General features: G+C 33.0%; 4 protein-coding genes across 8 annotated transcripts; 3 read left to right on the forward strand and 1 right to left on the reverse strand.

Annotated features, from left to right (window-relative positions):
* Positions 1–10,385: 10,385 nt before the first annotated feature.
* On the forward strand, positions 10,386–12,390 carry LOC144543764 (cytochrome P450 86A1-like). Its single transcript, XM_078292159.1, has one exon. It carries the CDS (start codon positions 10,496–10,498, stop codon positions 12,146–12,148), a length of 1,653 nt encoding a protein of 550 aa, XP_078148285.1. The 5' UTR covers positions 10,386–10,495; the 3' UTR covers positions 12,149–12,390.
* Positions 12,391–25,433: 13,043 nt separating this feature from the next.
* Positions 25,434–33,742, forward strand: LOC144543626 (Tetratricopeptide repeat (TPR)-like superfamily protein). 3 transcript variants are annotated; one of them, XM_078291959.1, is made up of 15 exons: positions 25,434–25,585; positions 26,957–27,348; positions 27,458–27,515; positions 27,614–27,674; positions 27,768–27,958; positions 28,034–28,141; positions 28,296–28,478; positions 30,203–30,661; positions 30,756–30,851; positions 30,938–31,120; positions 31,222–31,449; positions 31,558–31,701; positions 31,835–32,023; positions 32,402–32,521; positions 32,928–33,742. In XM_078291959.1, exons 2-15 carry the CDS (start codon positions 27,335–27,337, stop codon positions 33,342–33,344), a joined length of 2,451 nt encoding a protein of 816 aa, XP_078148085.1. In that variant the 5' UTR covers positions 25,434–25,585; positions 26,957–27,334; the 3' UTR covers positions 33,345–33,742. The 3 variants fall into 3 exon arrangements, with proteins under 3 accessions (XP_078148085.1, XP_078148084.1, XP_078148086.1); XM_078291958.1 differs by lacking the exon at positions 25,434–25,585 and having other exon boundaries at positions 27,242–27,348; positions 27,449–27,515; XM_078291960.1 differs by lacking the exons at positions 25,434–25,585; positions 26,957–27,348 and having other exon boundaries at positions 27,601–27,674.
* Positions 33,743–35,622: 1,880 nt separating this feature from the next.
* Positions 35,623–39,632, reverse strand: LOC144543761 (S-adenosyl-L-methionine-dependent methyltransferases superfamily protein). 2 transcript variants are annotated; one of them, XM_078292153.1, is made up of 9 exons: positions 39,537–39,632; positions 39,355–39,421; positions 39,008–39,073; positions 38,548–38,641; positions 37,544–37,660; positions 37,192–37,292; positions 36,762–36,836; positions 36,355–36,447; positions 35,623–36,017 (listed from the first exon to the last, which is right to left on the reverse strand). In XM_078292153.1, the coding sequence occupies exons 1-9, from the start codon at positions 39,548–39,550 to the stop codon at positions 35,751–35,753; spliced, it is 894 nt and encodes a 297-aa protein (XP_078148279.1). In that variant the 5' UTR covers positions 39,551–39,632; the 3' UTR covers positions 35,623–35,750. The 2 variants fall into 2 exon arrangements, with proteins under 2 accessions (XP_078148279.1, XP_078148280.1); XM_078292154.1 differs by lacking the exon at positions 36,762–36,836 and having other exon boundaries at positions 39,537–39,622.
* Positions 39,633–45,820: 6,188 nt separating this feature from the next.
* Positions 45,821–49,460, forward strand: LOC144543983 (uncharacterized). 2 transcript variants are annotated; one of them, XM_078292431.1, is made up of 5 exons: positions 45,821–46,357; positions 47,068–47,385; positions 48,309–48,441; positions 48,761–48,808; positions 49,103–49,460. In XM_078292431.1, exons 2-5 carry the CDS (start codon positions 47,084–47,086, stop codon positions 49,136–49,138), a joined length of 519 nt encoding a protein of 172 aa, XP_078148557.1. In that variant the 5' UTR covers positions 45,821–46,357; positions 47,068–47,083; the 3' UTR covers positions 49,139–49,460. The 2 variants fall into 2 exon arrangements, with proteins under 2 accessions (XP_078148557.1, XP_078148558.1); XM_078292432.1 differs by lacking the exon at positions 48,761–48,808.
* Positions 49,461–56,657: the final 7,197 nt, after the last annotated feature.

A 56,657-nucleotide genomic window follows, 5' to 3' on the forward strand; every position in this document is an offset into this window, starting at 1 on the left:
CTGAACCAATCTCATCCCCTGCGGTACTAGTACCAGTTCCTGGTTTTTTGGCTTGTGAATAGTAATCCAATTCAGCTTTTTTTTCATTTTTAGTTTATGCTGTATATCAGAAAACTGAAAAATCAACCATCATGTCTCTTCTCTTTCTCACCGACTTCAAGTTCTTACGAGCCGTTGCGTCTTTGTGGCTCAAAACATTGTTGGACTGATTAATATTAGAATTATTGTTAAAATTTATAATCAACTAAGAAAATGGATCAATCTTCCTCCATTGCAAACAGTTTTTGTGAGAGAAAGAAGAAAGGGAAAAATTGGACGGAAGGTGGAGGATCGCTTCTAACAGAGGAGGGTCACGTAGTATGGAGGAGTATCGCGTGGGAAGAGAAAGAGTGAGGCAGGATGTTGAAATGAGATGGAGGAGGGTTGCACAGGATGGAGGAGATTGCGCGATGGGAGAGGAAGGGTCAGAAGGATCAAGTGGAAAATGGAGCAGGAAATGGAGGTTTGAGCGCTCAATTCTCAAGGGTAAAATAGTCTATTCAATATTTAATTAATACGAATTTACCTTTTTTTTTAGTGGAAAAAATTGAAAATGGGTATATTAATAAATATGTTATGTTTAGATGGGTAAATATCTAATATTCGATTTTGGATGGGTAAATATCTAATTAAAGAAGTTGTGATGGATATATATCCAAATTTCTCTTTATTTTTTAATGCCTTTCAAAAATTGAATTATCATCACTACATTTCTAGTTTTCTTAAGAATATTAAGAAAAATTATATGTTTAATATTTTATTATTTTCTGTTGTTCGTATGATAATAATATTTTTTTTTCTTAATTGCATTTATTTAAATATGATTTTTATATCATAATCCTTATTTAATGGTACTTCAAAAATTATTTAGATAGTGGTAAACATCAACTCTCGCGAGTTGGAATTTAAAGTTGCCTACGTAATATGTCAGAAAATTGCAATCTAATTTACATGTTAGTGATATTTTTATTCCTGCAAGTATAATATCCATTCATTCACAACATAAATTACTTGTTACATATGTTATATGAAAATATTTTTTTAAAAGTATTTTACTTCTGGAACATGAGTAAACTTCAGAGAAAAGATAAGAGAGAGAAATTTTATGTGGTCATCCGTATGGTAAAAATTTTATAAAACGAGTATTGAATTACAATCTCTCAAATGCTTAAAAAATAGATAATAAAAAATTTACATGTATAATATATGACACATCAAAATAAAGCATAAAGATTAAAATAATGAACAATTATCTATCACAATCTCGTAAAAGTATTTTGCACAGACACGAGCAAATATCATAGAGCTTTTTCATTTCTGTTTGATTCCCGACACAAACCTTTTTATGTTATAAAAAATATTTAGAAATAATATTATTAACAACTCATAATAGAAAAAATATGTGTACAACACTTAATTGCTACATTTCCCTGTACCATCTATTGCATTGAGGTATACATATACACACACACACACATATATATATACACACATATATATATACACACACACATATATATAGAGATGGGCTATGGTGCATTGCAATGCATAGGCCATGGTATGCATTGGACCATAAATCACCGATTCAAAGTTCAAATGACCGATCCAAACCGTTAATCTTGTTCTCCATATTAATATGTGCTTGGAGACCAAATTTTACATTTTTTGGAATTTTTTTACTATTTATTAAGCCACTTTGAAAATCGCTGATCCAACGGTGGCTTCTGATTTTACTGTTCCAAACAGTCACCGTTGGATCAGCAATTTTCAAAGTGGCTTAATAAATAGTAAAAAAATTCCAAAAAATGTAAAATTTGGTCTCCAAGCACATATTAATATGGAGAACAAGATGAACGGCTTGGATCGGTCATTTGGACTTTGAATCGGTGATTTATGGTCCAATGCACACCATGGCCTATGCATTGCAATGCACCATAGCCCATCTCCATATATATGTATGTATATATATATATACATACATACATATATATATATATATGTATGTATATATATATATATATGTATGTATGTATATATATATATACATACATATATATGGAGATGGGCTATGGTGCATTGCAATGCAATGCATGGAGGGGTTTGTGCATTGGACCATAAATCTAAAATTCAAAATCCAAATGGCCGATCCAAACCATTCATCTTGTTCTCCATATTAATATGTGCTTGGAGACCAAATTTTACATTTTTCTGAATTTTTTTACTATTTATTAAGTATTTTACAAAATTATTGATCCAACGGTGGCTGCTGATTTTACTGTTTTGTTAAGCCACCGTTGGATCAACAATTTTGTAATATACTTAATAAATAGTAAAAAAATTGAGAAAAATGTAAAATTTGGTCTCCAACCACATATTAATATGGAGAACAAGATGAACGGTTTGGATCGGTTATTTGAATTTTGAATTTTAGATTTATGGTCCAATGCACAAACCCCTCCATGCATTGCAATGCACCATAGCCCATCTCTCTATATATATATATATACATACATACGTACATACATATATATATATATATACATACATACATACATGGGTCTGTCTAAATTGCTGCTGGCAGCAGTTCTGCCCAGGTGCTGCCGGGGCTATTTTTAGCCGTGTGATGTCCAAACAACAAATCCAAACCGTTAGATGTTTAATCTATATTATAATCTACCTGGAGACCAAATTTTACATTTTTTGGAATTTTTTACTATTTATTAAGCTGGTTTGAAAACCGCTGATTTCAGTAATTTTCTGCAGCATTGAAATCAGCGGTTTTCAAACCAGCTTAATAAATAGTAAAAAAATTCCAAAAAATGTAAAATTTGGTCTCCAAGTAGATTATAATATAGATTAAACATCTAACGGTTTGGATTTATTGTTTGGACATCACATGGCTAAAAATAGCCCTGGCAGCACCTGGGCAGAACTGCTGCCAGCAGCAATTTAGCCACAGCCTATATACATACATATATATATATACATACATACATATATATATATATATATACATACATACATATATATCTATATATACATACATACATACATACATATATATATATATATATATATACATGAGGTGGGCTACGGTGAGTTGTGAAGTAAAACGCGTTTCTACTTCACGCCGTATTTTTATTTTGAAAGTCCAAACGACCGATCCGAACCGTTAGATGTTTAATCCATATTGAAATGTGCTTGGATACCAAGTTTTACATTTTTTGGAATTTTTTTACTATTTATTAAGCATTTTTGAAAATTGCTGTTTTGCTGTGAACAGTAAAAAACAGTAAAATTTTCTGGACCATCAGATCAGCGACTTTCAAAATTGCTTAATAAATAGTAAAAAAATTCCAAAAAATATAAAATTTGGTCTCCAAGCACATTTCAATATGGAGAACAAGATGAACGGTTCGGATCGACATTTTCAACTTTAAAATCGCAAAATATGAGCGTGAAGTAAAATAGTCGCTTTACTTCGCAACTCACCGTAGCCCATCTCTATATACATACATACATACATATATATGTATATATATATAGAGATGGGCTATGGTGCATTGCAATGCATGGAGGGGTTTGTGCATTGGACCATAAATCTAAAATTCAAAATTCAAATGACCGATCCAAACCGTTCATCTTGTTCTCCATATTAATATGTGGTTGGAGACCAAATTTTACATTTTTCTGAATTTTTTTACTATTTATTAAGTATTTTACAAAATTGTTGATCCAACGGTGGCTGCTGATTTTATTGTTTTGTTAAGCCACCATTGGATTAACAATTTTGTAAAATACTTAATAAATAGTAAAAAAATTCAGAAAAATGTAAAATTTGGTCTCCGAGCACATATTAATATGGAGAACAAGATGAACGGTTTGGATCGGCCATTTGGATTTTGAATTTTAGATTTATGGTCCAATGCACAAACCCCTCCATGCATTGCAATGCACCATAGCCCATCTATATATATATATATATATATATCCAACTGAATATTATTAACACTCCAGCTTCAGCTACGAAACAATATGTTAAATACATTTGATTTGATTGAAATGTTGTGACAAGTCAGGGGGGCAATCGATGAACATTACTAAAGCATTAAACAAATTTAATATTGGTAATTTTGTTGAAAATATTTCCAAATTTAAAATCAAAATGTTATTTGCAAACTATTTGCAAATTATTTGAACAAATATAAATGTTTCAACCATAATTCAAAAATAATGACCATTAAATCGGAGCGTCAATGATATTTACATTTTAGTGGCAGTTGATATTAGTTTAAACATTATATTTTGTTATACTATGAATTATTAAATTATCAACAATTTGTGTGTTAATAAAAAGCTTAATTTAATCCAAACAGATGGGATCACCTGATAATAAATTATCTTGATATATTTGAAGATTAACAAAATAAAGATACACTTTAAATTTCTAAATTTTTTATTATTATTATTATTATTATTATTATTATTATTACTATTACTATTATTATTATTATTATTATTATTATTATTATTATTATTATTATTATTATTATTATTATTATTATTATTGTATTATCAACTATACTCAAAGTCTCTAATTGTTTGAGAATTTAATTAGTGACAAATAAATTCTGCAAATAAATTATTGATAAATAATTCCACTTCAAATTTAATAAAATGTCCATATTAATTAGAAGTAAATATTTCTGAATTTATGTGGAATGAACTACAAGTCTACAAAGGTTTACGATATAAAAAAAATTGTACCAAACGCTCTATGGACATTTATCGACATCCTTTCTATGTTATGAGATTTTCAGGAAACAACTTTATTTTATTATTTTTAAACGCTACAGATAAAATAAAAAATCAGGAAAGGACAGGTGTGATGAAATGGAACTGCAGTCCTCTTTTTTTTTTTTTTAACTGTACAGAGCTTTTTTACCAAATGTCACTCAATTGGTATTTAAAAATTAATGATTTTTAACAGAGTTTTTTTATTTATATCCAAAACATAAATCAAATTACAAAAAATAACCACTTGGACGTTGAATTTGCAAAACTACCCAATCCGGTTACCCAGTAACAAGATTTTTTTTTTCTTTCCGGTTACCCAATTCCCAAAATTGGGAAAAATGTCCGGTTATTGGATAACCGGAAAAATGAGAAGGGTCCGGTTATTTGTTAACCGGATATAGGGTGGTACAGGAAATATAGGATTTGGCCTTTTTTTTTTTTTTTTTTTTTTTTTACAAAACAGAATTTTTTTTAATTTTTTTAATTTTTGTATTGAAATATTAGAAATGTTGAATATATTTCTTTGAAAATAGATGGAATACAATATAATTTGATTTATTAGAAAGACTGCAACAAATAACCCGGATCAATATTTTTTAGACCGGGTTTTTCGCGGCTGTAAGAAAAATTAATATATTTCTTTATGTGTTATTGGAAAAAAATAAAAACGCTTGGATTGTGAGTTATTGATCCCGGTTCAAAAGTCACTTCTAGGTAATCCAGAAAATATTGTGATCCTTCTAGTACATTTAATTTATAAAAAGTTCTATCTATTTTTGAAAAAAAAATAAAAGCTTTAATTTATTTAATGATTGTTATTCAAAAAGAATTTTCAAAATAGATACAACTTTTTATAAATTAAATGTACTAGAAACAACTTTTTATAAATTAAATGTACTAGAAAGATCATAATATTTTCTGGATTACCTAGAAGTGACTTTTGAACCGGGCTCAATAACTCACAATCCAAGCATTTTTATTTTTTTCCAATAACACATAAAAAAATATATTAATTTTTCTTACAGCCGCGAAAAACCCGGTCTGAAAAATATTGATCCGGGTTATTTGTTGCAGTCTTTCTAATAAATCAAATTATATTGTATTCCATCTATTTTCAAAGAAATATATTCAACATTTCTAATATTTCAATACAAAAATTTAAAAAATTTAAAAAATTTCTGTTTTGTAAAAAAAAAAAAAAAAGGCCAAATCCTATATTTCCTGTACCCACCCTATATCCGGTTAACAAATAACCGGACTCTTCTCATTTTTCCGGTTATCCAATAACCGGACATTTTTCTCAATTCCGGGAATTGAGTAACCGGAAAGAAAAAAAAAATCCGGTTACTGCGTAACCGGATTGGGTAGTTTTGCAAATTCAACGGCCAAGTGGTTATTTTTTGTAATTTGATTTATATTTTGGATATAAATAAAAAAATCGGGATTTTTAACATAGCATATTGATTATATGCAGTGTATAAATTAATGCATAATTTTATAGTCTGTACGCCCCACATGAAATCAAATTAATCTGTTAAATTTTTTACCATATTTATATGTGCCTACAAAAATCCTTACTTTGAATTTTTCATGTCCTAGTAATATAAGGAAGTCATGAAAAAGGCACCAATAAAAAAAGAGAATGAATTTGGTGAGAATCGATTTGACAAAAAGTAAAAAAAAAAAAAAAGAATTATCGATCTTCTTCTTCTTGAACAGTAGACTAGAATTTCATTCTTTTTATTAGGTATAACGCCACCGCATATCTCATATCATAATAATAAAAAGATTCGCGAATTATCAGTGAATAATTTAAATTTGAGTTGTTAGCAAATTAATTTATATTATTCAGTTTCCTGATTATTCATAAACTTTTTGTGATTCCTTTTTTTTGTTATTTTTTCTCTTAATATATAATTCTCAATTATTTTTGAATTATATTCGAATTATCTCCGGATCACTAATTATTGATCCCGTCGAACTTTTTTCTGAATCATTAAGTTGTCACTATGCCTCATACAAGTTATTATTTTTTAATTTTAAATATTTTTAAGTTCATCGAAAAATATCAAAATATAAATACTAAATAGTAATAATAAAGGAAGGAACCACCTAAAATTGTAAAAAAGTTACTGAATATCTAATTATAACATAAAATTCCGAAATTTTTTAGTTAGCACTCTAATAATTTGAAATTAATCAACCACCACTCAAAATTTTGGAATTTAAAAGTTACCACTCATGTATCTTGGGGACGCACACCAAACCTGGCTGGTGCACGCTCTGGGAAGGGCACCAATTGGTGTCCTTCCCCAGGGTGCACACCAACCATGTTTGGTGCGTGTCCTCAGAGTGTGTGAGTGGAATGTTGAATTTTGGAATTCTGAATTTTGTTTTGGAATGCTGAATTTTGCTTGCTTTATAATTTTATTTTCGTTAGAATTAGACAAAGAAATTAAAAATTAGCTAGTTTAACTTAAAATTAACACAAATAAGTTCACAACATAACTAATAAATTTTACTACAAAACAACATAAAGTCTACTACAACATAACTAATAAATTCTACTACAACACAACATGCCTATTACAACATAACTAATATTCTATCTAAAAGTTCAAATTGAAAAAAATTGCATAAAATTGGCGTATTTCCCCAGCTAGAGCATCAAATTGGTGTCCTTCCTAGGGTGCGCACCAGCCAGGTTTGGTGCCTTTCCCGAGCTAGAGCACCAAATTGATGCCCTTCCCTAGGGTGTGGATCAACCAAGTTTGGTGTGCGTCTCCAGAGTGTGTGGGTGGTAACTTTTGAATTCCAAATTTTTAAGTGGTGGTTGTTTAATTTCAAATTATTAGAGTGCTAACTAAAAAAAATTTGGTATAAAATCAGTCCCAAGTTAAATAGTGGTTCTTATATAAAACAAGTACCATTACCAAAACGAAAAATGAAAGAAAGATAGGACTAATATGTCAAATTTCAAGTGCTTTTTTCAGAAGTTGGATGCCCAAGCATTTTCTTTTTCTGCTGGAGTTTAGGCTGTCTAACTCTCTTGGTCTTACTTCTCTCAAAAAAAAAAAAAAAAAAAAAAAAAAAAAAAAAAAAAACTGTCTTAGTCTTACCCATCAAGCTATCATTACATCATACGATTCGTGGACACTGGACAGCGCATTGACAATAGAGTCAAAACATAGGACTCATCCGCTACACGGTGGGGCCTACGAATTAATTAAAATTGGATCATGAAGTTGGTGAAAGATAATATTACACTGAGATGGCCTACAAATTAAAACAGAAGTCAATTGCTACTGAAATTGATTGTTACACCAATTAGGATTAGCATGATATATAATTGTCAACACTAGTCATACGATTAATTTCCTGATCAAATGTAGCTCATGAGTTGTATTAAGGTGGGCCCCACTACTATACAAATTATAAACATGAGCTAAGTACTGAAATAATTAAATTTAACATGCAAAACACAGGGAAGTTGCAATTAAATTACACAACTATACAAGTCAAATTATATAGTTCAACGATGAGCAACATCGATCTTCTTTGAAAAGCTTGGCAGAGAATTTGCAAACGGCTTTACCATAATTCTCGGGCTACCCGTTACAATATATATATCGTTTGCCAAAAGAAACTGAAAACACGCCAGCTCTGCGGATGCACATCCTCAGCGTAGAATTTCGGAAGAACTGATGATCAGGCGACCATCACGATATCTTTAACTTTTGGACTTGCAACAGAAATATAGACAAGCATTTCTATTGCGGCCGATTCAGTGAAGAAAATGTATGTGATATAGATAATTGGCACGGATAGGAGAAGAAGGATAGCTCTGAGAATGCTACCGGCTTCGAGAGCCACAAGCAGGGTGCCATCTAGATCAGCCGCGCGCAACCGTCTGGTTGCACCTTCCCTCTGAACTACACTTCTCAATTGCCTCAAATTTGGGAGGTTGCCCCATGCTTGTTTTTAGTCTACTCTACTCTGCTATCTGTTTATTTGTTATAACCTTCTTTTGTGACAGTGAGAGACAAATGTAGGGAGACAGAGACAGGTGTAACAGAGGTGATGAAAAAGAAATTAAATGGAGACATGGAGTGAGGGAAGGTATGTATATAAATGAGGTGGTGTAGCAGAGACTTGAGAGACTTAGTTTCTAGAAGGGTTAATATTTTGTTACATCAATTAATTAAACCTTAACCACCAAACTTATAAGTATGAAATCTCAATTGTCTATGCTCTCCTGTTAATTGCCCCTTAAGGGATTATTTCGTTTTATAGTTGAAAAAGATTTCCTCCTTCCCATCGATTTCCAACCATAGTTTAATAAAACCGGTAGCTATCACTATCTCTCTTAATTGTCTTTTATAAGGATTTATTTCTCCATATGCAACATTAATTTTGGTTGTAAAATACAAACGGAAGGTTTCTTTTTTTCAGCATGCTACATTTTACAGTATATATCTTGTTTGGTTTTGTTGACTTATTATTTTATTTTCCTCCGTTACTTCCTGATTTGGAAAGTAGCAAAATTTTAATTACCAACCAAAAAATGATATTAGTTTGAACGGCTGGATTTATTTTTAAAAATGAACAATATATCTATAATTTATTTCTTATTTTATTGATCGACATTTAATGATAATTACAACGGTACATGTACATTATTATTTTTTCTGATAATTATTCTCCACTAATGTTATATAATATTTGATGGGAGAGTACATCAAGGGAAACAGAGCAAAAAAAGATTATCAATTTATTAAGAAGGAAAAAAAAATCTAATAACCAATCAAAACAGGGGATTAAATTACAAGACCTCTAATCCAATTTCATTACATCTCACATTTATTAATCTCCTCATTTTGTTGTCTTCTAATAATGAAAGTGGTGTCAACCTCCTACCTATAACATCTGAATTCTAGGATCAATTAAAGCAAATTGATTAATTAATCTGGCACCAATTAATGTTGATCAAGAGTACCAGCCTAACAAGATATCTTTCTCTTTTTCTTTTTCTTTTTCCAAGCCACCCCCTTGTTAACAGCGCCAAGTCAAAGAAATAGGCAGAGCTAGGAAGTAGAGTATATTTAATTAGTAAAAGGGAAAGTCACAAGAAAAAAAGGCACAGTTTTTTCCACAGGATGGATATATTAGTTGGGAAATTAATATGGATAAGTTGTAATTTGCAATTACTCTTGCACTTCACCTCACATAAACCAGCAAGTTTCTATTATATGTGGTTAATGGTTGAACAACATTTGACCTTAGAGACTTGGATCTGAGAGACTGAGACCAGTATCCTTAGTTGCCTAACTTTTTTTAGCTAGGCAAACGTTTATTCTTGTAAGAACAACCTTTTTAGATTATTTCTTGTTGGTAACTTTATTGAAAACTATGGGTAACCCAGTTGTCCTTTTCTATGTTTCTACTTTTTTGTATAGAAAAAAAATTCTCTTGTTTCATAAGCTAACTATTTCCTGCTTGGCTTCTTGCGGCATATATATATGCACTCACTTCCCTGCAACATTCTCAACGCTTCTTCCACAAATCAAACCGAGCAACTTATATCGATCCTAGCTGCTCAGTCTATTGACATCAATTATTCTCAGTTCCATAAATTAAAAAAAAAGTATCTCTAGTTTACATGGGCATCACCATGAGCCAGAGTTCGGAAGTCGACAACAGCATCCATCTCTTCATGGTCGCCGCATCCGTCATAGTTGCATCTGCTTACATGATGTGGTTTTCTGTTCTAAAACAACGCCTTTCAGGCCCACGAATGTGGCCCATTGTTGGCAGCCTTCCGGCTCTGATCACCAACCGTAAGCGCCTCCATGATTGGATTGCTAACAATCTAAGATCCACCGGTGAGGCGGCCACATATCAAACCTGCATCTTACCGTTGCCCTTTGTAGCACGCAAGCAAGGGCTTTTTACAGTTACATGTAACCCACGCAATCTTGAGTATGTCCTTCGAACTCGTTTTGAGAACTATCCGAAGGGGCCCATGTGGCAGTCTGCCTTCCACGACCTGCTCGGCCAGGGAATATTCAACTCTGATGGCGAGACATGGCTTCTCCAACGCAAAACAGCCGCACTCGAGTTCACCACACGGACGTTGCGGCAAGCCATGGCAAGATGGGCCAACCGGGCCATCAAGACCCGGCTTTGGTACATCTTGGCTGCGCACTGTGATGTGCCAGGTGCAAGTGTTGATCTCCAAGACCTTCTTCTCCGCCTTACCTTTGACAACATATGTGGCCTCACCTTCGGTAAAGACCCTGAGACATTGTCTCTTGACCTTTCCGACAATCCCTTCGCCTCAGCATTTGATTCTGCAACGGCTGCAACAATGCAGCGGTTTCTGTACCCGACATTTCTATGGCGAATTAAGAAGGCCTTGGGGATGGGGAGTGAGAAAAGCCTTCAAAAAAGCCTAGAGGTGGTTGACCAATACATGACCGGGGCCATAGCTGAGCGCAAGGCAAGACCTGCCGATGATCTCTTGTCCCGGTTCATGAAAAAAAAAGACGGCAATGGCAAGGCATTCCAAGATGACGTGCTCCAATGGATTGCTCTAAATTTTCTACTCGCTGGCCGTGACACCTCATCGGTAGCACTGAGTTGGTTCTTTTGGACTCTCATGCAACGTGCAGATATAGAAAGAAAAGTGCTACTTGAGATTGCCACAGTATTAAGGGAGACTCGAGGAGAGGATACTGCCAACTGGACAGAGGAACCATTGGATTTTGATGAGCTGGAACGTCTCGTTTACCTTAAAGCTGCTCTTGCTGAGACATTGCGTCTCTATCCATCAGTGCCACAAGATGTGAAGTATGTCGTGGAGGATGATGTGCTACCAGACGGCACTGCCGTGCCAGCAGGTTCAGCCATTACCTATTCAATCTACTCAGTGGGGAGAATGGAGAGCATTTGGGGGAAAGACTGCATGGAATTCAAGCCGGAGCGTTGGCTCTCAGTAGAGGGTGACCGGTTTGAGCCGGTAAAGGATTCGTACCGGTTTGTGGCCTTCAATGGTGGACCTAGGACTTGCTTGGGCAAGGACTTGGCGTACCTCCAAATGAAATCAATTGCATCAGCTGTACTTCTCCGGCATAAGGTGGTGCTCGTGCCGGGGCATAAGGTGCAGCAGAAGATGTCGCTCACACTCTTTATGAAGAACGGGTTACGTGTGCATGTCAAACCAAGGAATCTCAAGGATTATGTTAGTGCTCGTTTATCTATTGACACTGTGGATCCAGTCACAAATGGCATTGTCACAGCTTCTGCAGCTTAGAGATGGATGCTGCATAATTTAATATGGAAGGATTTGTTGAATTGAGGTCCAATGGTTCCGTTTGGAGTTTAAGGGACTAGAAGTTTTGTGTTTTTGTCTACGCATGTATGTATTAAGTGCTACAGGGCCTGGTTTCTAGTCTTTCATGTTTCGTTCCTGAATTCGATCAGGTGTGAAATTCTTGTTAAAGTGAAATACGTACAGACTATATATATTGATTTGTTTTAAACTTGCTGAGACAATATTTCGTGTTATTTGTCTTCATAATATCAGTTCTTTTTATTTTTTAGTTAATATTTTATCTGTTATTTAATTTCATGCCCCTCCAAAGATATATTAATTGTCTTTTTTCTCTGTTTTGGTTACCATCCTTCAATATTGGTTGCAACCAACTTTGCCTAACAAAATAAAACAAAAATAACAAAAAAAAAAGGACATAAAAAAACATGCATATGAAAAGCAACTTTGAAAAATTAATACAGATTACAACTTTTGGAATATATGTAGAAAGAGATAAATTGATAAGGAAAAATTTTAAATGTCTCTCTTTCTCAAATCCAAGCTTACTCTTTTATGAAATAAAGATTAATAAACTTTCAGAATATTAATCAGGTCTTAGTGATAGAATGACGACCAATCATCATAATTTGAAAACTTTGGTTAATTACTACTATGTAACTATTTTCAATATTTATGCTGTGCAATTAAAATATCTACTTAATTGTTCTGGACATGTAGATCAATTTATTTTGTAGCATTACTAATATGTATTTCCATGCACCATTCTGCTCTCGATGGACAAGATCGCTATACATAATGGTATCTTTTATATAATATCTAAAACATCAAGTCAATTTCAGATTTTCTTTTCTTGATTTTTTTTTTTTTTTTGCTAAAGACAGACAACAGATAAGCATTACTATTTTGTTAATGTAGGACCTACCCGCAAGACTTTGATAGAAGGCTAGAAGCTTGTTTAACTTCAATGTATAAACTAACATCATTTCCTCTCAAAGACAGCCTAACCAAAATAAAAGAATATATATATATATATATATATATATATATATATATATATATAACTAAATTTAAGAACTCTTTTTAATACAATTGGTCGCCAATGTTAACCTTAAAAAATAATTAACAACTCTTTTGAAAAATTAGTGTTCATCACATGCAAGATCACGCTCGACAGCGGCTGATAATGGCATCATATATATGTTGCATTATTGACTTCAGCTGTAGAATCAAATTTAAATGACTCATATTAGATTTTTTTTTTTTTTAAAAAAAAAAAATCATCTTTCTCTACAACATGAAATTATTACATCGGGTTTGATTTTGTGACGACGCAACCATTTTTACAAGCACACACTCAAATTAATAAAGAGTTAAATTGTGGAAATTTAAGGAATAGATAAAGTGATGAACAATTGTTCTTGTTTCTGTTCTGATTTTTACATGTTTTGTACATGGGTGTATATATAAGCCTAAATTACATGTGTATCTCTACTAGCCGTTAGGCTACTTCCTATTTTGCATTGGCTGGATATATTGCCTAATTACATCCTAATTATTACCTAATTACAGAAATCTAGCTGGGTACTAATTATAGCTTGACAGCTATCAATTTGAGGCTAGCTTGATTTGTTGCCTAAGTTAGCCTATGATGAATAATATTCTGAGGCTAATATTATTCTTTCTCAACATAAATAAAAAATATAATTTTTTAGATAGTTTGAAAAGATATATCTAGACATTTTTTTTATAGGATTGCCATGGTTCTCAATAAAAAAAAATACAAATAATTGTCAAAATAGACAAGGTAAGAAATTTGCGTTCCTTTATCGGTTAAGTGCTGAAGACAAAAAAATGACATTGTATGATTGGAGGACTGAAGGACAATTATATATATGCATTAATGTCATGATCTGTTCTTCATATTTTGTACTTCTCATGAGCAAGATGTTTGTGTTTGTGAAATGCATGTCATGATTATTTGGTGTTTTTCAGAACGAGATGTCTGTGTTTCTGAGAATATCAAGTGCATGTGGTTGGAATGAGCAGGATTTCTGCACGCAAGTAATGCATGCAACTAGGAAAATTTCGCCGCTAGGACAACATAACCTATATATCTACGCATAAAGAGTTTTTTTTAGTAATTAAAAAATACTTCTTTTTTTTTTTAGAGAAAAATGAAGGTCACGCCTTCAAGTTCCATTAAAATGACACCAGAGATGTTGTGTTTTTACAAAAGCTGGCCTAGAGGCAATATTAGAAATAAAAATTGGAAAAGAAATGATAAGTGAAAAATTAAAATTTAGAAGAAAATAAAGGCAAATGTGTAAATTTGCTAAGTAGCCGAAAGTGTCAGTATGCCCATTTTTGCCCATTTTTGAAGAATCTCTGTCTGTATTCCTTCTTCTAGCGCCCCCCTCTCAATTGTTTGAAAACCAACTGATATATTCATCCATGATTTCTTTAGCCAACATTTTCTCCGTGGTGTTCTCTTCCCTAAATATTCGTTTGCACCTTTCTCTCCACACTACAAAACAAATCTAAGAAGAGAAGGGTTTGAGTGCATATGAGAGGGTATATTTGTCCATTTTTTTTAAATAATTAAATAAAAAGTTAAATGAATAAAAGAAGATAGAGAAAAAATATAAAGTTTTTATGGGATATTCATATTAGATATTATAGTGTTTTCATGAGGATATTGGCTATTTTGAAAGTTTGTAATGACACACTAAATTTTTTTTCCTAAAAGGGAATAGAAGAAAGGCTTGGTCCGAGAGGCCCATTTAGACAATTGACACCACTAATTATCTAATTAGCCGCTTAAGTGTTTATCAAGTATAAAAATCTGTTATAATTTCACAGTTTAAGTTTGACAAATCCAGTTTCGGACTTCAATCAAAATTCCATTTTCAAATTCAGCACGCATTAAAACTTGGTTTAAGTCTTAGCCCAAATTTGTTTATTAATATTTATTTATCGTTTATTTAGGGCAACAGTGAACACCGATGATGGGTTGCCCTATGCTCACTTGATTGCATTTATTCTGATGCAATTGGACATTCAGATACCGGAGGAAGTCAAATTCAAGCCCGTCAATCATACTAATATTGTCCGGATATTACCCTGTATTGGTTGGAATGATAACTAAAGCAAAAATGAAAAGATAACCTCGACCGAGACATAAGATCTCGAGGAAAAAAAATGCCATCCATCATAGTGTTCTCGTGACTGGCCCAAAGCCCAGAGAAAGAAAAGTAACTATTAATTAATAAGCTGATTTTCAAGAAATATTGATCTAACTTAAGATATAACTAATTTTAACTAATGTAGACAGCTCTCTTTCCAAACAGATAGGTAGGAATTGGAGGTTGACTGCAATAGCATAATCGAGGTCCCTAATTTGAGATCGAACTACTTTCGTGGAGCTGAGTTCATTTTATAACATAATAATGTCCTGTAAATTACATTTTGATATTGGAGATCATAAAAGGTCAAACAATCACGCCTTATCTAGAGATCAAACACTTACATCTCATTTAGGGATCATATACCTACATTCTGGAGGAAAAAAAAAACAATCCCCTCCTTAACATATGGACTGTTGCCAAAATTGACTCAAAGAAAACATAATCATAAGTGCGGAAAATAATATCTGATTCCATAACATTGGTCATGGAATCCTCAAGTGCAAAGAGCCGTCTCCGTGAGCACAAGACAAGTCTTCTACGGCAAGAAGTCATTTTTGCCTTTACGTTGTATGGTCGTAGATTAAGTTTTCAAGACAGCAAAATATGGCTCTTGAGAAATCATATTTAAATTTTCTAATGGAGTTCTCTTCGTAGTTCTTTGATTGTGAAAGAAGAGATAAGACACTTAGATTCTATCTAAAATAATTGTTGTTCAAAAAAATTAAGTTTTGTATTTTATCTTGTGTCTTGGGAACCCATTCTTATATAAGATAACACATCTAGTACTGTGCACACGACCACATGAATAGACCAAGAATAATTACTGAAATTTTAGAATTTCTGACCCATTCTTTTTTAGAATTTTTTCGTATTTCTTTATAGAGCTAGAAAATAATTACTTTAAAATAGTCCATAATCTATAGACCAAGAATTTTTTATAAACCTAAAAACTTATTAAAATAATTTTAAAAAGTATAAATTTAGTTTTCAGGATGGAGATTATATTAAACAGTTTAATTGACCGTTTGAATTTTGAAAATAAAAATGTTAGTATATAATATAGACCGTTCGCACTATACATATATAGTAGCCTCACTCTGTTTATTTATTTGGATCGCTCTGTTTGTATCCATTAAATTTATAATTCGGATCCATTGTTTGGAGCTGGATTCTTTTTACGGTTCCGTCTATGCATCAAAATCTTGGGGGCAATCATTCTAATTTATACCCATTATTTTAAATTAATTATATTAATAAAAATTGTGTACAATGCAATCTTGAATGTTCTCAAAGTGTATACTTCTTATATATAATTAGTTCCCAACAAAATGCATCTCTGATCAAATCGGATCATGATCCAACAAAATGCTTTGAGATCCGCGCTGTGATGAACCGCTTGATGAAACAGAAAATTGAAAAGCTCCTCCGTTAGCTCCTTTTCCTTCCGATTCTCTCTCTCTCGTCTTGGCCTTCCGCCTCTGCGTTTCTCCTCTCCATCTCGCTCGCGCATCGCTTCTCTCTCTCCCACTCGTGCCGCTTCTCGCTCAGACGCGCTGCGCTCTCCCAGTCGCGCCTTGCCTCGCCATGGCTCAGCACAGTCGACGAATTTACCAAATTTACCCTCTTTCCGCTCAAGTTGTCTCCTCACACTCTTCTTGATGCCCCTCAAGTATGCAGTACTCTTTCAGTCTAAAAATTTCTATTTTATCTCAAATTTTTGAATTTTTTGTCAATCTTTGTCATTTTTGCTAAAACTTTGATATACATTTATTCTTTGTTGGACTGGATGGTGGTGTTTAGTCTTGGATTGAGAAATAACTATTATGTCAATTTCATGTGCTGATTCTTGTTAAGAGATTAGAAATTCTCTTGCTATCTAAACAAATTATAAATTGGAGTCTTATCTTTCTATTCCTAGAGCATTAAATGGCGTTGTGATTCAATTAGCATCCAACCAATTAGTGGCCTGCACAACCATCAATTTAATCTAAGGTTGGACAGACTAGTAACTTTTGTTTTTAGATGTTTATCTTATTTTTTCTTTTGTAACTTTTACAGACTTAGAATAAACATGTTTACTTATTAAGTTATATTTGTTTTACTGTTTGCTTTTCATCTACTTGGTATGCTTGGAATAAACATGTTTGTTTGTATGATTGATCTGGAAATTCGGATAAAGTCTGGACTAGAATTGAAAATTTGCATTTTTCAAAATTTAAGTGTGCATTTCGAAGTTTTATGCAGTATGGAATGGTGATGGTACCTCTGTACCAGTATGGTATGGTAATGGTACCACTGTACCAGTATGGTATGGCGCACTGTGTCATCAATCTGCTTTGCTCCTGCTTATGCTTAGAGCAATATGTTTGCACTAGACTTGTTGATGTTTTGAATTGTCAGGTTCTTTTCCTAAAGATGGGAAGTACTTGTATACTGGAGGAACAAAGGTACTTCGTATATTTTTCTTATTCTCAACGATAAATCTACGTTTCTAATTTGACTTTATTTTTATGCAGACATTGAGAAGATCATATTTGGAGAATGGAGACACTTAATCCAACTTAAATAATTAATCAAGCCAATGGAGAAGAGAATCCTATTGGACTTGCTTATAATCAATCTTTTTTTTTTTTATTACAAAACAAATAGTGAATCAATACAGATCACTAATTCTAAGCAAAAAATTAATCTGCAACAATATAAAAGATTTACTAAACTAGGAAAACAATCCTAGTATAACAGATATATCTAAGCAAGATATAGATAGTAAAAGGATCAAAGACTGAATATGACAAAACAGTCAAGCTAAGGAATAGAATACACTAAACAGACTAATCATTGTTATTATGAGAAGAGGAGCCAGCAGATTCAGAGGAGAGTAGTAAACCAGCTTATAATCAATCTTACTTTTGGAATTTTAGCTTTAATTCACAAGAAGAGTGTGTGGAGCCGGCCAAGTGATCTGAGCATGACAGAAAACAGTATGGAAGGACAGCTGGATTATGCTATATTCATAATACATAGTGCAGTTGGGGAAAGGACTTCTTAGAATAGAAGGGGTGGGGGTATGATAAGCCGGTGGAACTCGGATGAACAGATCCAATTTTCTATTTAACGGACTACAAATCAGTCACGGAGGTGTGCCGAGCGCATCAAACTGAGTTATAGGGACCTGCTTACATGATTTTATTAATGCTTTTTGTTATTTGCTTAGGATTTTTATCAATGTATTTTTGTAGTTTCACCAATGTATTTTTTTTTTCAATGGCAGCAGTAAGATTTTTTTAAACTTACATACTAGTAAAGTCAAGTTTATGTTAAAAATAATTCATGAAATTCATAGCATATATAAAGCATGGTTGGACAACCATGATTGCATAAAATTTTATAATTTTGGGTTAACAAAATGAATTATTCTATCTCAGTTCACTAAAAATCAGAGCAAAGTCAAACTTCGTCAACCCCCGAACATAGAACTGAAAATAAATCAAAATAAATACATGAAAATTTATAAACATTGATAGAAGACATAAACAAATGTCAGGGTTGAAATACAAACAAGTAAACTAAAACCATGAAATTGAAACTAAAATAACAGATCCAATCTTCTTCAAAGGATTGATACACACCTTTGACCAAACTAAAATAACAGACCCAAACATGTTAGGCAAGAGGGAAGCAAGATGGAGAGTAAGATGGAGAGCGAGAAGCAATGCGCGAGCGAGATGGAGAGGAGAAACACAGAGGCGGAAGGCCAAGACGAGAGAGAGAGTATTGGAAGGAAAAGGAGCTAACGGAGGAGCATTTCAATTTTCTGTTTCATCAAGCGGTTCATCACAGCACGGATCTCAAAGCATATCCAATGGTTAAATCTATGTGTGGGCAGGATTTTCCTGCCCATTAGGGGGCAGGTGATTCGGTCCCCCTAACCAGACCAATAAATTAATCCTATAATAAAGAGTGGTTAATTTAATTACACACTCAGCCATGCAGAGAGGAAACACATCAATACATCTGTTTGCTAAACTACCATACTTAGTTACTTACAGCTAGCAGTTTAATTACTTGACCCCTATCTATCTCATATGCACTCAACCCACGTGAACTAGCGCCAAATTAAGCGTTACTGTACTGGCTCGATTGGTTCTCTCTATTGAATGTGGTTAGGATATGGCTGTAATTAATAAGACAGATCCATTCTGAACTAGTTTCTTAAAATGGTGCCAAATGCAGCCTTCATAGGCTTGCTCGCACATGGACATGCATGGTCAAGATGTGTGGTACACATTAATTTGGATCATGGCTCAGTACATCTGCCCCATTTCATAAATACGTTCTTAATAGTTAATACAGAATCATGCATCGATCCAGCTTATGATAAGACACATGTGGCTCTTAGTGAAGCTAATTAAGCTTAAGAGTTGGAAGCGACTTCCAAGGTTATATATAGCATTAAAAAGAAGTTGTTAATTACTGCCTACAGTCCTCCATCTTAGAGTACAGAATACAACACAACTTAATTAAAAAGAAACACGAGTAAAACTAAATGGAAAACAACACAACTTAATTAGAATAATTGTATCAACCATTTTAAAAAGAAAAATGTGATTTGTTTTCATCTAAAATAACGTTTGTTCCGTTCTATTTTCAGACCAAAGTGATTCTAACGAAGGTTTCTTATTTGAGATATAATTTAAGCATTAGGTAAAATACAAGATTTTTAACATTTTCATTCAACTCATTAATAAATGCAACAACTAAATATTCAGTTTATTAAATACACGATTAGATTATATCCATCTCATTAAATAAAATATATTTAATTATAAAAATAAGTATTTATATTTCATGTTATAATAACTAATAAATGTTATTATGTTATTATTTAATCTACTTTATTTAATCTACTTTATTTAATAATAATAATAATATTATTAATAAATACTATTGTATAATATTAAGTATATTAATTGAAAAGAAAAATAGAACCTCCCACAACTAATTCCACAGTACAACCAAACATTCAATTCAACACATTTTCATAATCAATTTTGTGCATACTTGTATCTATGGGTTTTCACTTTTTCAAAAGTGGGTTCTCTCACCGGTCTAATCATATCTCGTGTATTTCCGTGACAAACGAACATGTCCTTAAAAGTCGACTTGTTTGTTTGTTTGTTCTTTTTCTGTTATTTAACATAATTCCCAGCGCCTATAGTCATGAGAAAGATATTTGATTTTCCTGATATACATGAACAATTTCTCTACTGATTCGACCTCACAAGGGTGTATATGAATAAAGCGCGCAGTTCTCTTTTTCATCCGTTGGAGAATTTGTCTTTATTGTTTGTACGTCCGAATGAGAGGAGGAATAAGGAAATGTTCAATAGGATTCACCTTCTAATTATTTCCTGATATTTTATACTTAGAGAGAATTGTCTTAGTTTTTTTTTGTTTTGTTCTGTTAGTATCTTCTAATATTATTAATTACTCTACTTGGAATCAGAGGGCTTGATATATATAAATAAATAAATGTCTAGACTTGATTAAACTAAGCTTAAGTAGGGAAGTTGCTACTTGCTAGTTCACGCGCGTGATCACATGTAGCAGTAATAAATTGCAAGCTAAATTAGCTAAGCTTAGTTCACGTGGGTTGTTTGAGTACTGCATATAGAGTGGGAAAAATGGCATGGTGGAGCTGGCTCCATCACAGAATGGTATGGTTACGGCACAGAACGGTACGATTACAGTATAGAACAGCACGACACTTGTTATTTTTCCGTGTCGTGACTCGGGTGTCGCGTGCCGTAACCATCTCTTGATATTTTGATCACGGCACGCCATGCGAAAGATCTGGTCACAGTACGGCATAGCATGTAATCACATGAGTCACGTGTAATTAGGACCGTTATGTCTTAATTAAATGGTGAATTTTGAATAAACTAACTTAAATTATAAAAAAATAATTAAATGTGAGAAACGTGACCAGTTATGTTTGAACATGGCACGCAAATAGTCACAGCACGCGAGTCACGATGTGACTCGCGTGGGGTGACCACTCTTTGATATTTTGGTCACAGCACGGCATGGATCACTGTTCACTTGGTCATGGCACAAGACCTTTTTTTCCACTCTTAAGTGCATATGTGAGAGTGCGCGCGTTCAAGTTTTTTTTTTTTTTTGCTTACTTCAAGCCCGTAGGCAAATTACAACATATATCATACACCTCCCAATTACAATTACTCAGTACTCATAAAAGAAGTTTGCAAAAATAAAGGAAAAGTAAAACCTGAGTAGTCCCACCCATTTCCTCTTCCTTATTTCAACCCACTACGACCGTTCCTTTTCTTTGAAGGTTTGGACTGTGACGACTGTCTATAAGTACCCACCATCACCTCACTCCACAATCTCACAATATGCCTTACTGTCATCCACCTGCGATTTTGATTCCGCTCAGACCGATTGATATAAGCATTGGCACACACTCCTAGATTCTTCATCGAAGATACTCGATGAAGGTTTCACTCGTAGCCGCGATATCAATTGATCTGACATTTATGTTGGGTCAGCCATGTTGCTACGTTGAATGAAACATTGTCGTCTACAACAGTAACTCAGACACCTTCAACAACTATACTTGTGAGGGATCGACGACGGAGTAACTGGCTTCACGGTGCCCGACAGCTCCAATGAGTATATTGTACTTATTGGAGAATGAATTCGTAAAATAGTCATTGGAGCATGTTGTGTACCGGTTAAAATAGTCATTGGAGCATGTTGTGTACCGTGAAACCACTCGGTTGACATAACGTAAATGTCAGATCAATCGTTGTATTGGCTTTGAGGCAAACCTTCTGACGAGTGTCTCCAATGGAGAAATTTAGGAGTGTGCCAGTATTTATATCGGCCTGAGTGAGGAAGAGGATGAAGACTTATTAGATTTGTAGTACTTAGTTTTATGCATATTATGATGTTTTTTGTGTTTTCTTAGGATTGTTGCCTTCTTGTGTTGTGCATGATAAGATGTTTGGTTTTTTTCTATTATTTTTGCTTATGTTTTGAACAACTGTAAAGACTTGACATATTTGATATTGGTACTACTTTTAAGTACTAGGTCAAATATGCTATGATTCTTGATTTCAATGAAATCGGTGGTAAAATACCACTATTTTTCAAAAAAATATATCGGCCTGAGTGGAATCAAAACTCGCAGGTGGATGATGATATCACAATCAATTAGTACATGATTAAAGGTAAGTTTATTTTGTGAAATTTATTTTTGTATTCATCTTAACTGCGGAGAACTTGCAGAAAAGAGGATATAACTTGGCAAGCCTTTTTTTTTTTTCCATTCAAAAGCCCGTAGGCAGCAATTACAATATCACTATGTCCCAAGCAGAGAACAAAACCATTCCGTAAGCCTGTGTTATATGTGTAGAGCTGATGGACAAACGATAAACCATTTATTTAACACCTGCAGCTTCAGCAAACTAATATACACAGCAATACAAAGAGACACATGGGTAATCATGGATAAGGGGACAAAAGAGCTGATAAACATTTCAATCTCTAAGAAGAACCGAGCATTGATGCTAACTAACTACACGTTGTGGAAAGAAAGATGTAGTAGAATATTTAATGACAAGACAAGGAGAATAGAAGAAATACAAGACGAAGCAATTTGGCAATGAAAGCAAACAACTCGAAGAATTAGCAAATCCGGCTGAGTAAGAAGATCACGCAGTAGAAGGAAAAGTCACAAATTTTAATTGTAATTTGAGGAGAGATCAAGTTACAACAATTTTTGAGTTATAACAAGTTACAACAACCATATTTTACATTTTCAAAGTTCAAATTGTCGATCCAAACCGTTAGATGTGATCTCTACAATAAAATGTGCTTGGAGACCAAATTTTACATTTTTTGGAATTTTTTTACTATTTATTAAGATGAGTACAAAAATTAGTCAAATTCAGACCATTGAATTTTGTACCCATTTTAATAAATAGTGAAAAAATTCCAAAAAATGCAAAATTTGGTCTCCAAGCACATTTTATTGTAGAGATCACATCTAACTGTTTGGATCAATGATTTGGACTTTGAAAATGTAAAAAATAGTTGTTGTAACTTGTTGTAACTTGATTTCCCCTCTTGCAATTTTCATTTCATATTTTGTAATTTACTTTATTTACATCTTTTATGCACAACCGTATTTTTTCTCATAAACTCAAAAAACTTGTCACTGCTTATGGTTAATATAAAAAAGAATTATATCATTCTCCTCACCTCTGTCCCTCCATTTATCCCGGCATTAAATTATATTGTCCCCTAATAATAGTCCCCACTAATAACTACCTTAACTAACTTTTGAATTAAATTATACTGTCCCCTAATAACTTCCTTAACTGTTGATGGTCCCGCTAATAACTGCCGTTGATTAAACATGACTTGTTGGCAAGTTCAAGAATACATTATTTATTTTTGTCTTGTCATGTATTTATCCCTGTAGCATAAAATATTCATTTAATCTATGTAAATCATAGATGTATTACTGAAAGTTGCAATTAAAATATTTAGAAATAAATGTTTATCGATGTTCAAGAAAGTATATATCATTATGTCTGACAAATATATATCATTATGTATGACAAATATTTACCATTATTTCTGACATGATGATATATTGATTTGATTAAACATTATTTGTTGGCAAGTTAAAGAACAAATTATTCATTTTTGTGCCGTTAAGTATTTATCTATATAACATAAAATATTCATCTAATTTATTTAAGTCATAGATGTTTTACTGAAAGTTGCAATTAAAATATTTAGAAATAAATGTTTATATATTTATTGATATTCAAGAAAGTATTTATTATTATTTCTGACAAGTATTTATCATTATGATTGAGAAGTATTTATCATTGTCTCTGACATAATGATACATTGATTTCATTAAACATTACTTATTGACAATTTCAAGAACAAAATATTCATTTTTGTATCATTAAATATTTATCCATGTAACATAAAATATTTATCTAATCTATTTAAGTCATAGATCTTTTATTGAAAGTTGCAATTAAAATATTTAGAAATAAATGTTTATCTATTTATTGATGTCCAAGAAATTATTTATCATTGCTTCTGACAAGTATTTATCATTATGTCTGAGAAGTATTTATCATTGTCTGAGAATTTCAGCCCATGAAGTTTTGGACCACGATACAAAGAAAAAAAGAAAAAAAGAAATTTTGTGCGGGAATAATTTATGGATTGATCTATTTTTTTCATAAATAGAGGTAATTGTATTGGGATTAATACTTGCAAATTCAACATAAATACTTTGATGTTTTAAATTAAACAGTAGTATTTTATTAATGATTGAGTGGTTTCCTCATAGTTGTTTTGGAAATTTCTGCGGGATTAATTGCGGTGATTGAGGTGTGAAAATTGTTATCAAGATACAAATATAAATGGGGCTAGACCCTCATCTTTTAATCAAAAAAAAAAAAAAATTACTTCACAGTTTGCATTCTACGAGTTGTGTTTGAATATAGGAATTATATTTATGTTGTATTTATCCGTTGTTCGATAATGTAAAATATATATTAATAGGGGCCGAACACGGGTCGGGCTCAGATCCGCCAAAGTCCAAATTTCTTCTCCAACTTGCTTTTTTCCCACCAGATCTCTTTCGCGCGCCAGTCCAATTTAAAATTAATTCCTCTCTCAAGCCCAGCTCTAGCGCATTGATTCAATTTCCTAAATACACGCTCATGTGAGATGCCTAGGCTGAAATTCTATCATCTCCTTAAAAATGTATACTTTATTTCTCATTTACAAGCTCGATTGATATTTTTAGAAGGGGACATCAGCTCAACTTGATTTGGTGTTTTATCTCCTACTATTGGTTTGTATGTAGAAGATAATTGGGCATCAAATTTAGGCCTGCTAGGCCGAAATTCGGCCCGTTGAACACCTCATTTCACAGCCCGTTTGAGCACCTCTTAGTTACGACAATCTCTCCGTTTGAGCCTAGCCCGTCTGAACAAGTAACCCTCTCTCTGTACGCTACTCCGCCTCTCTATTACCCTCTCTGAACTCTCAGTCCGATCTTGGCTTACAGGAGGTCCCACCGCACCACCTTCCTGAGCGCCTCTCTCTTCTCTCCCAGACTATTGGCGCCGACCCCTCTCCCCGACCCTTTCTCTGCTCCTCTCCATTCTTGGTAAGCGCTCCCTTCCTCCCTCTCCCTTGTTGTCTCTGATTCGGTTGAATTCCAATCAATTTTTAAGGAGTCAAACTGGGACTTCACTTCCTGACAAAAAAAAAATTAGTGTGCTATGCTTGATTATATTCCCCGACAAATCATTGTACTTTTCATTTTGGAATGAATATTTGCTGATTATTACATTGCCATTGCATTTCTTTTATTTATTAAGTTTTTTGAATTTTAGTTAAGAGTATTTTTTTTTTTTTTTTTTTGGTTTTGAAAAAGCAACAAATCTGCAAAACAACTCATTATTGATGTTGGGTATCCTAGAAGGGGTGAAATCAATATGGAAAACATGATAGGGTGAAATTTTTAGATGTGGCATAATTTTCTAATTATTTTGAAATAAAAAATATATTTTTTACAATTATTTAGTAAAGGTATACTTGCACAAGCAAAAGCAGTATTATGTCTTTTGTTTGAGTATACACACATAGCATGAATTGATTGCTGCCCAATTAAGCTTATGCTTTTGCACAAGCTATAGGTTGTTGTTTATCTCTGCAAAAGTTTGGTTATTGACTGCAGCCAAATTAAGCATGTGTTTTTGAAACAAAAATTATACTTTTGATACTTAAATGCAAGTGCTTTGATTTAGGCACTCTTTAAATGCAAGTGCTTTAATATACAGTTTTTTCTGAGATCGGGCAGTATTTTTATGTAGGTTTTAATTACCTCAGTTAATCAATTACACAGCCTGTCTGGACTTGAATCTGAGGTGGCAATCCTTGATTTAGTTAGAAACCTTACATAGTTAAAACAAATTAATTAAATGATGATTGATTATAATTACTCAGTGACGACTGGTACCATTGGTTTTCATACTATCAGGTATGTACTGGTATAATTTCTGTTCCTTACTGGTATGGTTTTCAAATAATATATACAGTTTTCTCTGAGGTTTGAAGTGTTTTAGTTACAGTTTCCTGACACCTTGTGCATCAAATCTGGTAGCTTGGTAGACCTCATTATTCTCCCTTTTTTATTTCTTTCTGTTTTTGTTCTTTTAATTAAGGTTTGGGCCCAGGCTTAACTTTGACAGGGAAAATAAATTATGAGAAAAAAAAAACAGTGCCAATATTTCCATTATTGAAATTTAAACATTTTTTCTGGTTTTGAATTCTACGTCAAGATTCCAGTTGGGTTTCATTTCTAGCCTACCCCAACTTGTTTGGGATAAATGCTTGGTTGTTGTTGTTGTTGTTGTTGAATTCTACATCATCTGTCACTATTTATCTTACTATTCATGATTATATAGTCAATATACTTTATTATTCAATCAAAAGGCTTGAGTCTGCAGTGTTTATGTTTTATGGTTTAATTTAGTTGGACGGGCTTTTCCGAACTGCATGCGAATTGGATGGGCTTTTCAGAACTGATCTTAAGGTGAACGGGAATGGGGCTCAATATTGAACATGAATTGGTTGGGCTGAGTTTGAACGGGTTTTGCAGACTTCATAAATTGAGCTGGGCCGAGTTTGGACTCAAACCCGCTCATTAGCAGTCCTAGTTGACCTGGCCTTGGCCTTGGGTTTGACTTTTTTTTCCCTCGAGTCACTGAATCATATCTGGGCCTTCTGTGCTGTATTATTGGGCTGGGCTGGGCTGGGCTGGGCTGGGCTGGGCTGGGTTGATTCATAGCTCGTATATTATCAGGCCTAATCTACACCCGTTGATTCAAGCTCCATCCTACAACCCGAGACCATGCAAAGACTCCTGTCAGTAAATGCTTTCATAAAATGCAATTTTCTTTAGAAAAAAATAGCATTTTTCAAGCATTCAGCTTTTATTCTATTTGTTTGAGTAGAATTTTCTTAGTCAATGCAGATGGCGAGCTGCTTGCCAATCAAGTAACATATACTATTCCTGCAACACCCTACTTAAGGTTAGCAACTATAATTCAATTTCTTCTCTCTGCATTATGTTTCCCACTTGTCAGTTGTCACCAACCTTTCTGATTATTTGTTGAGTTGTCTTGCTTAGGTGGGGGTCAATGCATTCGAGAACAGAGAGCACTCAACACATGCTCTGGCCAATTCTACTGGTACTTCACTATATCCATAATTCTCTAAGTCAAAAGATCTAACATTTGATTGAATTTTGTTAAAATTAACTATCATGTGATTTATTGTTGTAGGCCATTATAGTAGTGGATGGATGGGAAGTTTGGCTAGCCGAACTGCACAGCAAAAAATTGTAAATGCACTGCGTGGTGGTGATAGAGAGCGTGCTTCTGCAATGCTTTCAGAGATAGCTCTGAATAATTCTCTAAGCGCTGGAGATTTTTCCTATATTCTTAAATATTGTGCAGAAGCTCCTGATCCAATGGTAATGTTAATTTCAACAAATGTAGAATACCTTTTTATTCTTTAATTTATTGATGGAGTTTGTTATTGATTGTAGTTTATATTGGAGACATGGCAAACAATGGAAGAGAAATCAATAGATTTTAACAAAGGAATTTGCAGATATATTGTTCAAGCACTTTCTAAAGGTGGATACACAAAGGAGGTACCCAATTTCCATCCACTACCTTCGTTATTTTTCCTTTGTTATGCTGTTCTACAAGGTTATAATTAATAACTAGCGAATATCTCTAGCACATAACATGTCTGTATGATAGAGTAGAAAAGCTTATTGATTGTATTTTTTTTTTTTGTTGTAGGCGGTTGATTGGTTGACACTCCTCGAGGAAAGCAACTGTACTGGCTATACTCTGCCAATTTTCAATGTTTTCTTAAGTGCCTCACATGGAACCGAAAAACTGAGAGCTGTCAAAAACTGTTTGGATAAAATGGACTCCCAATTTATCGGCAAGTCTGAAATTACCTACTGGGAACTTCTCAAGGTTTGCCCCAAAAAATCTAGCAGTAAATAATTCAAGCTCATTCTTATTTTGATGCTTTCTTTCTTCTTAGATTTTACTTATTTTTTTTAAGGTTGGGGGACAAATTGACCACTAACAATTTGTATTAATTAAATAAAGTTTACCAACTAGTAAATTAAAGCAGCATAGAACAATAATAAGTCGCAAATCCTCCCCCTGGACCTAATCTTTGGTACGGTAACTGTCCTCTAACTGTACCTGTACAACTGGTGTACATCAAGAGCTGTATCATGGATCAGTATTGATGCAATTCTGTTCTTGTGGGAGAATTGTCTCGCATTCCTCTCTCTCCACATTACCCAGCACACTGCAACCCAGATTGTGTCCCATAGATTGATCATTATTTGCGACAAGTCTCTCCTGTTAAACCCCCAAATGTCTATGGTGTCCAGGTTGTTTACTGACAAGGAAAGGTTGAAGTGTGTCAGGATCCATCTATAGAAGCGTTGTGAGTAAGGGTACAGCCATAGGATATGATCCTTAGTCTCGTGCTAAATCACATGGCAGAGCTTACATTTGGGTGCGATGTTGCAACCCCTCTTATTGAGTACCTATTGTGTCAGAATTTTATTGGGAGGGGATTTCAATTTCCAGAGAGCTCGGTGATAGATGCATTCCATATCTCTGTGGTGAATGAGAGCATACACAGATGTACTTGTGAATTGTCCATGTTGTGTCCAATGCCATACGGGTTGTGTTCCCTCATTATCAGGTACTATAGAGCACAAGTAGAAGCCTGACAGTTTGCCTAGGGTTTTGAGGAAGAATGAGTTTCCATATCCATTTAGTCAGTTGTGCATCATTTTGGGCTTGGAAGTTGATAATTCCCATTCCCCTGTTTTCCTTGAGTGTACTTGTCCCAGTTGACAAGGCAATTTATCCCTTTTCATGATTCATTTCCTTTCCACGGGAAATTCCTTTGCAATCTTTCGATGGGTTTGATCACCCACTTGGGTAGCTTCATTGCTTGCATGTAGTGGAGAGGAATGGTTGAAAGAACAGATATGACAAGTGTGACTCTTCCACTAAATGACATGAAGTTAGATTTCCACCCTGCTAGCTTCTGCTGAACCGCTGAAATTAATGGCTGGTAGTCTATTTTCCTCAGTTTTCATAGCGTGAGGGGCAATTCAAGGTAGTTCCGGGGCAGCTCAGAGGGTTATAAATGGGCCTCTCATAAATGGGCCTGAAATGTGGGCCTTGGTTTGAAAGCACAGCCTGAAACATATGGGGTGTTTGTAAACCCGATCTTTCGTGGATTGCAAATTTCTGTAAGCCTGAAACATATGGGGGTGTTTTTAAACCCGATTTTTCATGGATTGCAATTTCAGAAATTTAATTTCTCCTTTAGTAAGATCGAAAATTTATTCTTTCAAGCACAAAAAGTTGTGATCTTAGTAGACTGACAGTGAGGTTCATTACCAGTGTGTCTCTGTACTTGTACTAGTGAGATCATGTATCACTGTATCTGCTTTACGCAGATAGTCAGATGTAATTGCCTTGTTGACTGCTGAAATTGTGGTCATTTTACTCTAGTATATGATGTAATCTTGCCAGTACATATGTGGGGTTTTGTAAATGTCTAGATGCATATACATATGTTATTGTAAATTTACTTGTTCATTTTGACTAGCATCTACTTTGGTGCTTTCTTTTCTATAATTGATAGTAAATTGGGAATTCAGCTTGCAGTTTCACAGAAGAATCTTCTCGCGGTAAATGAAATATGGATGGATTGTACCAAGTACTACACACCAAGTATAGTAATACTGAGAAAGTTTATATGGTCTTTCACGAAGCTGGGTGACTTAGATGCAGCACATAACATTTTGCAACACATGGTGAAAGTTGCAGTAACTCATAAGGCACCTATTAGGGTTTCTCCTAAACAGAAGTACCAATCACCATGGCTGGATATTCCCATACCGGCATTGATTGAGTTGCCAGATTTGATGTTATTACCTGGCCAAAAATCTGAGGTGGGAGAAGAGTTGACTGTATGTCAGCATTCTTATAGAAGTAAGTTTGACCTGATACCATCTTCATCACCAGTTAAATTTTTCCTGAGATGGGCTTTTAATGATATTTTGCATGCTTGTGCATGGTTCGGAAATTGTGACATAGCTGAGAAGCTGTTTGTACAGGTACATAATACATGGGTTTCAAATTTTTATTACACTTTTGCAGGTTTGGTCTTTACTACTTTAGGAGTTATTTTAACGCTACTTATTTTCTTAGATGCATGATCTTGGGTTGAGACCATCGCAACATACATCCAGTGGCTTAATAAAGTCTGTTATTACTGGAAAGGATGTTACACATGCCATGGATTTGGTACTTCTTTTCATGCTATTTGCATTATTTTCTTCCATGTACAAACATATTACATGTTTTGAGGTAAAATAATGTTGGTGTTTCAGATTAAAACAATGGAGGATATGGGATTGCAGCTTTACGATGATACACTTGCATCTATTTCTGTTGGTTATAGCAAAATACTGGAGCTAGATTTAGCTGAGTATTTTCTTGATAGAGTATCTGATAAGTATCGGTACTTAAAGCAACGACCCTTTAATGCCATACTTGCTGCATGTGACATCATGGTAACAATATCTGAATTTATTGCTTTCATGTATAGTCACTTCAATAAGAATTAATAAAATCCCTTAACTTCTTTATTTTGTGTTGAAAATTTACCTTGCAGGATGAACCTGATAGAGCAATCCGTATATTAGCCCAAATGAGGAAGTCTAATGTGAAATTGAACAATAGGACTTATGCACTGATGTTTTCTATATTTGGAAATGTGAATGCACCATATGAGGAGGGAAACATGCTATCCCATGCGGAGGTTTCTAGAAGGATCAGTATTATAGAGAGTGACATGTCTAAGAATAAGATTCAACATACCTTTTTTACCTTGAAGAACCTGGTAAGTTTCTTTCTTATTATCTCGATTGAAGGTTCTCATATTTGATGATACTTGACTGCATATTTACTTTGTTTTGTGATATAACATGTGATCTTACCATTTTTATAGATAAGAGCTCTAGGAGCTGAGGGTATGATAGATGAGATGTTAAAATACTTAAATTTGGCTGAGAGCAGATTATCACGGTTAAGCCTTACACAAAAGAGTGACTTCTACAACATTGTATTGGACTCGCTAGTTAAGGCCGGCCAAGTATGTCTCTTTCTCTCTATATATCTTGCTCTCTGTTGCATATGCTTAAGAACCCAAGGGTCTGATTGCAAATTGAGCAAAATAAAGAGCTGTCTACAACTAACTTTTCCTGTTTTGATTGTTTGAATGGCAGATTCACTCCACTATAAGGGTATTCAACACTATGAGGTTGTATGGGATACCGGCAAACACGGCCATCTATAATATCATGATAGAGTGTTGCAGTTTATTGACTTCCAGTAATTGTGCATGGGCTTTGGTCTCTTTGATGTACCAAGATGGTTTCGTACCTCAGATTTTCACCTATACCGCCCTCATAAAGGTATGTCAATATGTTTTGTTCATATATGCAGGAAAATGATAGCAAGCTTTTTAATTTTTTTTTATATCTTTTCAATTCTTCTTCAGATCAGAGTAGCCGACATAGGTACTTTATTGTGGTGAATGTTAATTGCTAAAATGCCTACCAATCCGTGACAGAACCAGTACTAAATATTATATTCCTAGTATTTGACTTTTCCTTCTTTTTTTCTTTTGTATTTAAGCTTGTCTGTGCATAATTGCATAACAAGGGTGAGTTCAGCCCACTCTGTATGCTAAAGTCAGTGTTCAAGTTTGTCAGGGGCCTCTGAAAAATGCAGTTAATGTTCCTCCAAAGTACTGACACCTCAATTATTTTTATTTTCTTTGCTTTGATTAGGTACTATTGTTGGAAGAAGATTTTGACAGTGTACTTCAACTCATGGAACTAATAGGAGTTGAAGGAATTCAACCTGACATTGAGCTTTATAACACAATACTTACAGGAGCTTCTGCAAAAGTAGGTGTCTATTAATGGTTGCATTAATATATTGAGTACAGTGTCAGTCCAGTTAATGCCAGAGCAGTCTGCATTTACTATAATTATTTCTTCAATTTTGTTCTTTAGGTCACTGTTGTTTTTGTTTTCTTGGGTTGCTTCATAGTTGTTGAGAAGTCATGGTAAAATGAACCTTAGTTGCACAATTTGAATAGCACTTCATTAGGTTAATGAAAACTTGATTACAAATTTGTTACTAAATAGGGATGAATTGGGATAAAGCGAGTTTAATCAAAGTTAGGTTAATCAGTAGACATACCAGTTGACCCCTTACTGGCACGTGCCTACCAAAATGGAAATGTCAATCTAGCTATATTTTATTAACTTTTCAATCCATGATCTGAGTCTCTGTTTTTTTTATTGATAGGGTCGAATTCATGTTGTAGAGCATATTATTGAACAAATGCACAGAGATAGAATTCCTCCAGATCCAGCTACTATCTCTTACACACTCTCCACCTATGTGGATTCTGGATTGCACACCACTGCTATTGAGGCATTGCAGGTGCTGAGTATGCGAATGATCTCTCTGGAGCCTTCCGTGTTACAAGAATATAGAGAATTTTATGAGGAACTTGTGATTAGTGAAGACCCAAATGCTGAAGTGAAGATAATGAAGTTGTTTGAAAATTCTGAAGAGCATCAAGCAATGGCTCTGTTAAATCTTAGATTTTGTGCCATTATTGGGTCTTCACCTATTTCTTGGTTGCCTGACGAGAGTCTCTGGGCAAGAAGGCTTTCTTCTTCTTATGAAAGCATAAGGGCAAAATGGTCTAAAAAATAGTTACCCTTACACCCAACAAGGGAAGGAAAAAGAAAGGAAAAGTGAAAGAAGAGAAAACACAAGTGCCAATTTTGTAGTACAGAGCTTCTAATGAACCTTAGTTGCACAAAAGCTTGGGTAGCATTTTTGTGATTAGAGTTGTGTAAATAACAGCGCTCAATTTTGTAGTAGAGGGCTTCTAGTGACTTAAAAAGAGGTCGCACAATAATTGTCGAAGCACACCTTTGTAAAAGGTTTGCTCAGTAGATTATATTCTTTTTAATAAATAAAACAGCAAATAGTAGTAGGATTTTTAGTTCAAGAATGGCAAGTTTTGCAGTGGTGGTACGGTGGAAATTTTTGTAATACATGTTAGAATTATACTTGTAGTGTCTTGATATATTTATTTATTAATTTTGAAATAGTGGGGTTACCACTGGTTTCATTACCCAACTAATGATATTTACAATTAATTTTACAAGCTGGCTGTCGGCACCGTATTTACAATTTTACAAGCTTATAAACTATAAAGAAATCAATAAAATACAGTAAGATATGAACCGACCGCATAGCTATCACAGAACAAAAGTCTAGAGGTGTCTTGATTTGTTATTATTATTTTTTTTAAATTCGGACTTCGTATGGAAGAAAAAATATTTATTGAATACAAAATTAGATATTTTTAGATATGTAAAATGAGGAATTTTTTATAAATAAAAGTATATATCAAATCAAATTTGGACTCAAATATTTTTTTTCCAAAATATTAAAAACGTATGATGATAAATAGCAAGATTAGCTACACAAATACACAATATAATTCTTCCTCGACTTTCTTTCCTTAGCTTTGAACAGGTAAATGTTAGATTTATTAAATGGTACGCCCGTTATGGGAAACCCAAATCCAAAATCTGACCCGTTATAAATAGATATCAACTCATTATAAAAAAGGTGCATTGGTTTTATATAAACCATCCATATATCTCTCAATCCATCAGATGAAAAACGAAATAGTGACTGAAAAAGAGAAAAATTACAGAGCACCAAGATACTATTTTAATACTTGAAGGTCTTAGGTCGTAGAAAACACATGGCTTCTGGCTTCGGCTTGTGATTTCTTGTAGAACCAGTGATACTGCTACGCTTGCAAGATCCGCTTCTGCACGAAGATTAACGGAATAATTTGTAAATTCTAACAGTAAAGATATTAACAGTGATGTTTTGACTCAGCGCAGCATACAAAAAAAATACCCAGGCTTTTTCTAATATTTCATTTTCTGTTTGGATTGCCTCCCAGTTTGGGAATAACAGCTCTATTCTATTCCTCGCAATCCAAACATATTAATGTCCCAAATCTGAACGCGCAGAAGCCAATTTTACAGAAAGTACGTAAACTTGCATTTGAACCAAATTTGATCTAGTATATTTGAAATAGCATGAATTTGATATTGTTTACGTTGTTAGAAATTTTCAATCATATTAATGTTGTTTTTTATAAATAGTGTGATTTAAATGTTATAGAAACACTTGAGCAATGTTTAGAAAGAAAATTTGATATGATATGTACGAATTAATGTGCATTAGATTCCTGTACTTGTAATAAAATAATATCTGAATGGATACTGAATCAACCTGATTAGAAATACTTACTGTTATATTTAATATGCAGCGCATGTAGTTCAAAGCTTAATCAACATATATTGAAAACAAATTACATATTGGTAGAAACAATTTTAACCATCATGGAGTTTCTTTATTCATAGAACTATACCAAGGAACAAACTGAAAAATCAATTAACATGCTGCTAGGCTATAAATACGCCTCAACAATATTTTAATTCGATGATCTATATAATTAGTCCAATTCATTTTTTTTTATAAAAAAAAATACTTAAAAGTAAGATTGTAAACATTTGTGATATTACTTTGTTTTCATCAACAAGCCCATAAAAATCTACTATTATATGTCACGTGTAGTAAATGAAGTTCAGCCCTCTTTGAGTTAGCATGAATCAAATATAGTTCATGTTGTTTTAAAGTTTTCAGAGTTGAGATGCAATCTTTTGCTATGAAGCAATAGAAGGTGGTGACAGATGATACATTATAAGAAGAAAAATCATTTGGAAAAACAAAAAGAACAATCTTTGAGTTCATGTTGTTTGAAAAATCTTTGAGTTAATGTTGTTTAAAAAAAATGAGAGACATAAGACCCTTCAATCCAAGCACACAAAGAAAAACAAAAAGAGATAATAATGCATGGATATTGGTGTAGATTATCTCTCTGTCTCGCTCAGTCGTGTAGAAAGCAAATAAATTCTAATTATGATTTTTTTTAAAGGAAGTGAATAGGGTGGAAGATGTTTCAAATGTTTTGCAAACATGTTTCTAAAATTTTGCAAGGTAAAACGTAACTCGTTCTCATAAGATCTATGTTAATTTGACATCTCGAAGAAGCCTAGCTGCCATGGCCCCACACCTCCTAATCTCCCAGTCATCAAGCTTCCCATTTTCTGGTACCGAGTCTTTCAATTCTACTGGAGCACTGGGTTCTGCATTTTGAGTCTCTCCGCAATCACAAGTTTCTCTCTCCTCATTTTTATTTATCGCTTCGCAGGGTTCAATGTTGCATTTTGGCCGAGCCTTCAATTCCATCATGTACAATTGTATGCTTGGATGTTGGTACTTGATATCCATCTGTCTCATGAAAATAACAACATTTGGAATAACAAAAAGGGGAAAGAAGTGTTTGCTTTTAAGTTTTACAATTTCCTGTACAAAATTTTTCATCTACTCAAATTTTTAAAGGTTTAATTATGCAAAGGTTCTCCAAAACTTGTTAATTCCGAAGTTCCAGATTTCTCCCTCAAAGCTAAAATATACGATATCTGCCTCAAAATTTCCTTAGTCTCACATTTTGAATCTAACCAGAAGGCTTACATTTTATTTCTGGCTCTAGTCGGAAATGTACATTTGCCAGCATTAAAATTTCCTGATTTAAGAAAAAAAGCAAAAGAACGAAATAAACTGATACCTTCGATTTTGGGATGGTTTTGACTATGAAATGGTTCTTCATCATTTCTACCATTTGTTCATGCACTGTCGTACAGCGGATTTCATGACCTATCTGAAATTGATGTTATTTATACAGAAATGTCAAATCTGCCCTACTAAAACCAAAAAACAGGATATGTTCTCCTACAAAACACTAATACCACTAGATATGCATGTAATACCACTCATACCTCATTTTACAAGAGGGACATAATGAAGAAGAGGCTTTGGCGGCATTGCAATGCAAATGAGAAGCAACACACAACAAGGTCATTTTTCATGTTTTGTTAGGGTATTTGGGGTAATTCTCAGTTTGCAGGGGAATAAATAAATGTGTACCTCATGACAATGTTCCTAGAAGAGTTAAGATTTAAGAAATGAACTTACAAGTACATTTGTACTGGGACCAGATAAAGCCAAAATAGTTTCAATTAGTGGCTCCAATAGATGTTCCGCATAAACCTTGAACAAGACAAAATATAAGTGTAGTGAATACAAAATATATGAAAATGGATGTTCTCATCTGTGTAGTGTTTAAAAATATTAACTCAAATTTTGACAATTGAAGAACTAAAATGGTGCTTACTGCCCAGTAAAGGACCTAAAATGTTGTTTATTATATTATTTGGATGGCCTAATATAACTTCATTCCCAAAAAACAAAAGCAAGAGAAGTGATATTAACAATAAATTTAGTTAAATAGATAACCTAGTAACTTAAAGCTGGTGTGGTCTAGTAACTTAACGGAATTAATGCCAACAATTATGAAATAAATACAATTAAAAATTGACAAACAAATAGTATCAAGAATACATACAACATCGGTTCCAATGATGTAATCAAAAGGGGGTCCCACAGCCTCAATTTGAGTTTTATTGCCCCAATCCAGCTCAGCAACTGAAACTGAGCCAAAAGTACCTACACAGCATGCACAATCGCAAATTTGTTCAACTTCCAGTCCCAAACTACATGAATTTTAGCTTCTAGATAAAAAAATTATTAGTACCGAACATTGGTACCATTTCAGTAGTCCAGTACCACTGCATCAAATATCAATTGGATAATGAAACCATAATCACACATTTGAGGGAATAACATGTGTTAATTGAGTTAAATTTGGGCTTAATTGCAAACTGGGAAAACCAATACCTTACAAGACCAGTAAGTACCTGAATCAGAATTACTCTGAGAAATCCAAGATTTGTTTCGATCAACATTTCTTGTAAGCAAAGGAAGAACCTCCAACTGATCGGTTAATGTCACATCACAACCTAACAATGCCATTCCTGAAATAATGCATCTAATATAAGGATGGAAAGAAAGAACAATCAAGGAACTTCTTTTTTGGGTGTGTGGGTGGGTTTGGATGGGCTTCATAAAAAAATAAAGGAATATGTGTGTTATAGAAAACTTGGTACATGAAAGATGGGTGTTACTAGTGTTTTGTGCTTTCAGGGCCATGCTTTTCAGGATTTCATGATTTTTGGGTTCTCTAGGGTTTTAGAGTGGTTTAGAGAAATTCATTAATATGTGAGCAAATAAAAAAAAGACCAGATAGAGAGTAAATTGAAAACAATAATAGTTTTAAAAACTAAATAATACTTCTATGTTATAAACGAAATATGAAAAGGAAAAAAAAAACAATGAGGAGGGTTCAAATGCACCATCATTTTGGCGCTCCATATGCTCCACGTCCTCTATCTTCATTTTCAAAGTCCGAATGGTTGATCCGAACCGCTCAACATGATCTTCATAATAAAACATGCTTGGAGACCAAATTTTATATTTTTTAGAATTTTTTTACTATTTTTTTAGATAGGTACAAAATCACTTTTTTAAGGAGATTCTGTACCATCCGCTAAAGTCATATTGTACCTATCTAAAAAAATTCTAAAAAATATAAAATTTGGTCTCCAAGCATGTTTTATTATGATCATGTTGAGCGGTTCGGATCGACCGTTCAAAATTTGAAAATGAAGATAAAGGACGTGGAGCATATTGGAGCACCAAAATGATGGTGCATTTGAACCCTCCTCAAAAAACAATATATCTGCTTTGGATTATAGGGTTTTAGGGTAAAGTGAGGACATATCGCATATATAAGTACATCATAAAGGTTACTCAGTAAAACTTAGAAAAAAAATATAAATGATGATAAATCTCGAAAAATTACCAAGCCCTGCTAGACCGCAACCTGCTCCAAGTTCAATCACACGTTTGCCTTTCATCTTGGCCGGGCTAAATCTCCCTTTTCTGCTATTCTTCTCCTGAAATTAGTTTAAAACAGATAATTCAAATGTTTTTAGCAATTTATAAGGTAGTACTTTCTTTATATATTTCAAATTACTATCTTTTTCCACATATATGCAATAAAGCTCAGAAGGGCAATAAAGTTCATATACATACTTTAATTGGTTCTGGTGCAATGCAATCCAATCATTCCTTGCACAAACCATTAGTTTCAAAATTGGATACACCAAACACTATGCACCCATATGGACCCTACCAGTATATTAACATAAAAAAAGGGAAAACATCAACTATAGTTTTTTGTATACGCTTTATTTTCTATTTGTATGAAATATAAAGAGATATTGGGATTTTACAGAAGTCTTAAAAGAGAAACTAATTACCAAGTATTTTACAAGAACCATTGATGCATCCCATACTGTCATTCCAAGATGTTTTGAGTTTGGATCCTGATAAAATATAGCTCCAAATTGTTAGAGACTGGTAAAGTATCTGCTGGTACAAAAAACACTTTCTGTAGGACTAACTAAAATTTGTCAAATTGACTAACTTAAAGTGAATAAACTCCAAAGTAATTATTTTTGCGGCAATGCAAAAGAAAAAAAAAAACACATTAAAAGGTTAGTTTCTGCAAAATTTGCAATATGATTAGAACTAAAAAATTTATATGATTTGTGGTTCACTATTCACCAATCGTAATACTTGATCTAGACGATATCTACAAGATTACCTGAGAAATATGGAGCCCATGTCCAAAAGCTTCGATTGCAATCGCAGATGTGCTAGGGGAATTCAACCTGTGGAAGAATTAAAAAAAGAAAAGAAAAGAAAAGAAATAGATTAGAAGGTAAAAAAATATATAAAACCAAAAAAGATAACACAGTGCCTTCACTGTAAGACTATCGCAGATACCTATCGGGATCCATAGTTTGGAATTTGGACTGCTACTGTAGAGAAATCGGTGGGATTGGGGATATATAGACGAGTAGACAGGAAAGGAATCAGTGGCAGTCAGACGGTTCGGAGCCGTTCGATCCACATAAAGATTCGGGTACAGAGATTTGGGATTCGCATGGATCAAGTTCGCACATATATTGATGCAGATCGAACGGATCCGACCGAACCGCCCCCATTCTGACGGGGAAATCAGCAAGCAGAAGAGAGAGATTATAAGATAAAACGAGTTTAATGTTAACGGGCCGTTTTGCAGGACACTTCTCTCCGAGCACCGAATTTAAAAGTTAACCACGGCCCGTAAAAAAATTATACGAATAAAAAATATAACGATCTGACTTATTTTTACTCAGTCTAACATTGATGTGAATATATATTTTTTTACCAATTTTATTATAAGGAGAAATGAAGGGAAATAAATAAAACAAAGAATAAAGCCATTAACCTTAAAGGAAAAAAAAACAAAGAGAGAAATTTAAATTGTCTTTTCCTCTAATTGTCATTTTTCAATTTAGAAGGTAAATTCTCCTTCGCACACTTTCTCTCGCTTTTCTTGCCTTCTCTTCTTTTTTCTCTGTAATTCTAATTCAGGAGGCACTCATAAAGAATGCTAGCAAAATAAGCACATGTCGAGGCCAGACTAGTTGGATAACTGGAGGATGTCAAGGGTTTGATATATTGACTCGACGGTTCAGATTGACCAATGGTATCTTTTTTATCTTTTTGTTGCCTTGTTTATTGTTTTTATCTGTCCAATCAAGATTGAATAATTTGAATATGAGTTGACATCTGATCATGAAGGTAGAATTATTAATCCGATTATTAAAAAAAAAATTATATTCGTTGTATAATAAATCGAGATGAAGGTAGAATTATTACAACTTAAAAACAAAAATTGTTACTATAGGCAACACTTAAAAGGGGGCAAAGTTGTTCATAAAAATATAAATTATATGTGTATTGTGACGCGATACCCTGCCTTCTCTGTCCGCAATCTAAACAGAAAAAAAAAGATGTCTCATTTCCTTTGGTCGTTAGCCAACTAATACTGAAGGTTATCAGCGTCTATCACTAAAGGACATTGTTGTTTTTTTTTTTTATTATTGTTTTAGTTATTTGTGTTGTTAGATGTTGATATTTAGATGTGGATGTTTTTTAGATGTTAATGTAGTTTGGATGATGTTTTGAATATAGAACGATGGATGTATTTTACGTTTTAATTAATGAAAATTATACTTGACAGCCACTGTCAAGGTTTAAAAAAGAGAGAGACAATTTCTGTTGTGTCAATATCAATGCCTGAATTTCTTAAAATTGAAGTTGTTTTCGGACTTCTTTCCGGATTTCTTTTTTAAAAGTTAAACTTTTAAAATAAGACAATTTGTATAAAAATCTAAGTCCAGTCATTTTTGAAAATAAACACCTTTTTTAAAACGATAAAATTAAAATAGTGTTTATCAGGTGTTTTGTGGCATCTTATTTAGGCTCACAAAGGAAACTCTTGTAAATCTGGATTCAAATATATTGTAAATATTTATATTTATATTAAATTACTTGACACCTTTCTTTTATCTAAAAAATATCGAAAAAATATATACTCCGATCCCTTGCAAATCTTAGAAATATTGATTAACCATGTATACTTGGATGGCATTTGTGTGATTAATTCTTGTTTAATATAGTCCGTAGTCAAAAGTCAAAAATAAATTTCATTCTTAGAAAGCTTGTTATAGCGCCAATATATATCTGACCCAGTCTGGTAGTTCATCCAACTTCGGGAGCATTTATCACAACCTTTGAACTGTCAAATAAAATGCAATTAATAATGATGTCTAATATATAATTACCTACAATGCAGCAGATCGACTTGGCTCTCCTCTCTCTATTTCCTCTCATATGTTTTATTTGAAAGAAAGAAGTGAGATGGAATGGTGTGTCTATAAGGTAACTAGTATCATACCCGTGCGTTGCAACGGGGACATATTATAAGAAACAAATATATCAATGAAAATAATAATTATCTAAAAATTAAAACACATGTTAATAGAAAATTTATATGATTATGTATTTTTAATTAACTTTAATCGTGATCTCTGATAACAATTTGATGATGTGATGATTCTTTATTTTTAAGTACCAATGATATCAAATAATAGCTCGATTCGAATCTAATATCAAATATCATACAACAATTCAATATCAACATATAATATGATATCAAATAATAGCTCGATTCGAATATAATATCAAATATCATACAACAATTCAATATCAACATATAATATGATATCAAAAAACATAAATAAAAAGTGTTATCGTTTGTATGTATAGGATGTATACACACACACACACACACATATTATAAGAAAAATATATATTCACACACATGTTTCAATTTATATTCTTCTTTGTTTCCAATTTAAAATACACACACACACATACACACATTGATATATTATATATTGGAAATATATTCTAAATTGCCCACACCAATATGTATAGAAAAAAAAAAAGGAAATTAAAAAAAATGATTTCCATTGTGATTCGTATAGAAACGAAGAAGTAAGGAAACAATAAATAAGAAAATGAAATGTTGAGTCTTCTCAATTGAAGAGGAAAAAAATATGGAAATAAAGGAATAAGGAAACAAATAAATATATAGCTATATTTCAGAATTTGTTCATTTTAAATTGTTACGTATCGTGTGGCAGCACATGTGGTGGGTATGTTTTTAACTAAATTTAGACTTCTATACATAAAAGAGATGCATTTAATCAAAAGAAGACAAATTATGTAATTGGAGAGCTGAGATCAAATCCGAAGTTTAATCTCTCAATCGTAGCTGTTGGCGGATTGGACACCCAACGTGCATAATAATAGAAATGGAGATATGAAGAATTCTAGGTAGTTTTGTGCTCCTATTCTCTGAATGAGGTCAGCTAGCTGGCTATAAGGTTACAGTAAAGCCATGAAGGGAATTTCTAGTTCCATCAAATACAATTCTTGGTGTTTGTAATTCAGTTGGATAACTTAACTAATTGGACTTGCTGGTTAAAGAAGTTATATGTAAAGCATGATATGTGAAATTTCAAATGATTTCCTTTCTTTAATTAGCAAATTTAAGTTTACTGTTTTTTATTATTCTACATATATCTCAAGAGGGATATATTATATTGATAATAAATTTATTCTACATAGTCTATTTTGTTTTTGGCAGGTTCAAATATTCTTATCTTTACAATATTTTGAGCTAGAGATAGATGAAGAATCTGAGTTCTGTTAGGTTTTTTTGGTTCTATGTTGCATTAAAGACTTAGTTTTAATTAGAGTTAATGTTGGGTTGAATTTTAGTTTTAATTGAGCTGGATGAAGAATTTTAGTTATAATATTTTTTTGTGGAAATGGTTTTAGTTATAATATTTTTATAGTTTGAATTGAGCTGGATGAAGAATTCTAATTAGAGTTAATGTTGGGTTGAATTGTAGTTTTAATTGAGCTGGATGAAGAATTTTAGTTTGAATTTTAGTTATAATATTTTTTTGTGGAAAATGGTTTTAGTTATAATATTTTTATAGTTTGAATTGAGCTGGATGAAAAATTCTAATTAGAGTTAATGTTGGGTTGAATTTTAGTTATAATATATTTTTTGTGGAAAATGATTTTAGTTATAATAATTTTTTAGTTTGAATTGAGCTGGATGAAGAATTTTAATTGAGGCCGTTGGTTATCACAGTTGACTTTTTATATTTTCTTGTCCAGATTAATGTTCATGAACAGTCCATTGGTTGTCCAAAGAAATTCTGTTAGTTGTCCAAATGATTTTGTTCGAGTTAGGCTGGGGTGCTATGGATAGCATAGTGGCCTCTATGCTACGGCTCAATATTCGAGTTTTCAAAATCCAAACGGTCGATCCGAACCGTTCATCTTATTCTTCATATTAATATCTGCTTGGAGACCAAATTTTATAATTTTCTGAATTTTTTTACTATTTATTAAGCCACTTTGAAAATCGCTAATCCAACGGTTTTACTGTTTTGTGCAGCCACCGTTGGATCAACAATTTTGTAAAATACTTAATAAATAGTAAAAAAATTCATAAAAATGTAAAGTTTGGTCTCCAAGCAGATATTAATATGGAGAATAAGATGAACGGTTCGGATCGACCGTTTGGATTTTGAAAACTCGAATATTGAGCCGTAGCATAGAGGCCACTATGCTATCCATAGCACCCCAACCTAACTCATTTTGTTCGAACAAGGTGAGTAATGAACTGGACTTTTTAATGAACACAATTGCACGAACTGAACATGGACAAAAACTTCTCAAGTTTGAACCGGTTATGAACTGGACAATTATCATATAACTTCTAATCTGAACCGAACATGAACCGAAACCCGCCCATTAGCAGCCCTAATTTGAACTATCCATATTATTATTATTATTATTATTGTATTTGGGCACACAGTGTAAGGAGTACTGGATTTCGACTTGATTTATATCCGATATTACACCTTGATTTTATTTTGGGTTCATTCCGCATGTTGGCATAATAGAATAATCGCATCATGGCATCATTCAAAAGTATTATAAATTCTATTAGATATTAATATAGGTTCACACATGTGCATATTTTTAAATTGTATTCATGTTATAAATAAAAGTGCTTTGACCGTAGAGGATCCCTAAGGGGATAATTCTGGGTCACATACTGGGCGATTCGTCGCTCACCCACAAGTTGTTTCGTGGGTTTTAGGTACAGGTTCTGGCGGTTCGCAGCAGGAGATGTCAGGAGCTGTCCCCGAGGGCCACACCACTTGACCTAGTTAGGGTTAGACTTTTGATTAGGTTTACGAGTCCCGTATTTCCTGTGTTATATATATACGGGCTCGATAGATTATGTATCCCCTTCTATAGATGGTGTTATTTGGATCCGAGATGGATCGAATTATATGTTATGTATGTGTATGTTTATTTATTTGCTATGTGACTGATGCTTGATATTTATATTATTTTGCTTCCGTTGCTGTTTGATTTATTATTGATGATTAGCCTTGCGTGCTTAATGATTAATTAAGCACGAGGCGAAGTTGATCACATCTTAATCCAGACTTTACTGGTTTGGGGTGTGACAGTGTACATATAATTGTGACTTCCAAATACGGTTCAAAACTTTCATATTGTATGTGTATGTCAGAGTTTTTTTTTCGCATGAGCGTCTTCTTCCATTATACACGATTAATGTAGAACTTTTTCACATCCGTATATAATATATCATGTATGATCACATTTTCTGTACTAGTGAAAGCATCTTTTTTTTTAAAAAAAAATGCACCAAATGACAATAATGTTGAATAAGACATTTTATAACATAACTCACCAAATCGTTACTGTTTTTCTTTTTTTTTTGGTTGAAAGCTCGTAAGCAATTATATTGATCAAACAATATACAAGATAGCTATTACATATATTTCTTTTAATTAAAATAAAAATATAAAAATTTATTCATTGAGCTACCTATAAATTCATCTAATTTTCTATGTCAAAAAATAACAGATACGTGAGGCAAAAAAATGTGAATTGGTCTATTTGCACCCAATTACCAAGTAGGTGAGCCTTCTGATTTTTTTTATCTGGGAATGTAGACATAGCAGTAATTTTAGAGTTGCATAACTAACGGAGTACGCCATTTTGAGTTCTTCCTTAAGGACGAAACGTCTTCTTCTTTTCAAAATCGGCGTTGCTTAGAGGAATTTGCAGCCGAGAGACACTAAATCAAATCGGACCGAAACAGTCACCACTTAGAGAGGAGGAAGAAGAGGGCACTGAATCAAATCAGACCGGGACAGTCACCACTCAGCTGAAAAGGCACTGAATCAAACCGAACCGAAAACTGAATCAACCGGTCCAGAACAGTCACCACTCAGAGAGGTGAAAAAAAAGAAAAAAAAAGAAAAAGAAGAAAAAGAAAAAGAAAAAGAAGAAGAAAAAGAAAGAGAGAAGAATGGAAGCAACTTTTTACAATTTTGTCATCATCAACAACTATAAAAACGCATATCTTATTTACATATATAGTTACAGTAGATATAATGAGGATATAAATGAATACACAACAACACCTTCAGTCAAACCTGACAAGTAGAGATAGATAGATGAGTCGAACCTGACAAGTAGAGATAGATAGATGAGGCGAGAAGCAGCAAAACTCCTAAACAGAATCATTTGCTCAAATAAAACGAGACGAAGTGGACCGAACAGACAAGAAAAAATGGAGGTGAGACGAAGCAGAACAGCCGAATTGGTGTTGCGACTCTCAAAACGACATACTTTGAATCACCTTCAATATCGCCTAGTTGATATTCCAAAGAAAATTTAGTTTCAGAATCTCCCTGAGACGGAGTTCCCTATATGCGGGCGGAGCTTCCTAGGCTGCCCCGTTACCCTGTCTTTCAATCGTTACTGTTAATAAATATATTCGGAGCCCCGCCAGTGTAATGGTATTGCTTCCATTTCCTTTCGAAAAATCAATTACCCCCGTTCTCTTCGATATTGCGCCATTTAAACTTGGTAGAGACTACGAAGCATTTCAAAAGATATTGCGCCATTTAATTTCATTCTTCCTCTCTCCCCACGAGCAGTCGCTGTCTCTTTCTCTACCTCTTTCCTCTTCTTCATCTCTTGCGAAAACAGTAAAACCCTAGCAAAACCTTATCTGCCACTCCTCCACCTCCTTCCCGCACCGGTGGAGTCCCTCTTCTCCCCCGAAGTGGCTACACACGCAGGTAGGTCTCTCTCCTCTGCTACTGAATGCTGTTCTTCCCTTTCCCTTGATGTGTGATTGTGAAGCCCTACAGTACTAAATCCTTGTTCCTGTATGCCATAATTTCGGAAATTATAGTGTTAATTTTGTCATCATTTCACAAATAGGTTGGTTTCAGGATGATTTGCTTCAATTTTGGAGTTTGCTAAAAGTGGCATCGAAGTACTAATAACATGCATCAGATCTTGTATAAGTTTCATTGTTTTAGAGCTTTTGTAGTAGGTGGCATTATAATTATTTCTAAGCTGAAGGTCCTATTTATAAATTGTTCTGGACTCTTATTTTCTTCCATCAGAAAATTTTACTTGAAAATATAGGGACTATCCAGAAAATTTACATGGCAATTGGGTTATTGGATCTAGGAGTTTTTTTTTTTTTAACAACAAGTCTGCATAGTGGCATAATCACAAAAAAAAAATCTAATATATATATATTAGGTCCTGTAATCACAAAAAATTCTAATATATTGCTACCTTTGAATAGAATGTGGTTGAATATTGGTACTAATATATATCTATTAGGAGTTCAGCTTCTAATATATTGCTACTATTCAAAGAAGGAACAATTACATGTGGTTGAATAAAATGACTTGTATATCCAAATTTAAATATGATTTTATCCTAATTTGTTAGAAACAGAAACCTAATTACTCATTCTCTCATGGAAGTATAGGTCGATTGAGGTCAAGATGGACCAAGCTCCATTGGGCATCGAAAAGGCCAGGGAAGAGAGGATCAATTCGAACATGGAGAGGATGAAACAGCTTGGCATCCTCAATCTCTCACGCGATGTCAACTCAATCTCTCAATCTCTCACACCCAAGAAGAGAGGTAGAGACATGCTTAGAAAGGAAAAGCCGATTGAGACCTCCAATATCACAACCAAAAAGAGAGGCAGAGGCAGGCCTAGGAAGGAGGAGATCAGACTGATTGAGACCTCCAAAATCACACCCAATATCACACCCAGGAATTGGTGGCACCTTCGTACCAGGTAGGTCTCTCTCCTCTTTCACTGAATCCTATTCTTCCCTTTCCCTTGATGTGTGAAACTATACACTAATAGCAAATCCTGGTTCCCTGTATGGCATAATTTCAGAATTTCGGAAACTATAGTGTTAATTTTGTCATAATTTCAGAAATAAGTTGATTTCAGGTTGATTTGGTTCAATCTTTAAGATATGCAAGCTTAACCCTCACGGCTATATAGGCAATTATTATGATTTATAAACCTGGAAAGATTGGAGGGTGCTCGTGAGATAATATACAGTGCTAATAGTTTTGTTATATAATTATATAGATGGAAGATTCGCTACTGTTATTTTGTTCAGTATAAGATGCATCTTACAAGAGCTTTTGTAATAGGTGGAATTGTAATTATTCCTAAGCTGAAGGTCCTATTTATAAAACTGAGTTTGTTCTTGTGTAGGATTAATGATGGAAAAAAATTTAAAAGGTTAGAATTTTATACTTGCCTGGTAATGCCCTGAAATTTTACTTATCCGTGGTAGGAGTTGATTTTGAAAATCTAGGGACTTCCAGAAAATTTACAGGGAATTGGGTTATTGGATCTAGGAGTTCAGCTCGAGAAGGATGCATAGTGGCGTAATCACAAAAAATTCTATTATATTTCTATTATGTCCTGTAATCACAAAAAATTCTCATATCTTTCTATTAGGTCCTGTGATCACAAAAAATAGCCAAATTTGATTTTTGCTGCCTTTCAATAGTCAACAATTACATACATGTTTTCAGCGAAAGAAGGAACAATATAGTTACATGTGGTTGAATAAAATGACTTGTATATCCAAATTTAAATTCTCATGGAAGTATCTTTTAAAAACCCTAGTCCTAAATATGATTTTATCCTAATTTGTTAAAAACAGAAAGCTAATTACTTCTTATCACATGATATAGGTCGATTGAGGTCAAGATGGATCGAGCTCCATTGGGCATCGAAAAGGCCGTGGAAGAGAGGCAGACGCAGATTGAGACCTCCAATATCACACCCGAGAAGAGAGGCAGAGGCAGGCCTAGGAAGCACCATAAGGTATTCACCCATATATCCTCTGTTCACACAGTGTGGTATGTCTTGAATTAGAGTTTAGGGTTTAAGTTAATTCTTGTACTGGTTTAGGTTTGTGTATAGATTTTTTTACAAGAAAGAGCTCCAAAGTTTGCTTGATTAGTTAATGATGAATGCTTTGTTTGCATGTATATGACTGCTTCTTTTTTTGTAATTAGTAGGGCTAAAATGAAAGTACCTGTGAAGCACCGTCAATTGACCTCGATTTGTTTGCATGTATATGCTTTGTTTGCATGTTAATGATAAAATGAAAGTAGAGCTAAAATTAACCTCGATTTTTCAGAGTACCTGTGAAGCACCGTCAATTGACACTCTCAATGTAAAAATCAAGGTTAATTTTAGCCCTACTTTCATTTTTCTTTTGTTCTGTGAGTAATAAGTTTTTAACGATAAATTGCATCATATAAGAGACACTAAAGCTGCTTGATGCTCTTATTGAGGAGTTTAAGATTGGTTGCTGTCAAAGACTCAAATTACCTCTTGTTTTCTTCTTGTTTGAGAAAATTATTCTAATAAGCTCCACGGAACAGGTATAGTGGAAATGTGGAATCTGTTACTCTTTTTGTTTTGAGTTCTTTTAAAATGTTATTGGTTTACAAGTTTGACAGCAGATTTTACTGTGCAGGAAGTTAATGCAACCAGTGAAAAGGAAGAAAAATGAAAAAGTGAGAAAATTAATGGACGAGATAGAAAGAGAGAGAGAGGAAGGAATTGTTCTATTGTTAACCCATGGACTTGGAAGAGGAAGGAATGATGCTCTTTAGATCCTTTACTCTCTGTGCATGTTTTGTTGGATACTGCTATTGTGCGGACTGTGTTTTTTGGTTCTATTGTGCGAACCGTTCAATGCCTCACGTCTTTCATACCTCGTCATACCTCATGTTTTGTATCTTCATTTGAAAGTCCAATATATCAATCTGTATCACTTAGTATGATATTCATATTAAAATATGCTTGGTGTTGAAATTTTATAATTTTTGAAATTTTTTTATTATTTTTTTAGATAGGCAAAAAATCACTGTTTTTTAACAGTTTAGATACAATAATTTTGTACCTATTTTAAAAACTAGTAAAAAATTTGTAAAAAATATAAAATTTCATTTCTAAGCATATTTTAGTATGGATATCATGTTGAGCGGTTTGAATTGATAGTTTAGACTTTAAAAACAAAAATATACAATATGAGATATGAAAGACATGAGATATTAAAACATTAAACATATAAAATATAAAATCATACCTATATAATTTTTATATAAAATCATACCTATATAATTTCTTTAGATTGAAAATATTAAATATATAAGTATATAAAATATTTCATAATCTATAAAGATTAATTTATCTTTTCTAACACAATTTATTATTGAGGGTTCCGATACTGTATGTCTTTCATATCTCATCATATCTTATATTGTATATTTTTATTTTCCAAGTCTGAACTATCAATTCGAACCGTTCAATAGGATATCTGAAATTTTATAATTTTTGTAATTTTTTTACTATTTTTTAAGATAGGTACAAAATTACTATATTTAGACTGTTCAAAAGCATTGATTTTTCTGTTTATCTAAAAAAATTGTTAAATTTTTTTTCAAAAATTATAAAATTTCATCACCAAATATATTTTAGTATCAAAAATATAGTTAATATAGATATCATATTAAGCGGTTCAGATTGATATATTGGATTTTGAAAATGAAAATGTAAAATATAAAGTATAATGAGGTATAAAAGACACGAAGTATTGAGCCCTCTAATTGTTATTATCATATAACTTCACCATGTGCAACTTAAAATTGTCAGATTTTCAATTAACAAATTAAACAATGATATCTAATATGAAATTTGACCGAAACAATCGGTTTCTTAATAGTTACCTCTTGATAGGGGGGACAAACTTGGGTCCGATGAGTTCTAAAACCGTCCGATCCTCTTTAACATTCGTGCGCACGGATATTAAAAAATGTGCATGGATATTAAAGCGAGGTGCACATATCTTAAAGCAGATCGGACGGTTTTGGAACCCATCGAATTCAGTTTGAGTCCGATGGGCATCGGACCCAAGTTTGTCTCCTTGATAGGTCATTAAACCTATTATTTCTAAATTACTATATATGATCAATACTAATTTGGATTTACTTTCGATTATGACTCTGATTATTGATAGGGTGATGTATCAAAGGTCCCATAAGCTCCTCACAAGTGAAGCGATAGGCTAGACATCAAAAGTTTCCCAAGCCCATCTATAATCTCGGGCTCGGAAGATCCCGTGACAGCCCAATAAGGCCCGTTCAACTAATCTCCAAGAGCAAGTCCCGTGCGAGCTCGGGATGGTTCCATTTCTATGCGAACAATACATCAATACCGTGTCTACATGGCTGCTATGTGACAACTTGTCAAGCCACGTAGACGCAGTCTCCTCACTGCCCTTGCGGTACGATTACCAGATGACCTACAAGGCTACATAAGACTTCAAACTCAACTGAGCTGGGACGAATTGGCAATTTGAAGTTCACATACAATCTACTCTTTCCGAAATAGGACATATCAATTATCAATAAATATTTTAGACTAACATATTAATTTAATTTAAAATTAGTAAAATTAATTTAGATCATAACGATACCAGTGAACTGATCTGTAAGTAAATTTATTGAAATATATCTGCTGGCCTTCACATCGAAGATATTAGTCTCTTTGAACAAAATGAGATGAATATGGAGCGACCAACTCGTTTTTACTCTCTTTTCAAAAATTATCAAACAAATATATTTTTTTTTTAAATTATTAACAAAATATCCTTATAAATTTTAATTTTTCTTGCTCTTTCCTTCCCTCTCACTCTTTCTCAGTTACTCCCTTCTTCTCATTTCTCGTTTTTCCCTACGACAATAAAAAAAATGAAAAATATTTTTTTAATAAAACTCAGTTACAAAAAAGAAACAAAAAATCTGGATTAATAAGACTTGAAATTATAATTCAAATTAAAGCTATTTACCTACAAACATCATTGGATATTTTATATGAAGCAGAATGAGACAAAAATATTAAATATCCTAGATATTATAATAAGACTGAAACATCAATATCAAACCGATTACCCAAAGCGACCTGTACATACATTTTTTTGTTAGCTTTCTGGTACACTCTGGTTACCCATAACGCCAATCAAAGTTTGACAAGAGATTGAATAATAAGCACGAGTATAATTGATATATTATTTTGAAAGTTGGACAAGAGAAAGGAAGCAGCTAACAGTCTCCCAACTCCAGTCCTCCAAAAATTTCAGGACTAATTCTGTAAACATCAATACTAAATCCTGTAAACATCAATATTAAATCCTGTAAACTAATTCAACAAATCCTGTCAACTTAAAACTTTCAATTCTTTGTGGTCCCCAATAACTTTCACTTTAACCACTTTAATTACTTTGACTGTGACCACTTTTAAACCTTTGACCAGGACCACATCTAGAAGATCTCTAACAGTTTTTCAAAACTAAAAACTAACCATGACTACATTAAAACTTTGTAAACAAAAATATTTAAAAAATTTTCGAGTTTTTTTTTCAAAACTTTATTTTCGAACTTTTTATTCGGAATTTTTATTCGGAATTTTTTTTGAAATTTTTTTTTGAAATTTTTTTTTGAAATTTTTTTTTTGAAATTTTTTTTTGAAATTTTTTTTTGAAATTTTTTTTTGAAATTTTTTTTTGAAATTTTTCTTCGAATTTTTTTTTCGAATTTTTCTTCAAATTTTTTTTGTCTCCTTCTAGATAATACTTTTAATTATTTTGAATTATGTATATCTTACTACATAAATTTGTAAATAGTTTCGTTTAATCTTATAAACCGGTAAAAAAAAATTCAATGTTTAAATTTTTTCAATATTTTATTTTATTTTTTAAAAATGTAAAAAAGAATTCGAATTTTTTTTCTTTCAAATCTCCTTCTAGATACACATAGTATTATATAAACATGCACATATTATCCTGTAAACATACACATATTATCCTATGAACATAGACATATTATCCTGTGAAGATACACATATTATCCTGTAAACATACACATATTATTATGTGAACATACATATTGTACTTGAAATTATGACAGTTGAAAGCGCGTCAGAACTAAGCTAAAAAGGGAAGGCTTTTATACACGGGGATTTTCGGAGGACTGTAGCCCGGGGAACGTTACCTTTCAAAGATCCCCCAACTCCAGTCCTTCAAAAATCCCCCAGATATTTTCAAAGATCCTGTAAACTAATGGAGCAAGTTCGGTAAACTTCAATACTAAATCCTGTAAACTAATTCAACGCGGAGAGAGGGGGCAGCAGACTCAGCTTAATCATCTAAAAATAAGATAACCACTCCAACTTTTCCAATAAAATAACTCGTACTGAATTCGAAGTAGATATCACAACTGGTTATCAAAGTAGTAACTGAGTTTAAGAATCTGTGTGGAATATATATTTTTAATATTTTATATTGATATAAAAGAGAACGGTTCTAAGGAAAGAAAGAGAGAGTGCTAAGTTAATTCTTGATTAATCATAGTTTTAAGAAAATTAAACATAATTAATCTTAATTTTGGATATATTTGATATTTATTAAAGTTATATTGGATAAATATGTGAGTTATTAAATTTTTAGATAATAAATATGAAATTATAAAAATTTAGATGATAAATACGTAATTTCACAGTTTTTGAGTGGTATATATGAAATTCTCCCTTTTTTAAATTCAATCCATAAGGACAAAACCGGGCCTTGCTAATCCTTATCAACTGTGCCTTAATTATACACAAACGACAGCTTAGAGCGCTTGTTTCCACTGGAATGAGTAAAGTTAGCGTATCATATGTTTACTAAGAGGATTTGGTAAGTACGACTTTAAAATTTATTGTATTAATTTCAAACAATGAATCTAATTTATTAAAATTTAACTACTTCATGAATGATGCGTGTACATACAAAATTTTAAATTTTTTGAATTCATTTAGTACAAAGTCAAGCAGTAAAAAAAATAAACTGCTGGACTTTGTAATAAATAAATTCAAAAAAATTAAAATTTATCACTCATAAAGTATATATGTTTAAACAATTTGAATTTATCATTTCAAACTAATTTGATATATTATTAAAGTTGTGATCACTAAATATTCTTAATGAACACATCACACGCTAGTTAGCAGGCTCATAATTAATTATTTTCCTTGTCTGATAGATGTAGCTTCATGCAATTTTTCAAAGTCCGTTTCGGTACATTTGTAGAGCAATAATTGAATGCATGAATTAAGTCAAATTTTCCGAATATATTATTAGAAGACTGAGTATACTCTTGCTAAATCTTTGAAAATCGAATAGTCATGTTATTTATTCAGGGCCTGTTCGGCCACCATTGGGAATGGACATAGGCACGGGATTTGAACTGAATTTTTACTGTTTCTGTGGGGAAAAAAAAAGTATACTCTTGCTAAATCTTTGAAAATTGAAATAGTCATGTTATTTATTCAGGACCTATTCGGTGCACCATCGGGAATGGGCATGAACACGGGATTTGAACTAAATTTTTATTTTCCCACCGAAACAGTAAAAACGCCGAACAGGCTCTCAAAGAGTATTATGTTTTGGGTGGACTTAGCATTACTCTAAGTCAGATTTAATTATCACCTACCTACTGGTCAAAAGAAGCGCTCTCTGTCCCACAAACCAATATTCCACCATTTAATCAATAAATACACCACATGAACGGAATAAATTACTTAAATGCATATCTTAGGTACAATCATATCGAATATGCGCCAGACCTAGGGGGGCCCTCCTACTTGGGCCTTGGGCCTGTTTCCCTTCCTCTCGACACTGCCTCCGCCCCTCAATAAAGGCCCGGAAACCCATAGCTCAGGCAGCTCGCATAGAAAGCACCATGCGGAGCGATCACTCGCGTTCGTATGGACGTCGTACGGTTGGGATTTGAGAGCACATAGATTTTTTCTATTGGGTTTATATAATTTTCCAGATAAGTTTAATTTGTTAGGACCCCAGGATACTTCACGGAATTTATTAAGGTGGAGACTTCTCAACTGCCGCTGGGCACACTTGAATATATAAGTTTGAGTGCACCCGGATCATGGTGTAGGAAATAAACCGATGAACTGTTGTAGTGTACTATTTCTTGATCAACTTTTAGAAACTTTTTTATAATAGCTGTTTTGTAAAATTTTAATTTCAACTATTGATGTAAATATTTCAATTTATATTTTAACATATTTGTATCAGACAAATATTAGTACTTGAGGAGGTTAGGTTTGATGGTGCAATCTGAGACTGTGCACCAAGTGCGGAGAGAATTTAAGGCGTGGGGCCCAAGAGAACTATACACGCTTGGCGAAGAAAAGGCTGTCGGCCCACGAGGTCAACAGTTTCCCTCTCAAACCTGTCGGCTTGTCTCTCGAGGCGGGCCCGGTCCGCTTTAAGTGGTCCCGCGCATCTCGCGATATTATGGATTTGTCTCCGTGCTGTACGTATCGTGATATTTTAAATTGTTTCACTTTGTTCAAACTTCAAAGTGCCAAGTGTGTAATCTATACTGACTAAAAGAGATAGCAAACATATTTTTCGATATCTGTTAATTGATAATAAATTTATTTGAAGATTACAATAAACATATAGTATTTATCAAATCAAAAGTAAAAATTATAATATATTAAAATTTAAATTAATTGTGTATCTAATTCGGTACAATTTAAAATTAATTACTTGTATTTTAATCAGTGATGAATATTTTATAAATCGCATCAGTTTTAGGAGCAACTTATCCAAATATATAGAGAACAATATATAATATACCCCTGTGTATTTTTTTTTTAGAAGAGAAGAATTGCGAAATGATAATTATAATATTTCTATGATGATGAAGTAATCAAGCAAATGAATTGATAGAGGCAAAGAGCTGCTAGATCGATAATATCCATTCCAACGTGGTAATTAAAAAGGGTCTCTTATCCAGAGTGCTTCTAAAATATTAGCTAAGATTGTCTTTTGGATTTTCGTCTCGAAAACATAAATATATGATGTAGAAAAAAAAAATTATATATAAAGAATTTTTTTTATAGAACTTCACACAATATAATAATTCAATTGATGTATTAAATATTTAAATCCATTTTTTTACAATCCAACAAAAATATGAATCAACAGATTGTACAAAATAAGTAAAAAAAAAAAATATATATATATATATATGTTATGTAGCAAAAAAAAAAAAAAAAAATCCTTGAGTAGCAGCTTAATTATGTGGGAGTTGTTTTAATACTGATGACTGTTGGGAGATATTCTCGAGAAATTGAAACCACATATTACATAGCATAATATGCATAATAATTGTTGTTTTCCACACATCAGTTGCTGGCTCTTTTTTAGATATGGCTTTAGCAAAAATAAAAAGAAATTACAGTTGTAAAGTGCAATCTCTAAATCATACATCTTTCTAAAAATTAGTACCCAAACCATTACTAATTATTCTTTTATAATTCATTTGGAGAACCTGTTTGGCTGTTTGCATTCAAAAAATTAGAAGAAATCTAAAATATCCCCCATAATATTTTATTAATATAAATTATTTCCACGCTTCTTTAAATTTTTTGTTTTGCTGTTTGCACAAAAGTGCACAACTATATCTGAATCCACACGCTTTAATTAAAGGCGTGTCAACATTTGGCACAACTGGTCACGCAAGACAAAGACTACTATAATTGTCATTCTCACACGTGTAACCTCACGTGATCATTTTTAAAGTTTGTTCAATATTTGCATGTTGATCCTCTTATATACAGTATTTTAATAAATTTCTAGAAAGAACTAAAAATTATTCTATGTTATATTGTCATTGCATTATATGGCTTATAAAAAATATTATTGCGAATAGCGTAGTTATAACGAAAGCTATTATACATAGCATTTTTTTATTTTAAAAAATATATTTTATACTTCTATTAATTATCAATATTATCTAAAGTCTCATAAAGCAATAAGTAACACAAAATTGATTAAAGAATTATGATATTCATATTGAACCAGTACAAAGTCCAAATTGTTATTCAAAATATTTCTAATAATATCATAAATTATCTATCTTTTTTCATTCAAAATAACCTAAACATCATGACATAAACTA

This window comes from Carex rostrata, chromosome 25, assembly GCF_964058835.1.
Source record: "Carex rostrata chromosome 25, lpCarRost1.2, whole genome shotgun sequence".
Taxonomy (NCBI): Eukaryota; Viridiplantae; Streptophyta; class Magnoliopsida; order Poales; family Cyperaceae; genus Carex; species Carex rostrata.

Coding starts and splice junctions, on each gene's coding strand:
- LOC144543764 (XM_078292159.1), top strand. CDS start 10,496: ATGGGCATCACCATGAGCCAGAGTTCGGAAGTCGACAACAGCATCCAT.
- LOC144543626 (XM_078291958.1), top strand. Junction 27,516..27,613: donor CCTGCAACACCCTACTTAAG/GTTAGCAACTAT, acceptor TGTCTTGCTTAG/GTGGGGGTCAATGCATTCGA. Junction 31,450..31,557: donor TTTTTACCTTGAAGAACCTG/GTAAGTTTCTTT, acceptor CCATTTTTATAG/ATAAGAGCTCTAGGAGCTGA.
- LOC144543761 (XM_078292153.1), bottom strand. Junction 38,642..39,007: donor TGGTTCTTGTAAAATACTTG/GTAATTAGTTTC, acceptor AACTAATTTCAG/GAGAAGAATAGCAGAAAAGG. Junction 36,837..37,191: donor ACATCATTGGAACCGATGTT/GTATGTATTCTT, acceptor GTCTTGTTCAAG/GTTTATGCGGAACATCTATT.
- LOC144543983 (XM_078292431.1), top strand. CDS start 47,084: ATGGACCAAGCTCCATTGGGCATCGAAAAGGCCAGGGAAGAGAGGATC. Junction 47,386..48,308: donor TGGTGGCACCTTCGTACCAG/GTAGGTCTCTCT, acceptor CACATGATATAG/GTCGATTGAGGTCAAGATGG. Junction 48,442..48,760: donor GGCCTAGGAAGCACCATAAG/GTATTCACCCAT, acceptor TCGATTTTTCAG/AGTACCTGTGAAGCACCGTC.